The 70,455-nt window shown below is 43.4% G+C and overlaps 2 protein-coding genes across 5 annotated transcripts; one reads left to right on the top strand and one right to left on the bottom strand.

Moving 5' to 3' along the window:
• Positions 1 to 3,834: 3,834 nt before the first annotated feature.
• COMMD9 (COMM domain containing 9) lies at positions 3,835 to 8,405 on the bottom strand. Of its 2 annotated transcripts, XM_079308365.1 has the most exons (6): positions 8,269 to 8,405; positions 8,066 to 8,191; positions 7,658 to 7,797; positions 6,885 to 6,919; positions 5,613 to 5,716; positions 3,835 to 4,805 (listed from the first exon to the last, which is right to left on the bottom strand). In XM_079308365.1, exons 1-6 carry the CDS (start codon positions 8,317 to 8,319, stop codon positions 4,665 to 4,667), a joined length of 597 nt encoding a protein of 198 aa, XP_079164491.1. In that variant the 5' UTR covers positions 8,320 to 8,405; the 3' UTR covers positions 3,835 to 4,664. The 2 variants fall into 2 exon arrangements, with proteins under 2 accessions (XP_079164491.1, XP_079164492.1); XM_079308366.1 differs by lacking the exon at positions 8,066 to 8,191 and having other exon boundaries at positions 8,269 to 8,376.
• Positions 8,406 to 20,055: 11,650 nt separating this feature from the next.
• Positions 20,056 to 69,989, top strand: PRR5L (proline rich 5 like). 3 transcript variants are annotated; one of them, XM_079308616.1, is made up of 13 exons: positions 20,056 to 20,141; positions 27,354 to 27,474; positions 28,364 to 28,660; positions 41,534 to 41,880; positions 43,177 to 43,257; positions 46,575 to 46,623; positions 55,322 to 55,379; positions 58,238 to 58,329; positions 61,610 to 61,750; positions 63,397 to 63,523; positions 67,042 to 67,484; positions 67,655 to 69,258; positions 69,307 to 69,989. In XM_079308616.1, the coding sequence occupies exons 4-11, from the start codon at positions 41,711 to 41,713 to the stop codon at positions 67,365 to 67,367; spliced, it is 1,044 nt and encodes a 347-aa protein (XP_079164742.1). In that variant the 5' UTR covers positions 20,056 to 20,141; positions 27,354 to 27,474; positions 28,364 to 28,660; positions 41,534 to 41,710; the 3' UTR covers positions 67,368 to 67,484; positions 67,655 to 69,258; positions 69,307 to 69,989. The 3 variants fall into 3 exon arrangements, with proteins under 3 accessions (XP_079164742.1, XP_079164740.1, XP_079164741.1); XM_079308614.1 differs by having other exon boundaries at positions 67,655 to 69,989; XM_079308615.1 differs by lacking the exons at positions 20,056 to 20,141; positions 27,354 to 27,474; positions 28,364 to 28,660 and adding an exon at positions 28,760 to 29,002 and having other exon boundaries at positions 67,655 to 69,989.
• Positions 69,990 to 70,455: the final 466 nt, after the last annotated feature.

The raw sequence follows: 70,455 nt of genomic DNA, 5'->3' as shown, positions 1-70,455 counted from the left end.
GTTGTCCTGTGCAGGGTCAGAAGTTGGACTCCATGACTCTTGTGGGTCACTTCCAACTCGGGATATTCTGTGATTCTTTCTTTCCTAAAGGCCAGTGCTGCAGAAAGCTTAGGAAGCTTGTGAGCTTGCAGTGCCAGCTCTGACCCTGCTGTGGTCCCTCTTTTTCCTGTGACACTCAGTAAAATAAGCCAGAATTGTCACAGGGTGGGTGTACTGTGTTGGCATTTTGTTATGTATTTCATGGGTAGTTCAGCAGCAGCAGCTCTGTCAGTGGCAAGACTCATAGGCACTATAAGTCCAGAAAAAAGGTTTATAAAGCATTGAGCAGCAACAGTCAGGTTCTTCTGTGCTTAAAAGGGCAAGGGCTGTTTGGCCACTGATCCTTACAGTGAGGCTTCTAATGGATACCTATGATTTTTTGAGTGTAACTGAAAAATTCAAGACCTTTAGCACATTCTCATCAGCCTTGCTATAAATATGTCCCTGCTGTAGTTTGTGAGGTTTAATTCACTGGTGATGGTAGTGCAGCTGCCTTCAAGCAGGGGCCAGATGAATGTGAATTGTGAGAGCAGATGGAAACACTGGGCAGGGTGAGCACATATTGATGGTGGGTAAGCCAAGGTCTTGCATTGTAATGATACAGGGCTGTGTTGGGGCAGTGATACTGGAGACTAAATTACATCATGGTAGCCAAGCTATACCTTGGAAAAGTCAGTTAACAAGGCAGGCCCAAGTGTCACAAGCATTATTAAATTATATAATACATACATTAATCACAGCAAAAAATCAGCAACTCCCTGCAAAACATTTGTGCATATGGGGGAAAAATACATGACAGTTTGTGTAATTACTCTGTCATGGACTAAAGTTTCTGACTAGGGGGTCAAAACATTAGAAAAGGGTCTGGGGAGGTGGGTTTCCTCAACTTCAAGTGCTGCCACTCTACAACCTAGTGAGATGAATCTTTTAAGTGTATATTAAAAAAGAGTGATAAATATATTAAACTGCTACTTTTGTAGGGGTTATTATGACTCAGAATAACCATAGTTATAAAGCAGTTGAGGAACTTACACCACTAAGTATGTTGTCCCAAAAACTGAGATTAAGCTGGACTGGTGTGGTTTTTAACAGATATATTCATTTAACAAGAGACCTATGCCAGCTGGGTCTCTTGATCCCAAAATACCTTTTTCAATCCTGATCTGGGCAGGTGGTTCCATCTATATTGTTAAAGAAACTTTATTATACCCAGTGAAATTTAGATAGCAAAAAATTAGTAACTAACATTTTAAACTTAGGTCAGAACAATTCTAAACCAGATTTCTAGTAAAAAAATAATTTGTTTGAAGAGAAACTGAAGACCTCAGTTATAAAAAAAGCAAAAACTTTGTATACATGGTAGTTTCAGAAGAGCTTGAATATATAAATTTCATGCATTAAACTCAAGATTTTAATATAGACTAATTCTTATACCGTTACCAAATCATCACTAATCTTAGAAAGTCTTCTACTGCTTTAAACCAGTGTTTAAAGATCAGTAATTGAAGTAGAAGCTAGGAATCTTAAAGGCATTTTCTTTCTAAGCTTTTCTTCCTCTCAATCACATCTTCACAGTTTTAAGTCTGAACACCCTAAAGTGCACATTTTCTTAGAACAGAAGGAAGCATTGTTTGTATTGTTTTGAATAATACAAAGTAGGCTTTAATGTTTTTAATGCTTTTTCAACACTTTGACACAGATTCAACACAATGTCTGACTGTGAAATTAAAATCTGAATTTAACTTGCATACTGCATTTTACAAATAAATTTATGACTGTTTTGCTTACTGTAACTGAATTAGCACCATTACCAAGTGTACATGCAGAAAATGAATTTTCTGTTTCTCAAATACTGGGATGAGGATGGAGCTTTTAAGCTCCACTTCACAATGAAGGCTTGTGGTTTCCTGGTAGGAGTTCATTCAGGTGATTCACATACTATGACAGTTCATTCTTTAGTAATGCCCTTGGACAATCCTCCAAAAACACTTGTGGTGATGACCCCATTAAAGGGAGATGCAACTGTTAAGTGAAGAATAGCCACTGCAATTCTGAAAGGCACAGAATATAGAGCTTACAAGGCTTAGTCATCAGAAGTGAAGGGGGATTTTACAGCTTCTTAAATAGGAGGAAAAAATGGAAAGGCAAGAGAGAAGTAAGCAAAAGAGGACAGTGTTGGCACAGTAACAAACTGGTAACAGAGAAGAGATGAATACATCATCTCTTAGGCTAGCCCTACAAACAGCAGCAATATGTGGAGGGAGGATGAAAATCTAACTCATTTTAAGAGAGCAATAACTTTATGAAAAAGATCTCATATGATTGCCTGCAGTAGCAGGCAATTTATTCTCTTTCTGTGTAGCAGATTCCATAAAAAGGACTTTAAAGTGAAGTTCTCCTGCTGTCTGGGTAATGACAGTCCTACTCAGCCTCCTTTGTTTTATGTACATTTTCTGAGCAGTCTCAGCTCTTCTGGCTAAGGAGATAAGAGTTCACAATAAAATACCTAACACTTTAGGCAAAGATTTGAAGGCAAGCTCTCACAGCATATTAAATATTGGGCTAGAAAATACCAGTGTCTTCTTGCAGAATAACCTGAGATCTACCCCTTGAAGTCACCAGATGTTTGGCATGTCTCTCTGGTCCAGTGGACACTCCTTTTTATTAAGACTCCACAAGGAACTTTTAGCTACCTGCAGAAAGCTCTACTCTGCCACCAGAAAAGCCTTTTCAGTTTAAAGTCTTTTTTCTCTTTACAAATATTCTATAGTTATATAATTGTTTTACCTAAGAACAACTGTCAGTTCTTCATTGCACTGGACCCTACGTTTTGACTGTAACTTCAGCATTTACCTCAAGGATTTTATTTCCTCTGTGTTTTAACTTCCTCAGCTCTTCTAACAGCACAGTACTTCATCCTGCATTATTTACCTCCTCAGTGATTCTCACCATCTAAAACACTACTATATAAACTATTTGTTATTTTTTAAGGCTAGGGTGCAAAGGCAATGAAACTTCCTTGAACTGAACTGCTCTGTTAGAGATGTTTTTCACAGCCTGAATCTTACAGAACATATTCTTAAATATCCATCTCCTCCATTTGAGATGTCCCTATTATACATGAAATGTACCAGTTTGCCTTGATACCATACAAAGCATTATACCTTTGCTCAAGACATTAACAAGGGACTTGCCACACAGTTGATCCTGATGCATGAGCTGCATTTCACCATTATCTTTTAAAGGCACAAGCCTTCACTAACACTTACACTCTAGCCTGCACTCTGGGGGGGTGTGTAAAATTAATTAACAACGTTCTTGTAGTTTATTAACACTTCTTGAATGATTTCTTATTTCCAAACACAATAAACAATGTTTTGTGTCTTGAAGGAGAGCCCAGTGTTGTAGGAAAGACTGGATTTTGCCATAAACACACATGGATAAAGATTTCTATAGAAGCTCATCAAAATAAACAATCTGAATTTTGTTGATTTTCTGCATTTAACTCCTCCACACTCTCAATGCATATATTTTTATGAATTTCTAGGTCAGGGTAATCACCTCTAATACTGTACAGAGGTGGATTGCCCATGGAAAAAAGTGCCCTGAAATTGTGTTACAATGAAGACAAGGAAGTTTAAAACATAAATCAATTTGAATAGGAAACAAAAGATCCTTCTTCAGCAACAACATGAACATCCATTAAACCAGCCTAGAAACTTGGCACCATCACAAAGAGGCTGGGGTAACCCAGGACAACATCTCTTCCAGACTGAAAAGGATTCACAAAATCAATTAGCAGTTCATTCTTTAATTAAATGAAGATTTACACAAACAACAGAACACTTTGGAGAAGTATAGGCATGTATTGCCACAGAAGGGTTTCCTACAGCACAGAAAACAGCCTTCAATTCTTTATTCTCCCAGTTTGGTTTTTGTGCAGCAGAGGCAAAGTCCAGAATCCAATAAACCCCAAACATGAATTACCTGAACTCCCTTTTTTCTTTTCAAACAGAAGGAGGAAATTAGTTCCTGCTAAAGATGTACAGAACAGTCATTTTGCAAATGTGCTATGAAGCTGATCAGAAGGGAATGTGTTGTAGCATAATTGCCCTATTTCAATGCATTATCCTGTAATAACAATCTGCAGCATGGCTGTGCTTCATTGAGAGGGAGAGAGTGCTACATCCAGCAGGCACCTCAGCACATGCACATTCCAGAGAGAAGCACCCTCCTCTTCTGATGTTGGAAGGCAGCCATTACCCAGCTTGAGCCTTTCATATTCTCATTTCAGGACAGAGATAGAACTTGCTTCATTGGCTGCAGCTATTTGCTGTTTCCAGTTATGACCCTTGTGATTAAGCCAGGCTCTGAGCCCTCAAATCCTCTTCTGAAACGGTGAACAGCTTTTGTTCAACAACATAATAGCAAACCACTTTTTGGCAACCAACCAAATGAATACTTGAGTGTTAGCTTTTCAAAAGCTATCTCATTAATTCAAGAAAGAAACCTCTTTAGTTTTGTTTTGCTGAAATAGCAACATGTTACACTAGGCTGCAGCTTCTGACAGCTATAGGCAGAGAATACTTCCCTTCCTTGCTGCTGGAATCCATGCCCTTGGGCATTCATTTGTTTGCAACGGCACAAAGTTGGTCCCGAATCCTTCCCAGGCCTTCTAACATAGTGTCCAGGGTTTCTTTGCTCAGTTCCACAGTCAGTGCAGAAACAACAGGATTATTTCCACATAAGGCAGCATCCTCCTGAATCTTAAAATAAGAATGCAGATGTTAGTTGTATGAAAAATTCACTTATGTGTTCTTCCAGAGCCACTACAAAAGTCAGTGTTTAATACATACATTAAAAACTGGTTTGAATTTGGAATCTAGCTCCATCCTGAAAGAAACACAGCACATTTTCTAAGCTGTGTGCCTCACTAGTGAAGTGCACTCCCATTGACAGAGTGCAAGTGAGCATCTACTGCCATGAGTATTGGGATATTGTCAAGATACTTGTGGCAGGAAGACACTTCTGTATCAAAAACATCTCAGCAGATATCACATAGAATACTTAACCCCACCCCACACACAGAATTTAGATTTTAACTCCTCTTCTGAATCTCACTAATCTCATTTTTATTGGTTGGGGGGATCCAAAACTCTGCAGAACAGAAGGAGTAAGTTAGGTATAGTCCCCAAATGATAGATGTGGCCAGTGAAGGAAGTTATTAGTAACCTTAAGTAATTTCCCAACCAATGAAATCAGATAAACACGCTGATGGGATGCTTAGAATTAAAGGATGATGGCTTTGTGGTTTATCTTCTTTTTTTCTCTAGAAAACATGGTGACTAGGAACAAACATAGTGACTTCTCACATCCTCATGCACATAAAACTTCTGTGCAGGAGAGCTCTCATCAGAGACACCATTCCCATGCTCTGTGGCACTGCATCTCTGAGAAAGTCTAATGGGCCACCAGGCACGAGGCAAGCACCAGGTGCATGTCTGAACTGGTTTGCCCTGGCAAGTCAGGTGCTGGAGTTCATTATTTTGGTCCTTCACAGCCACTGCCATTACCTTTAACTGCAGCAGGCAGGTGGGGACTGCCATTCTCATAATGCTGTCTGAGGATGTCTTGATGTCCACCCTCCAGTCCATGTCCACCAGACGAGGCAGGGAGACTGGGGATTTAAAAATGGCTCTGTTAGGCTCAGCAGCACATGATGATACAGCCCCTGGAACCTCTGACTACACCATGCACAGGCCTCTCCACTTCTGGCCATGGGAAGCCCGAGTTTAGTTGCTGATATGTGGTTTCCCATCATTTTACTCTGGGATAAGCCAGTGCAAGGCCTCCTCCTAACACTGGAAGGGCAACTTCCATCATTTCATGCAATGCCAGTTCAGTGCAAGAAGCAGAGGTAAATTCACAAAGCAGCTGAGAGAAGGAGAGTACTAAGATGTCATCTCCACATCTTTATGCCCTGCCTTGCTGCCTGCTACACTCAACCACTCACTGTTTTATCCTGAGTTGCTCTGGCACCTGTTTACTGCTCTGCTCTCAAACTGGTAAGAAAGCACTCAGGAAAACTCAAAATCCAGCAGTATAAAACATGTTATTTTAAGTTTCTCAATCTGGGAACCAAAGCATCCTGCAGTACAGCAAACATACTGGCAAACAGCAATCTTCACATCCCTTAAAAATATTTCAAGTATCATCCTAATTACATGCAGCCTAGCAGAAACTGTTTAACAGGTGCAATACTGACATCAATAGCTCAGAGCTGGAGACCTCTTGAGCCCAGCCAAGGAAAGAGAGACAGGTCTAACCTGGCTGCTAAGAGCTGTCTCAGCTGGCAATTGCAGCCTGTTTGGATTCTGCCTATTTTAAGATGCTTAGTGTCCTCCCCAGGGGTTAATTGTCAGCCTTCCTACTGACTACAGACACTCAAGTCACTTCCTCTCTGTTCTCCATTGTCTAACTGAATTTTTTTCCTGTCTGGGGAAAGGCTCTCTCCCTGCTCCTCCTGCTTCCTTGCACAGAGCTCCAGGGGGCAGTGCACAACTGGCTGCCTTGATCAGCTTTTGGAACAAATTCCAGCTCACAGTCTGTTAGGGCCATCACTTGGCAGCATTTGCAACAACACAAAATACATCTGTTTAGCCTTGTATGTTAATTTTCAAAGACTGATTGCTGGTAGCTTGGGAGGGGCAGGAAACCATTCACTTTTTTATGTTAACATAGATCAGTCTGCTGGAATGTCTGCCTTAGTCTGTATGTAATGCATGTCAGACACTTCATGAATACATTTCCTAGCACACAATCTCATTCCTGAGATTATTACTTACTCTGACTAGCTTGTGCTTCATTCCTCCAAGCAGAGCTGTGAAGAAAGGGGAGAAAACAGTATCAACAGTGCTTTGAGGAAAAAAAAAAAAAAGAGGTAAGCATGTAGCATGGCTTATCCCTGACCAAAGGGTCACCAGCAGTAAGCAGGAGACAGAGACTGACAGTGCTACTGAGTGCCATGGAGAGGCTGGGACTGTGGGTAATGGCAGGCAAACTGGTGAGCAACCATGGGTACTCCTGGAAGGGCAGCTCATCTAAAGCATGTCCCTTTCTCCCTGGTTTTATCAAAGCAAGGGGCTCCAACCACTGAGATATACAATCACAACTGCCTTCCTCTGCCACTACCTCTTGTATGCTCTATCACATACAGTGCCTCTGCACCTCAGCCATGGTGACAAGTGGATGGGTATCTACATACTACCTAGCTTTTCTAGAGCTGAAATCCAGCCTTCTAGGTTTTATCATTAACAGCAGTGTCTTTTCACTGCACAGCTGTTAAGATAAAAGGGGCTTTGCATATTGGGAATGTGTCCCAGTCTGTTTCATAAGTCATGGGACAACTGTCTGTGCCCATGGCTGTGTTTCGTTGGCCATTCTATTCAGATGAAATATTCTGTTCAACTCTGCTCATCCCAGTCTGTGTGATCATGCCCAAGACACACAAAACTTACAGACACAAGACTCTGTATGTTGCCAGCTATCTACATATCAAACCACATCCATAGGCCTTGACTCTCCAGCTGAAAGCAAATGGCAGGTGTATGGCACTTACATGTTCTCCAGTATTATCTTAGTCAAGAGGTTTTTCAGATTTTGATGGAAGTTTTCTGGGAAGAGACAGAGGATGTCTTCTGCCCTGGTCAAGCCGCGGTACACCACGTGCCGGGTGAGGTTGTGCAAAGCAGACACCAGCTGCGGGGAGGAAGGGGAGAAGGGGCTGCGGTGAAAAGCATTAGCTACAGCACAGGGCGGGCCTGCTTAGCCAGGGGACACAGCTTGTGCTGCGAGAGCCACCCACCAGAGCCCCGGGCACCCCAGCGCGGCCCGACAGCCTCAGCAGGACGGGGCTGAGCTCCTGGGCGGCTCCCCTCTGCTCGGGCGAGCCCGCCTCAGCAGCGCACGGCGCCCCGCACCATGCGACAGTGCTGGCCCCGCACCGCCCCGCTCCCTCCGGCCCTACCTGCTCCGCTTCCTCCGCGCTGACGGCGAGCCCGGGGCCGGCGCGCTGCGCCAGCGGCCCGAGCGCGGCGGGCGGGCTGCAGAAGCACTCCTGGCACAGCTGCCGCACGGCGTCCTTGGACGGCGCCTGGCGGGGAGAAAGCGGGGCCGCTCAGCCGCGGCCCGGCGGCGGCGGCCCCGGCCCCGCGGCCCGGCCCCGCTCACCTTCAGCAGGATCTGCAGCGCCGCGAATTCCCCGTCCCGCAGCGCCGCCATCTTGGCGCCCTCAGCGCGGCCGCGCTCCGCCCGCCGCCATCACGGGGCCTCACCGGGGCGGGGCCGGGACACGGAGCGGGACAGGGACGCGGTGTGTGGTACTGTCCCTGCCGCTCCGCTCGGGGCGTTTTCTACACTCAGTGCAAAACTCTGCCTCGGAATGGTGCTGAAAGCGCGCTGATTCCAGCCACCGGTACGGGAGGTGAAGGATTTATGGCGGCACTACCGCAGAGATACGGAGCGTTATCTTTCCAAGCTGTGCCACTTTGTAAGGGATTTAAATAAGTCCTCTTTCTGAGAGAGAACGTCTTCTCTTTCCCTTGTGTTGCCTTCCAGCACATCTGGCCCCAGGGCATCAGTAGTATATGATCTTTCCCCATCACCACCTCTGTCCCATCCCCATCCTCATTTCCATCTCTGTTGGTTTGTAAGCAGGATATTGCACAGTGAGAAATGCAAACATATAAACACTTCTTTCACTGGGCTTCGAAAGCTTGGCAGGGAACAGGGTTTACTCTTGCAGAGGAGTAGGTTCCGTACTACACACTAGGATAGAACAGAAAGTGAAGGGAACATTGGTGACATATTAATTTTTGGTTTCCAGATGAAAGATTTGCAGTTAGTGGGTTAAACAATAGCACCCCAGTGGAACAAAAAGCATGGGGTAGTGGTTTGAGGTGGGGGTTTAAGACTCAGGAAACCAGAACCACTTTCTCTTGACCCAGCTTCAGTCTTTAGATGAATCAAAATAGGTCAATTTTGTCACGAGTGCCAGGAAGGTAATGGAACTCTGTACATTACATCCTGCAGTAATAGGTGTAGGCATTTATTAACATCAGCAGTAAGCGTGGAGGTTGTGAAAGGATAAACAGAATGAAGGCACTGAGAAAAAAGCAACACTGTGTTGCAATCTGAGGAAGTATGCCTAAAGGAAACAGGGGATGGTTCCCAGGATATACTTGTACTTGCATCGTTGTCCTCTTATAATCTGCCTACCTTTCTTGTTCCCAAACCAGTAAGCAGATTTTTTCTAAGCAATAACACTTCTGAAATGCCATATCTAATTGGAGCGAGGGACACACACATATTTTCAGAGCCTTTCTAAGACAATGACTTTACAGGACTTTAGTAAAATCAGGCTGATCCATGCCTAGTGTATGGGGTTTCTGTGGCAAGGTTCTGGTATTGGGGTGGCTTCTTTGACAAGTTGTCAGAAACTTCCCCCATCTCCAACAGAGCCTGAACCAACTGGCTCCAAGATGGACCTGCCACTGGGCCAAGGCCAAGCCCATCAGCGATGGTGGGAGCACCTCTGGAATAGGTGCTTTAGCAGGGCTAAGAAGAAAAAACAAAAGTTATTGCACAGAAGTTACTGTGGCCAGAGAAGAGAGGAGTGAGAGAGAAACAGCCCTGCAGGCACTGGGTTCTCTGGAGAAAGACAATAAAGAGGTGCTCTGGGTGCTGGAGCAGAGGCTCCCTGCTTCCTGGTGCCCCTGCAGCCCAGGGAGGAACATGGGGAGCAGAGCTCCACCTGCAGCCCAGGGAGGAACATGGGGAGCAGAGCTCCACCTGCAGCCCAGGGAGGGACATGGGGAGCTGAGCTCCACCTGCAGCCCAGGGAGGAGCCCACACTGCACACCTGAAGGAGGCTGTGAGCCCCTGGCAGCCCATGCTGGAGGAGGCTTCCAGCAGCAGCTGGGACCCATGGAGAGAGAAGCCCAAGCTGGAGCAGGTTTGCTGTCAGGACTTGTGACCATGGGGCAGGCCACACTGGATGTTTCTAAGGACTGCCTTCTTTGGAAGGGACACACACTGGAGATATCACAAAGAACTCAGCCTGTGGGAAGGACTCACACTGGAGAAGTTAATGGAGAGCAGTCTCCCATGGGAGGGATGCTGTGCTGGAGCAGGGGAAGGAATCTTTCCCCTGAGGAAGAACCAGCATCAGAAATAACATCTGATGAACTGACCATACCCCATTCCCTGCACCACTGGGGAGGGGGTAGTGTATCAAGAATAAAGTTAAGTCCAGGTAGCAGGGAAGGCTGGGGGGAAGGTACTTTTAGGATTTGGTTTTTCATTATCCTGGTCTGATTTTGACTGGTTATAAATTCAGTTAATTTCCCTGAGTCAAGGCTGTCCATGATGGTAATGTGGTGAGTAATCTGATTGTATTCTTAACTCATGAGCCTTTTGTTACATTTTCTCTCCCCTGTTCCATTGAGGAGAGAGGTGATAGAGTGGCTTTGGTGGGCACTGGGCATCCAGCCAAGGTAAAACCATTACACCTGGGTTAAGGACTTAATTGTACAGAGTAATTTTGTCAGACAAGTAGGTGATGGGAGAGTGTAGGGTGGGCAGAGTAGGTCACTGTCATTGCCAGCTCTTACAGGAGTGTGTGGCAAGAGAACATTTACCTGTGAGTTACATACTCAGAACAAAGATGCTGTCTGCCAGTAAGCACAGCTGGCATCCTACTGAATTTGTTCTCCAGTCCATCTCCTATTGCTGAAGAAATTATTACAAATAAATAATTACAGGTTTGATTTAATATCAAAATTGAAATGCCATTTGTTTGACACCAAATTTGAAGCAACTGAAGCTGACAGAAATGCTTAGTAAAATTCTTTATTTGGTTTGATCTTTTTTTTCTTTTATTTTCTTCTTCCCTCCCTTCCTTCCTTTCCTCTTCCCTTCTTCCCTTCATTCCCTCCTTCCTTCCTCTATCTTCAAGGTCAAGGCCTCCAAAATGAAATTATCAGGGTTGAAGTGTGAGACTGCATCCTGTGAGGAAGGCTGGCCCTGTGATCAGTGTGATTATCAGGAAGGTTTGAGAAACACCAGTTCAATTATCTGCTGTGCCAGAGGCACTTCTCTGAGTTTGAAAAACGAAACCCACTTAGGGGAGTGAGATGGATTGGATGACCTCCAGATCAGTTTTCTCACAGCTGTTTTTTTTACCATGATTTCATGTCTGTATCACCCAGGGGGACTCAGCTGTGAGTTCTGAGCCTGCAGATGAGTCACAGCACTGTGTTCAAGAATTGGGTTTGATCTCATGAACTCAATTGTCCAGTCATTGAATCTGAAAATTAAACCCTGTCTCTGGGCTGGTGAATTTGCCTGCACCCAGACCTGGGTGATACATACAGCTGGAGTACTGAGTGGTGTGACTCTCTCTTGGTTGAGCCAGCCTAGGGTATCTGCAAATGATTTTCCCTAAAGTAGTGCAGGTATTTTTTTAACCCCTTGAGAAGGAAAAGAAGGAAATAATAAATTTAGTTTCCCTACAATACCTGAAGAACTGTAATCTTTTGTACTCCAGGGAAAGAACCAAACAGTTCTAGCTCACTTTGTCCATTCAAGGGTCCCTGGGATAGAAGTCCTTGGGATATTAAGGATTTGATGGGAAGAATTATTAATTTTTTCCCCACAGCATAGCCTGTTTTCACTGGAGCACGTGTTGCAGAGGAGTGGTCTCTTCCTAAAGGGCTTCCAGCTGCCAGGCAAGGCTCTGGTCTGTAACTGCTCCCTGCTGGGCGTGTGCAATTTTAATAAGAAAGTTTCCTCTCCTTTTCCAAATTAGAAATGCAGGACTTAGCTCTAAGGGAATGCAGTAAAGAGGTGACATCAAGTGTGTTCATGGGCCTGGATGTAAACTCTGTGAGAGAGGAAAGCTCTGTGCCCCAGCCAGTCTCTGGCTAAGACCTGCAGAACTTCACAGAACAGGATTTCCTAACAGTCGTATTTTGACACAAAATAATTTTTGCTGCAATTCAGAAAAAGTGATTGGTCTGTGTGATTGGGGAAAGTTTCTGAACTGATCACTGGACTTGATGGGTAATCCTTGCTTTAACAGACTTAGGCAAGTCAGGTTCATTGCATCTTCCAGTTTTGTACATTTCTTTCTGTTGGTGAAACCCATTAATTCTGTGATAGTGAGAATAGGGTAGAAGCACTGGGGATACACTATGGGATGATTAGCAGTGCTGGCCTGGCTCTGCATGGCTCTGCACCCTGCTCATTGCCAGTCTGTTGTCTCTTGCAGTGGCCCAACAAAGTGCATGTAATGTAGAATCAACACCTTTCCTATTTGGAACCATCTCTACTTGCTAAGGACCTGCCATCCTTTTATTGTTAGGGTTTTTTAAGAAATGGAGGCAAACCATGTGGTTATCACTTGGGTTTGTACTCTTCTGTGTCAGTTTTCAATCACCTTTCAGATGACACTATCCCTTCCTCCCTGGCCTCTCAGCTGAAGGAGCTGAACTGCCTTTTCACTTTGGATTGCTGATACTTGAGACTCTTCAAATGGGACTGCAAAGTAGAGGGTAAGGCCACTGCTGACAGATGTGATCCGTGAGGCTCGTGCCAACAGATACTCTGTGTGCTCTGTAAGTCTGTGGACAGCTGCCTGCATTACAGCTGGAAAGTGAGCAGCCTCACACTGCTGTAAATCTGTATTAAAACTGGAAAGTGAGTAGCCTAACACTTGGAAAGAAGGCATTGCACATTAGCAGCTCATCTAGGGCAATTTTCTCTGCCCTCTGCTGCAAAACAAGCCCTATAAAATTTTATAGGCAGCTCAGACTGTTCGTGAGATTATGAATGTTTTTTTGGAATACAAGGAAGCTTTTTCAGTGTTTCCCAGCCAAGAGCATTTGGCCTGAGCATCATACCAAGCTTATTAAAGGCCTCATTAGGATGTAACGACCATTCACTGATGCTCACAAAACTCCTGGGAGAAAATTCTGTGTAAGAATCAATGGAACTACATTTGGTTTTATGGAGCAAATAAAAGCATGCAACAAAACATTTTCCATGAGGTATTTGTAGTCCCAATGGCGTAACAGAGTCAGTTCTGACAAGAAAGGAGGAGCAAGCCAGCACAAACAAAAGCAAGACATTCAATAGCTCTTATAAATGCAAAGAAGTAAACAAGCCTTTCCTCCCCACTCTCCTTTTGAATGTCAGTGTCCCTTAGCATGACGTGGTCATGCTGAAGCTGAACAAGGAGGCAGAGGCCAGCACCAGCATGGGCTCCCAGCTCTCCCTTTGGGCTGCTGGAGGCGACCACCACTCTGTGCAAGCAACTGTGCAAATACAGAGGGGAAGGCAGCAAGGGAGAACTCACATGTGCTGGAGCTCATTGGTAAACTGGTCGTAGCAGCTGCCAGACAAGGTACATGAAACAGCAGCCTCAAATGTGCCTGCATCAGTGTCATGGCTGCTTTCTTCCAGCAGAGGAAGCCACCTTCATCAGCAAGGAGTTATTGAGATCTGTTACTGGGAACCTTTGCTGGCAGGAGAGCAGTTTCTGCACATCTGTAAGGCCTGAGGCCATCCTGGTGGCTTCTGGCAGTTTAGCCTTTAGAGTGAAACATCAAGGGCCAGCTCTGGAGCTGCGGTGATGCCAAGTATCAGCAAAGCAGCTGTAGCACATTTCACCAGTTTAATGCTCTGTACTCATCACAAAGTCTCACTAAACCCCAGCCCATTGCAGTCTGCAATGTTGCTGTGACACAACCTATAAACTCTGCCCAACCATTCTCAGCCTGCTACGTTTTCTTGTTTCGCTTCCACAGCCTAAATCCAACTTGAGCACTGTTCTCTGCACTGCCTGCCTTTAACCACTGGGTGCCAGGGGCCTCCCAGCAGGAAGAAGCCACTCGCAACTGGATCATTCTCCTGCCTCAGGAGGAGAACCACCAGCCTTGAACCACTTCAACCAGCTGTGCATGGGCTCAGTTTACATTTGTGGTGAGGACAGGTGTGTGAAACAGCCAGTGGCAGATCAAGGCAGCCTCAGGCACCTAGGGACATCAAGAAATTGCATTGTCTCTGCTCCTGGAGCTCAGGCTGCCTGCAGAGAGTGAGGTAAGGAGAGCTGTAAGGTCGTTGCTATGACCCAAAACTGCAACAAGAGCCCCATCAGTTCATTTCATATGAGAATAGCTCACAGAGACAGAACAGTCACCATTAGTTTAAGTTACATCTCAGTAAGGCAAAAGGATTCATATCCCATTATCAAGGAAATACTGGAGTCATTCAGGCCCCTTTTGTTGAGATTGCTGACTTTTATTGGTTTGAAATGACACTTTTGGAGGGCTTATTTCTGCCTTACTGGCTATGATTGTCTTTTCATTCTGTGTTAATATGCTGGATAGTTCAAAGAACTCCAGATTTAGGTGCTAAGAAATAGCAATAAAATAAAAAAAACACAGTTTATTTCAACTATACCTTGATCACACATATAATTGCAACAGAAAACAGTTTCAATAGCAGTTTTCAACAAAAAGCAATTTCTTTCTCTATTTTATATGGCTTAAAACTCAGAAAAGAGGAGGTATAACACAAACACTTAGAAAAGCCTCCATTAATGCCTCAAAAAAAGAGCAGAACTGTAAAAACTAACAAACTGGAATACAAATGATTTCTCTTTCTCTAGAGAGGCAGAGCTTTAGCTCTAGCTCTCTACAACCGTATGTTTAAATTACCAAAGCATCATAAGGGTAAATATCAAGATAAATGCTTTGAAAATGTCCTTCCCTGTATTATTAACATCACTGTGGACTATTAAAATTAAAAGGCTCTTTAAAACATAATTGACTTTTTCATTATTTATCTGCTGCTGCTGCTGTTCACTTCGACACATGTAAGCAGTAAATCCCCTGAGGGGTGTTTCATATCTATATAAATGTATATTAAATGCTTTGCCTCTGGCATTTTAGAAATAGCACAAATGCAGCTGTGTTTGTGCATCTGTAATTTCAGGAGCCAGCCTCTCAAAGAAGTTTCCACTTGGCAGCTTATATTGTCTTCTGTGGAGTTTTACAAAATATCCGGTGTTAGTAACAAGGGTGTGTGAGGCAACGTCAGAGGAGCAGAAATTATCTAATTACATTAAGACTTCAGACTGTGTTTATGTGAAACATTATGCCACAAGTAAATTGAATCCAACTAGCTGTCTGCTGGGCTCTTACCAATAGGATAAGAATGATATGCAAAATAGTACAAACTAATTACTTTCTTTTAAGGGAAGCTCTTTAAGCAGATTATGTAAAATACACCAAAACAGACTTCATCTCCAAAGCCTATCATCTGTTGCATATTAAATGCAGCATGTGTAACAGAAATTAATACTTTCTCTAGAAAAAAATCCTCAACCATTTTGTGTGCATTCATCGTGACTCGGAGAGGGGGAAGCATGGGAAAAGTGCTGTTTGGAGGTGAAAACAAACAAAACATTGCAGTTCTGTGGGTCATGCAGATACACAGTCCTGTGCCCAGCAGCTCTGTGTCTCTGAGCAGCAGTTGTGACTCTGAGAGCACAGGAGGTGCAAACCAAGCTGTGCTGTGGCAGGAGGGAGCTGTCTGTGGTGTGACTCTCACGCTCAGCGTGAGAGCTTTGGCTGGTCTGGTTTGCCAAAGATGAGAACTGTGTCTTGGTTGCTTACTTCTAAAAGCAGAAAGTTCTGGTGTTTACATAGTACGTCCTGTTGGCTGTTACTAATTTAATGAGGGTTTTTTCCTTAATTCAGAACATTTTATGGCTATGATGTTTTATGTTTTTTTTTTTTCCCCCCTCAGTAAACTGCAGAATGGAGCTTGCAAAACCTCCAGCCCCTTAGGATATGCTGTGCTTAATCTTGGAATCCCAAGGTATGTAGTTCAATGAATTAGCTGAGTCTTTCACTGTGCTGAAAAGAGCACCTAAGCATTGTTGTGCTTGTTGTTCTGTTTCCTCCTGACTGATACATCCTGCAAACAATCCAACTTCATTCCTTGTCCCCACAATGACTGCATTGTAGAGAGATCAACTGATGTGTGATGCACGGTGCCTCATCGTACCAGAGACTGAATCAAAGGGCTACTGAGGAGTGCCACAGCTTTAAAAAAATGATGTAGCTGAACCTAGAATCTGTTTTGTTTTCATAGATGTTGTTTAAACCAGGCTTCTCAGTATATTTTCTGTTTAAAACATCTTTTGATATTGCTATAAAATTACCTTAGTTGAAGGGTAAACCAAATGATCATGACTCTAACATTAACCCTAGGAAGTAATTCCCTGGCTAATAGCCACTGATGTTGCTCTGTCACTGGGGTGCTTGGTTGTTTTTACCCAAGCTGTGCATCCCCACTCTGACAGGTTGTATCAGCAGAAGAGGCACTGCCTGGGGAACCAGAGCTCAGGGGAGACAGCTGCAGGCACGGTTTTACTGGCTGAGTGTTCCTCTGACAACAATATGTTTGCTGAGGGTTTGTGTCAGCTGAAGAAGAGAATCTGCATGCAACAGAGAGGCTGGACATTGGTAGCTGACTTTATAGTTTCAGTGTGTCCACATGCAATACAAACCTGTGGTTATAAAAGGCATATAATATATAAAATGTAAATACAGTGGTGTAAATCAGGCCTTAAAGGTTTCTCCACTCTCTCCTGTAACTCTTTGTACCAGTGCTGCACAGGAGCACTGCTGCCTGAATCCTCCTGTTGCAGCATCTTGCCAGCATACAGTGATGTAACATTATGCAACTTCATTATGCAATGACACAAATACCATGAAGCTGAAGCACTACTTTCAAGAAAAATTTCTTCCAGCAGTAAAAGCCATGTTTAAATCAACACAAACACAGGGTTTTGGTAGTGAGACAGCTTTGGGTCACCGACTGTTCTGAATCAGCATGTCTTGAAATGAAGCGGAATGAATTCTCATACCTTCAGCTACAAACTGTCAGAGTTCAGAGAACTATAGATGCTTTACACCTCAGGAAATGTGCCCAAAAGTAGGACCAATGTAGAAACAGCAGAATTATGTGTCAGAAGCCTGTTGTGCCATTTCTCTGCATTGTGGCTGTAGTGTGCAGTGAAGTGACAAAAGTGTGGGACAGAGCTCAGCCATTGCAGCAGTCCTGCCAGCAATGCTTGTGATGTGGCTCCACTGGTGTTTGAGTGGATCAGTGTAGGTGTAGAAGAAGGGATTACAAGCAGCCTTTCACTTTCTATTGGGGCTGATTTTGAGTGCAGGGGTTAGATTCTGTTGAGTGAAATTAAACTGAAAAATGTTGTCTGGAAGTGTCCAACATGCTCAGATCTCATTAGGCATTCACTCCAGGGGATCCAAATGAAGGTGATTTCAATTAAAAAAAACCCAAAAAACTGGAATATTCACAGTGTGCATGTCAGATAGTCAGCAGCTGTTGTTTGTGTAGAGCATCTATTCTACAGATTCTTGGTCTGCTTGACCTCACCATGCAGATGTAACTTGATCTGATTTTTAAGAGGAGTTGAGAGAACCTACTGAAAATCTGGCTTCTAATTTTTAATTTCATTTTCCCCATAAATGAAATTGACCATGTGAAATTCTTACTTCTCCATAGACTACAATCATTAGTGAATTAGTGCTTACATAATATCACAGAAAGCATTTTGTCATTTCTGTAAATGTGCTGGTAATGGCTAGGAAAATTGCTAGTTTATTCTATAATATTCTAAAATATTTCACAATTTATGCAAGTAGTAAATATTTCAATTGTTGCTGAAAATGGACTCCCTCCAAGAGTGGAATGTTCCAGCTGAATCAGCACACAAAATTACAATGTAACTATAGAAAGACGAGGGCTAAAATGGGAAATTGCGTAAGGAATCCCATGTCCGAGGTAAAAATAAGGATATTGCAAGCTAACTTGGATTTGGATTAGCATTTCCCTCTGCTTTTATTATAAGAGTCAATGTGATTTTTAAGTAGTCAGGATCCTTCCAGCTACATTTCATTGGGAAATAGTCTGGAAATGCTCTAATTCCATAAACTGAGGCAGAAGTCCTAGAGAAAACATGTTTTCTACAGTAGAACATAAAGAGTACTCACAACACCCTTGAGAATTTTCCTGTCTGCATTTCTAAAAGGAAAGGCATTTGAGATACTGTTTAATGTAAGGACTTCAATCGATAAGTAAATGTTAAACAGTATTTGGAGAAAGTTGGGTGTTAATTAATTACAGCTGCATTTTCAACAGTTCTTGCTAGAACCTTTTCTTAAGTAGAAGCAAACAGCATAACTTTTTCAGTATCACCACTGATTCAGATTTGATTCAACTAGGAAAGAAAAGTCTGTAGTAACAAAAATTTTAAAACCTTATTTCCTTCCTGGAACAGGAAATGTAAAAATAGGAATAGTCTACTTCCAAATCCTGCAAAAAGAGGTGAAAATATCTCACTTATTTCCAAAAACATAAATCACTTTACATTGTTTTTGAAAAAACAAGTACAGTGACCTTACCAGCTTCGTCTATGAAAAAGCAGCATATTAAAGAACTGACAGAAATCACACAAGCACACAGAAATCCCAGCTACCTGATCCATAGGGTCTAGACAATGGAATACTTGCAGATTTCTGACTGTTGGAAGAGAGCAGTATCAGTATTCCACTCAAAATCCCAGTCAAACTGGCTGTGATTATGTGTAATTTAATTTTTTTTTTAAATCGCAACATTTTATTAATTAGATGTCAGGTGCTTTCTTTATTGAGCAAATTGGCAAACACTAGTAAGATGTAGAATTATCCGAGACTCCCACTTTCATTTTCTTTTTTTTATTTTATTTCACCCCTCAAATACTATTTGGCTTGTTAATTACAAAAGGCTGAGAAACAGTTTGGGCTTGGATATTAATTCTTAGCTAGAAACTTCCTGTTCCAGTTCTCTCTTTGTCTTGGTCAGTTTAAAACCACAGTAAGCCTCAAATACTACACAATTCCAGCCCTAGTCATCTTGCAGTGGGAGCCTCAGAGTCTAAAATTCTCCTTTTGCTGGAGTCATGGAGTCACTGTTTGAACAACCAGCCCCATTTCTCAAGATAAGGAGGCAGGAGAGGAGGTCTAATATTTCTGAGGTCTGATGCACAGTCAGCTACTTCACTAAAGAAGCAGTTGTGTTTGGGGACACTTGAACAGACAAACCTCTCTCAAAATGAGGCCAACTCTGCTTCCATCTTAGAGCAGGGAGGATTCTTCCAGAATACTTTCTTGGGAGCATCCAGCAGCCTGCACTCGCCTCCTTCTGCAAATACGATTTACATGATTAGCTGGAACCGAGTCAACAGCCCCAGACCAGGGCACAGGATACAGGAGGATTTCAGTATGAGCTGGGTTTCCTGGAGGGAAGTCCAGCTAAAGAGGAGTCTTGCATTCTCCCCAGTCTATTGTTCAGTCTGACTTGGACCCTGGCCTTTTCTGTTTATTTGCTCAGACAGCCCATCTCCCTGCATACCAATCTGTGTGTGTACAGTAAACACTGGAAGCTCATTTTAGTGGTAATAATGCATTGCAGCTACAATAATCCAAATCTTCCTGGGTCAGCTGCTGACCTTAGCTCTTTCTGCCCTCTCCTCCCTGCTGACAGGCTCGTGCAAGAAGGTAGGTGCAGGCAGTGTGTATCCTGTGCATATCCTGAGCACTGCACTTTCATCATGTGAGAAAAATACCTGTATGTCAGCAAAATGCCTTTTTCAAGGCCACTGGAGGCAACAGAAATTTTGTTGCTTAGATTTCTCTATTCATAAGAGAGGAAAGCTTTTATTTGGTTAATTTTGTGAACACTGTGTATAGAAAAGGGGACAATATGTCATCACATTAAGGCTAGTTTGAATTGACTTCATTGCCTTTACAGTTCAGACTGTGGCTCTGTATTTGGCAGCAACTTAACTCCTGTTAACACTGTTCTTTCTCTTTGCCTCCTACCAGGAACATATGCCATGGAGTTTGCTCCAGCAAGACATCTGTCCTTCACAGACTTTGGAAAACACAGACATGAAAATAAATTCAAAGGTACCTGCAATTGTAGAGGAAAAGTGTTTGAATTGCAGGGAGTACCTCATGCTAGGTTCAGCTTAGCTAATACAGGTTAAAATAGTGGTGGAGATGACTGAGAGAAGTCATCTTTCCATATGCTTTTCCTGTTCCTGTGGTCCACCTAAGGCATCTATGTCTAGCTACTGTCAGAGACACAAATCTGAGCTGAAGGGACCCATTCTGGCCCTCAATATGTTACATTGCCTAGTAACCAAATGCAAGCTGGCTGGGATCCCTGCTAGCCTACCTGAGCCAGACTTAGGCAATCAGACACGTTTCCTATTTCCAGTTGCTTGTAACAATTGTATAATCAGACTAAGCAAGCCTCTCTTAGAGCTAGAATTACTTGTTTTGAAACAGGCTGATGGTGGTAATGGATCTGTCAGACAACATGTAGGTGCCTTTGCTTCTGCAACTCACTTCCCAATTCCCCTGCCTAGTCCCAAACATCACCTCTGCCTCCCTGAGCAGCCCTCTGTGCTGGGTGCAGCCTAATGCAGAGTCCCTTGATGGAGCACATTCCCCAGCTGCAGGAGAACACCACAGTGTCACCGTCACTCTGTGCCTTTGTACCTTGCTGGGCAGAGCTCCTGGCCCAGGATGGGACACAGTGCCAGCCAGGCATTGCTGCACTGGGCTGTCACCAGACCTGCTTGTCTCCACTTATCAGGACTGTGTCTTTCCTTAGCCATGACAGGCAGGTGCACTTTCTGTAGCAAGGCAAGGATGGGAGAGAGGCTGCCTGCTGCAGGGCATGGTGTGCATAAATCCAGTGAATAATAATCCAGAGTAAATTTCTGTTCCCTTGGAATGGTTTTGCCATTTTGATTTCACATGTTTCAGCAAGGTGTGAAAATAGTGGGGAAGGAAGAGAAGGGGGGAGGGAGGAAGTCAAGGAGAAGAGGCAGCTGGTTTATTTGCTGAGTTTTATTGGTTGCAAAGCCCATGTGTTGTCCCCGTGTCTGTTCTACTGAGTTGGCACCACATACACACACAAAAATCTCATATTTCCTTTAAATGGTTGAAATTCCAGTCTGGCCTGGCAGAAGGGTAAATTCCACATAAAGAGCAGTCTCCATGGAGAGTTTTTGAAAATAAATCAAAAACCTGAGAGACTGAGAAAAATTCTGAAAACTGGTGATGTGTCAAACTGATTTACACAGCTTCATATTGGCACAGTTGGGGTATGACTGCCCCCACAAAAACACAGAGCCTTAGACACAAATTCCACAGCTGGTGTTCCAAAACCTGTGTTAGCTCACTGGAGAAGTGTGTCTACACACAGCCATGTGGCCACCATAAAGTGTTGCTCATAAGCCATATGAACATGTGCATATGGGATTCTTGAGTTAAATGCATTTATTCTGGCAATCACAAGCTGAATTCCACAGGTGCACAGACCCTTCTGGCTTGCAAAGATTCATCCTATGGAGAAGGTCAATGTACAGTGTGCATCTTCCTTGATGCAGTGCTTTTAGCATCTTGGATCCTTCTTCCTGCTTTATGGTGTGGTCTGGTACAAAGGCTCTATGTGATAACCATAGATACTTTGGGATCAGAAGCATCTGATAACATGGAGGAATTATATGAAGCTGTCCTTCACTTTACCATCCAGGTATCTCCCACAAGCCATGCATATTATAGGTATTTGAATCTTGCTCTGTATATTGAAATGCAGTCGACATTTCAAATGCCTCTACTCATCCACCAAGGATTCTCATTCTCCCCAGTTTAATCCTACACTGCATCCATCACTTCCATGCCAGAAGTCACTGACACTCCTCTGTGAGACAAGTGTTTGGTCAAGAAAGAGGCATGTACTTACTGAGCTGTGACTCACCCATTCTGCCAGGCCCTTTCTCTGTGCACATAAATTCAGAATGGCCTAAGGTTCTCTTCTCCCCCCACACAGCCTCCAGCCACCTTCCCCACAGCACAGCCCCATTCCTGGGCAGACAAAATAAGATCTTTTAGCCAATAAAGACATCTTCCAGTGTGGTCAGCTGGCTATGTCTGGAAAAGATGACCTGGTGATCACAGTGGCAGTCAAGAGCAGATGAGTAAATAAGCACCAAGCTGTAAACATGTACATTCTGTCTATGGCACTTGGCTGCATTCTGTCATTCCTCTATCTATCAAGGAAGGCAGGGTCACCTTGGGGAGGTGAGGAAAAGTTGTCAGCAGCTGTGCCAAACCAGCAACATAAGCCACAAAATAACAAGTAAGTATCTTGTTCCTAGAAGACAAGGCATGTCTGCCCATCATCCCACCAGCTGTGGATGGCTGAGGGTTCAAGTCTCCCACATTCTCTCTGAATATAAATACAGGCAGAGCTACTCTGATCCCATTTGGTACATCACATGATTTCCTTATGGCCCCTGACCAAACTGATTCTTGTGCCAGTCAGCTCAGGAGGTGAACATGTCCTTCTGCCATGTGCACTCAGATTTATTTTCAGCTGGCTCTGGGAGCTACATCAAAGACATGGTGCCAAATGCATTTAGGAGTTTTAAGGAAGAAAACCTGTTTTTTTCTCACTTAGAGAATTCTACCCCCAGTAGTGACTTTCACTGCGTTGGAGTGCTTCTGTCCTGCACAGCATAGAATGGTCTACAAATGAGGTGTAGAAAGTGAAAAAAAGACAAACTGAAAACCAAGAGATGAATCATACCAAGTCAAGGATGAGTAAAGGAAGACACCTTAGAAACCTCCTGTAATCAGAACAGAATCATTTGGCATCCATTCACCAGCATTCACTCATTTCACCTTAAGAACAATGTCAATTTCCAAAGACATTATAACCCAAAGCTGGTGCCAGCAGACAGCTGATATATGAAATATCAAACTCTCTGTAGCTGGTAAATGAGCCATTGGCCAGCTTGCCAAAATTACCCAAATTACCCCCTGTGGTGAGCTCTTTACTGGCACAGCCTGCAGATCTGCGGAGCTGGCTCACAGCAAGGCAGCACACGTGGCAGAGAAGCTTGCAGCTCTCTTTCCAGGCCTGTCCTTACACTAAGGGAGCACAGTGAGGTTCTCCTGCACTCTTAGGCTGGTGTTGTGGTGGCACTCACACAACACTGGATCCAGTTGTCTCTCTCAGATGCCAGCAACAGCACAAAGTCAGGTCCCTGTGAGCAGTGAAGGCAGTGTCATCTCTGTAACCCAGCTCATCCTCCTGGTCCAATTTGCTGTGCAGTCACAGAGGTATTGATGGCATGAGGGAGGGGCAGTGCTGGGCTGAGCTAACAGCCAAAGCCAGATTGCTTTTTTCAGTAGCAACCACAGCTGACTTTGGTGAAACTAAGATATAAGAAACTGCAGTAACACGCAGACAGGAGAGGAACTGTGGTGATAAGTGGAGAAGGACAAGCCAAGAGAGAGAAGGAAAGTAAAAGGTACTGCTTTCAACGTGAGAGGTGAGTGCAATGACATTTGTAGCACTGTTCTGCATAAATATGAGTGAAGATTATAGTTTTGAAAGCTGGAGGAAAAGATACCACAGTAATGTTGATATGAAGTGACTAAAGTCAGGCTGAGATATATTGCTCTGTGGGTAAGAAAGGGCATTATTTGAAAGAAGACACCCAGAAAATATCTGGAAAATTTAGACATTGCCTTAAAATGAGAACCTAGAGAAAGAAGAACCTTCAAAAAGAAAGAGAAAGAAGAACCTTAGAGAAAGAAGAACCTTAAATGAGAACCTAGAGAAAGAATAGTCTGACTTAAAAACAGTGCCCAAATTAATATGTGTATGTGCATTTAAAGTTAGTATAGTAAGCTCAAAAAGAAAGAGAAGAGACTGAAGTAGAGAAGGCAACCATGCACTGCTAATTTAATTGGCCTGTGTGAAATTACCTGAAGCTAAGATGAATAGAAGTGACCAAAAGAAAAAGTCCTCCTGGAGGAAGCCAAAGGATAACACACTGATGAAACAATTGAGGAAGAAAAGGAAATTGTAAGATGGAAAATGAAAGGCAAAAGGACTGCCATGTGTTTCAAAGATTGCTGACATGTCAGAGAAGATGGGAACTGCTCTGAGGATTCACTGAAACATGATAGTTAAAAACTATGACACACCACTCTGATGTGGGAGGTACAGAAACCAGATTAGAGAGGGTTTAGGTGGATGTATAGGATTCCAAATAATGAATTTAAAGATTCAGTTTATTGACCTTGGGGATGAAAGGCAGGAGGGAGATGGAGCAGATGGAGATGCTGGAGAGACAAATGAAGTCAGGAGTGGGATGGGAAGACTTAAAGCAGGAGGATGGAAAGAATGGTTTGTTATTCTTTCTTGTGACCTTTGGAAATTTACATTATGATTTCTAGCAGGGGTCAGTGGAAGGAATACTGGTTGCCACTGCCTTTGTCTGGCTCTGATTTGTGATGTGACTGTAAAGCATCAAACACAAACATACTTGAGTTATTTTCCCCATTTAGATCCCTGCCCATGGGCTATTTTGTTTGTCTTCTCCTCGAGGTTTGTCACTGGCCTGACAAACAGTGCTCTGCTGAGGAGGAAGCTTTAGAAACACAGAAATTAAAGATGGAAAATTCCTCTGTAAAAGATCAACTAGCCCACTGTGCTTGATAGGCCAAGGGATAAACACTGTGTTGTGCTTATTTAAAATACCACAAGAATCTCCCACAGCAACTGCTCCACCAGGCAGTGGATCTTACAGCCAAGCCATTGTGACACTACTCATCCTAATCTTTTTGCCTTGTTTCATCCTAATTTCTCCCTCCTCACAATAATAATGCTCTCACTTCTATAAACCAAAATAGTTGTTCTCCCACAGCTGCATCTATTTTTTGTAGTGTTGTGTCCTACACACCGTGCACAGCTGTATTTAGTTCTTTCAACTCACATGACAGGGTCTCTAAATCAATCCTCATCACTTCTGCTTTTTTAAAAAAATAATTCCTTTTTGTTTACTGATGTCTTTTTGATGAGAAGATAGTCAGGACTGAATGCAGTATTCCAAAGAGTTTCTACTACACTTCCAGTAACAGAGGCTTTTGTTACAGTTTCTGTTTATGAACTCTACTATCCCATTGTTTTCTTGTTTCTCGGTTTTTTTCCCCTCCCATCATCTCAAATTATGGGCCTGTCTAATTTACTGTCTGCTCTTCTGCTATTTTAGGTCTCTCTCAGCATTACAGCTTCTGCGAATTTGTCTTCTCAGTGAATAGCTGTGACTTGAATTGTTTTTTGACAGATGTAGTAGTACAGCTGCATGTTTCCCTGTGGAACTACATTTTGTTTCCAGAATATAATTTGTGCCAGAACTTTAACTTGTAAAATTAATAGAATAGTGCACCCTCAACCCCACAGTTTAGAGCTCTTCCCTTCCCCTTCCGTCCCCAAGCTTGTAATCATAAAAATGAGCATTAAATGATAACTTATGGAAAAATACTTTTTTATTCTCTTTGAAAGAGTTGTTTGAGCTTCATGGCATCACTGATACATGAAATTTTCTCACTACAGTACCAAGAGAAAGATTAATTGCTTTGTTAAATAATTTCCAGTCTCACTGAGGTTTACCAGACATGTCCTCCCTGTCTGAGATGAGATACGAGGTTGCTGCTCCCAGCTTATCCCCATTTGTCTGCCCCATACTCCTTGCTAGAATCTGCAAGGCAACTTCAAGTGTAACTATTGCCTAATCCTTTGTCTCCAAAACCATCCACTTTAGTTGAAGTCAACTTTTTTTTTTTCTGGCCCCTCCTCCCCACCACACATTGGACAGATGCAGTAAATACCTGCTATCCTTGCAGATGGAAAGGGCAAGAGATGCTTGTAGATAGGATAAGAATAAAATGTAGGTTGGTGACTTCTTAGCCTGTTTTAGCTGCAACCCTCAGCTATTTGAACATCAGTGCCAGCATTGGTAATGCTCCTCAGAAATGATGACTCCTCATAGACTGCACCGTGGGTCTTTTCCCAGGACTCGTTTCTGGGAAGCACACGGTGCTGCAGACCTGCTGGATCACACAGCCAAAGCAAAGGTGATACACTGTGGGCTCATCCCACCATGGAGGGCATTATAAGCAAACCAATGAAAGGTCACATCTGTTAGTCACAGCTCCTGTGGTTAGGCTCTTATTGAACAGCAGGCTGTGTTGAGAGCAGGGCGTGTGTGTGCTCAGTCTCGCTATAGAGCATGCTACAGAGAGGATGTGTGGTGTTAAGGCAGAGTGGCAAAAACAAAATTAAGGCTGTAGCTGTTTTTCACATAGCTGTTCACGATAGAAATGTCCGTGGCAACATTGTTGATGTTGTCAGTTTGCTGCTTTTCAGTTCTCTGAGAGGATGCTGTAGGACAAGGGCATAGAAGAGCCCGCTCCTCTCACAGAAAGCACACAGCAGTGCATTTACACCATGCATTGTCTTTGGGGCAGAGAGCAGACACCTCTGAATTAGCACTTGTCTGTGTAAGGCAAGGAGCTTTCTTCAAAAACTGTATTCTTGTCTTCTTGTTCAAACCACAGCTAAAAGGGTAAAAGGAGAAATTCAAGGTAATTTTTCTCATCTGTCAACCTGAACACAAGTTTTTCTCTTCAGATCCCTTTAACTGCTACCTCATTCTACCTGGGCAAGCTGTAGGGCAGGATTTGCCTTATCTAACTTTGAAAGCTAGGTGTGTTTTGCATAGACTCAGATAGCTAAAGTTAGGTAAAATGAATCCTACCTAAGTCTTTTTTCTCTTTCTACTGGGCTAACATTTCTAGTTGTCTTTCTTGTCTGCCCTTGCCATATATTGAAGTCTTCCAAGAACCTGTGCTCCTGCATAACATAACTAGGGGTCCTCTCTCTCAGAGACTATTTTCTTTCCACAGAATCCTCATTGCTTCCTAATGAGGAAATTAAAGAGGACCTCCCCTTTCCTTCTGGTGTGGTGGCAGGGGTCTTTTCAGCTCTTTCCTTCCTCTTTTCTCACAAGTTAGAGTCCAGCTGTACATTGGGATGGTCACAGTTAAGTCTGTGTTTGTGGCAGTGATGTCCCTCAGTGGTAGTCCTGAAGCTAGGACCACATGGGTATGGCAACCAGCTTTTTCTTCATAAACCTTATGCAGGAATTTGTTCCACACCTGAAATGTATTGTCAAATTTTGATTCATAACCATATGAGTTAAAATTTGGGGAAAGATGCCAGCTTGTGGGATGATATTTTGGTTTTTTTAGACAACCTGGGAATTTTTCTTAAATGGAGCATACCACCTGAACAAATATGTCAGGTCACCAGACCCTTTACATGAAAATTCCTTAGGATTTTTGCTGTCCCATGGAGAACAGTTCAAGTACTGTAAGTCACATCCTTACTTTGCAATCGATCTACCCACAGTGATGGTCACTTCCCAGCTATATAATGAATTAAGATCACCAATCAAACTCCACTTCAGCAATGCTGTCTCTGAAAAATAAGTAACTGTTGGCTTGAAAAGCAGGTGCAGAATGAATCGCAATATGCACTTTTAATTACTAGTAGACTAACCTATTTTATATTCCGGGTAGGTATCAACTGTCAACATATGACACACGAGTCTGGGACAGGAAATATGTTTTTGTATGTGTTCATACAGCTTGCAGTAAAGTCTTGTCTGCAATCCTTAGGTAATGATTTTGTGTTCATAACAGTAAACCCTAATTAGCAGAAGCAATAGACAGCAGGTAAGGTTCACAGTACCTCAGTGAGTCCTTGTTTTTAACATCTGAAGATAGAAAAAAAGAGACATGGGAATACAAACACGTATGGCAGCTGTTCTTATCTAAGCTAACTATGGATATCGACACAACTTAAAAGTGTTAAAGTTTAACCGTTTTAACTGTTAAAGTGTTAGAAGATTCCAGCGTGAACTAATGGATTAACATACTGCTTTCAGAGCATCACTAGCTTTTTTCATTCTGAGATCAGATACGACTCAGTTTTAAAGTTATGATTTGAATTCTTTTAACAAGGAGTGCATCAGGTTGCCAAGCTTCACCATGTACGGTGCATAATTCACGAAAGGCTCTAAAACAGTTAGGAAAATCACACCATTTTACCAATCTGGTCTGTCTCCTTTAAGCACTTAAACGTCTCAAGTGTTTTCAATTAATGAGTAGCTCTCAAAAGTCAGTGCAACTATTTGACTTACATGTTCCATGCGATTGCTCCCTGATTGCAACTAATTGCAGCTTTTAATCTCTTTAAGGACCCCGAATTACAAGTGGTTTATTTCAGCAGTTTCCTGTCTGATACCTGCTATAGGCTGTGACAACAGAACAGAGCAAGCTGCAGCGCCCTGCAGCTTGCACCACGAGATCAGAATAAAACAAACCCAGACTTTGAGGAGCACATCCCCTCGCCGGTGCTCCGGGACCCGCTGCTTCGGCCGGTGCGCCCCGAGCCGCCCCGCGGGGAGCCGGCGGAGCTCCAGCATCTCCCGGGAGCGCCCCGGCAAGGGCCTCCCGAGCTCCTCCATCCTTTCCATCGCCTTTCTTCGCTTAAGGTCAGGGGAATTCACACTTCCTGGCTGCGGCGGGACGGGAGGGGTACCCGGGCGGAGCGGGGTGGGAGCCGGGGAAGGCAGGGGAGGCAGGCGCGGTGCCCCGCTCCGCCCGGCCCGGCCCGGCCGGCTCTCGTCTCGGCGGGGAGGAGCCAGCCCGGGGCAAGCTGCAGCGGCAGAGGCTGGCCGGCCGCCAGGAAGTGTAAAATCCTGGCCGGTGGGTGGCAAATTTCGCCAGATCGCGGCGAGGAGGCAGCGCGTCCGTCCGTCCGTCCGTGCGTGCGGCGGGCGCGGAGCCGCAGCCGCAGCCCGGCCCGGGTGAGTGCTAACCTCGGGCTCGGCCCCGCTCGGCCGGGGCTCGGGCGGCTCGGGCGGCTCGGGCAGGGGCCGGCGGCGGTGCCGCGGGCCGGGATGGTGCCGGGGAGCCGCGGACCGGAGCGGGCCGGGCCGGCTCCCCGCGCCCGCCGCGCCTCCGGAGCGCTGCGCGGGCATGGGACCGGGGTAAGTTCTCCATTTAAAAATATTAAAAATAGACCCTCCGGCTCCATAGCGCTGCCGAGTGAGTCATTTCCAAACCAAATGTCTCAGTCTAACCCTTCCCCCCAGGAGATGCAATAATTCTGAAACCGGGGCGGAGGGAAAGAGATCCTTCTCCCGTCCCTCTCTAAATAAATTGAATTGGCACGTAGAGGAGACAAAAGCTATAAGAGTAGGTGGCCACCTGTTTAACAAAGTGAAGCGCAGCCCCATCCCTTTCTCTCTTCCCTTGTACCTCTCCCATGCTGATGCCACCCATCTTTCACTCGGAACCTCTCTGCCCTAGGAATATTGACAGCGCTTTCCAATTTCGTGGGCATGATCTATTTTCCAGTTCCTTCCACTGCCAAACACATTCAGTGTCACTGTCTTCTCCACGGGACATCAGCCACAGCCACACGTCATTCCAGCAGTGACCCCAGTCAATGCAGCTCCTGGCTGTCTATGCTGACAAGAGTAGTCCAAAACACAGCTATTTTTTCCTGCCTTTTCCAGTCATATGATGATTTGTTCATGTAAGTGAGCTGTCTTGACTGGAGGGATATTTCGTTTGTCAAAAACAAGTGCTGAGCGTATTTATAGGCACTGCTGCAGTTTTGTGGTGTGAAGGATCTTGGTTATGCAGAGCTTGTCAGTACCTGGATCAGCATGCAAGACCTGTTTACATCTCACATATAGTGCTCTCTGTGTGTGCATATTTAATGTATATACCCACAGATCATATTTCGTGGTGAGGCAGCATGAGCAAAACACAGGAGCTGATGAACAGGTTACGTATTTCTTTTTCTTAAACAGATGCCACAGTCCAGCTGTGCAGTACAGCTCTGAATTACAGGAGACAAGACACTGTGGTCTACTACTGAACTGGCTTTCCTGAAAACCCCCTAGCTGCAAGTAAAATCCTATCCTCTTACCTCTGTGTTAGCATTTTGACAAAAAAATTGTTGAAAATCTGTGCAGTAAATTATGTCAGCTGTTCTACAGCTATGACAAAGATGTTAGGTTTGAGAACATGATCTGTGGTAGCAGCCCAAAATTTAATGGCCTGTAGGTAAGTGGAGAATTGTGATGTAAAAGCACTTACATTCTTTTTTTGCTGCTCAGATTAAACTTCTCCTATTAAAGCTATTTATACCTTTTACAGCCGAGAGAGACCATTGTGATTGATTGACCTGTCATGTAGGGTGAAGAGTGCTAAGAAATTCCTGCAGAAGGCATGAGACTTTTCTTTTAGCTGTAACATAGAAGAGATTCATGAACTTAGGGGTTCCAAAGTACTGAACTTTAAAAATGAAAAGGTTATTCTCTTGTGTTCCAAAGCACAAGAAAAAGTAGACTTCTGATCCCAAGCAAATGCAAATTTCACAGTAATCTAGGATGAGGTAGCTCTTGATGCACAATTCATTGGCATTCAGAAAGGCATTCTTGCTAAGATACAGCATCTGAGGGAGCAAAGTTCTTGGGTTTGGGTAAAATCATTTTGATGATTTCCTAGCTTGGAAGAAACTTTTCCAGAGATGGGTTATTCTTGCTTTTCCATGAGGGAAGTGTCCTAAATCTCTGGCTGAAGTAGCTGCCATCAGGTACAGTGTGTTGCACTGGGTTCTGCATGGATGGCACTGGCAAGCTGGCAGTGACAAGGGTGGGCAGGGAAGTACAAGAGCTCTCAAGCCTTTTTTGGGAGTCTTTTTTGATAGGTCAGTTTAATAGTAATATTTCATTTTGGCAGTTTTACAGCACAGTTAAGGTGACAGTTTCGCATTTGTCTTCCGCCTTCAAGATAAAATTCTTTGTAATAATTGCATGCAGTGTGTTTATGGGTTGTCTGATATCACCTGAAACTCTGATAAGACTTTCAACGTTCACTTTCAAAGTTCAGCTGGAACACAGGTAGTGTTTACTGAGTCCTTGCTCCCTTTTGGAAGAATTTCAATTCCTTAAATTTCCAACAACCAAAGACACAATAGGTGAGATATTTAACCTTTTCTTTGATGTAGCTTCTGTTGGAGGAAGGGGACTTGTATGTATGAACAGGGATTTAAAAGCAGCAGACACATAAGTACTAGAATTTTGTCCTTTTTGTAACTCATATTCAGTGAATTCAATTTTCATGTGACTTTTTTAGGCGCCTGTAGTATTTGTGGACTTTTTTTGCCCATAATGTATGGCCTTTTGTACTCATTGTTTCTGCTGATGTGAGTTCAAGCATAAATATACACTGACTAAATATGTGCTGGGTTCCAGGGCCTATTCAGTAGGGCATAACAACCTGTTTTTACTGCACAAGATAAGTTTAAGTGCAGCTCAAAAGATGGACTGAGGATTTTAGCAAAACCCCAGTTACACTACAGCTGGCTGAGGATGGGCTGTGATGTATAAGCAGTTATTTAACTGCCACGTTTTCTAGCCCCAGGGTTAAAAATATGAGGCATACTTAGGTTTTTAATAATAATAACAGGACTGTGAAAACGAAAACAAACAAAAAGGAATAAGAATGAAGTGCAAGAAAGCACAAAGATAATAGATTGTCATTCTAGTTGCAGTAGAGATAGTTCTTAAATAATTTTGGTTGCTGACTTACTATTTGATTTTTGGTTAAGTATATCTTGCATGCTTTCTGATTAACATTCCTAGAAGATTAAGCATGTCATTACATTTAGACTGAAAATGACTTTTTTGCTTCTGAAATTACATTTTTCTCTCAGTCCATGCTTTTTCCTGGCATACAATCATAGAAACATAGAATGTTTTGGATTAGAAGGGACCTTAAAGATCATCTAGTTCCAAGCCCCAGGCATGGGCAAGGACATCTTCCACTAGACCAGGTTGCTCAGAGCCCTATGCAACCTGGCCTTGAACAATTCCAGCTCCTTTAGGCAACCTGTTCAGTGTTTCATCACCCTCACAGTACAAAGTTTCTTTCTGATGTCTAATCTAAACCTACTTTCTTTAAAGCCATCCATCCCCCTTCACATATCACTGCATGCCCTTGAACACAGTTCCTCTCCAGCTCTCTTGTAAGGCCCTCTTTAGGTACTGGAAGGTGCTCTAAGGTCTCCCTGGAGCCATGTCTTCCCAGGCTGGGCACCCCCAACTCTCTCACCCTGTTTTGTAGGAATGGTACTGCACTCCTCTGGACTCCTTCCAACAGGTCCATGTCCTCGCTGTGCTGGAGGCTCCAGAGCTAGATGCAGCACTCCAGGTGGGGGCTCAGGAGAGCAGAGTAGGGGGGAGAATCGCCCCCTTAAACCTGCTGGCCATGCTGCTTTGGGTGCAGCCCAGGATATGATTGTCTTTCTGCACATTGCTGGGTCATGTCAGGCTTCTTGCTCGCCAGCACCCCCAAGTCCTTCTCCTCAGGGCTGCTCTCAATCCATTCTTGGCCCAGCCTGTATTTGTACCTGGGATTGCCTTGACCCAGGTGCAGAACTGTGCAGTTTGCCTTGTTCAATTTCATGTTCAGGTTTGTCCTCAAACCTGCCAACTGGATGGCATCCCTTCCCTCCAGTGTGTCCATTGCACCACACAGCTGGGTGTCATCAGTGAACCTGCTGGGGATGTCACTGTTCAGTGCCACTGTCCTTGTCACTGACAATGGTGTTAAATGTGCCTATCCCAGAACTGACCACTGCTTTCCACTTGGATAAGGAGCCATTCACTGCAACTCCTTGAGTGTGACCTTTAAGAAAGCGTCCTTTGGCTTGTCTGTTCCTCTCTTGTGAGTTCTCTTAGGAATTTGTTTGTGAATTTCACCACCTTTGACCAAGGAGGGAAGGGTCTAAAAGGTCAAATGGTCTAAATGGTCAAAGTTTCTCTGAGATTTGTTAAAATATTTTTAGAGCCCATGCTGAAGGAATTGCTCTTTGTGGATGTTATCACTTCCCACCTACGTGAAATACAGAACAGAGAGCAGTGCTAAGTTAGTTTCTGGGTTTGAAAACATATTTGTCAATTCAGTCCAAAGGCCTTTTGTACAGAAAGGATTTGATAGCTTACTCATACTTGTGTCATTCAAGTGATACATTCCTGGGCTGTTTTTCTCCAGAAAGGGTGCATTTACTAGGGCATCTGTTGAATGCAGGAATACTGCCAGTGGAAGGAAATAACAGTGTGTGTTTCCTCTTCCTTGTTTTCATGTGTGTTCCCATTTAGCTGTATTTCTTGAAAATCACCTGCTAATTAGGTGAGTTTAAGACTGGTAGGTCTGGGAACAACATGAGCTACTGAACTGGGGGCCTGAGATCCTTGGAGTACTGCTTTGCTATTAAATCAGGTTTCTGTAGTGTTAAGAGCTTGAGCAAATCTTTGCTGTAGAGTTGGAGACAAAGCAGTGGTGATTTTACATCTGCTGTGTTGGTGGGTGAAACTCAAAAGACAGATGCAGGTAAGTTTGGTGTTTAAAAGAATCAGCTAGCTGCTGTGGATTAGGACAGCACTGCAGTGATCATTTTTGAAAGGATGGTTGCTCCAGCTGTTATGGATGCAATTTTATGGAATGCCTAAAATAGCCTAAAGCTTTCACTTGGTCAGAAAATTATGATAGATCTTATCTTTCCCCCTTCTTATCCATTCCTTCTCCCTATTGGATTGGTTTCTTATTGTACCAAAGAGGTAAGTGTATTTTTTTGTTCTCAAACCACTTCATCAGTTTTATTTTTCTGAGCCTGCATGGCATTCTTGCTTCTTGCCTTTCTAGCTAGTTTTTGGTGTTGTAATTGCTTATGAGGGGATAGTTTATTTCAACCAGATTAAATCATCTGTTTGTGCATCCAATTCAAATTTGTCTCTACCTTCATTCTGGTCAGCTAAGTGATTCTAATGAGCTGTTCTCCTCTTATTCTCCTTAAGCATGTCAGAGTGTTTTGCAAACATATCATGCTTTTTAATAGCCATTAAAGTTTTCTCCATTTTTTGAAGTATGCAAGTCCTAGGAATTAAAAAAATTGTTTTGAATAACATAGGACATCTATGGTAGAAAACAAAACAACTTTGTCTTAGATGCTACTCCTATATAAGAAGAAATTAATTTTTCTGTGTTCTTTACTGTGAGCTCATCTCTGTAGTTCACATTGAACTGGCTTGCTCTGGATTATTATTGATTTCTTACATTTTTTAATGAGTAGTTGTACTATCTTGTATGTAGATGTGAAGTTGCAGTCTTATTTTGAACTGGCTGTAAACTCCAAGGGGCCTGTAGGGGGTCTCAAATTCAGAGAAGGTTCTCAGGCTGTGGTGGGATACACACAAAGGTTTTTTCCCCTCTTCATATATTTCCTCTCACTCTTAAGCAGAGTTTCACTTTGAGTTTTAGGTTTGATTTAACCTCAGAAACTCAGAGCACAACTGAGTGGATACCACTGAAATTCTTTATAAATGGTTCTGTTATCATAGCCATGTTAGATCTGTTTGTGAAGTTGTTTGAGATGTATGGGCTAAAGGCATGGTGTGGGTCAAATTGGAAAAGGGAATATGCAAAAGATGGGGATGAAAAACACGGATACTGCTGTGTGTGTTGTGGAGATGGGTGTGTACTAGGAAGATAAGAAAGGTGAGATCTTGTTTTGGGTAGCCAGTGTTTTGTGGCAGTAAAATGATTGATTATATGATTGCATACCAGAATGTGAACTTTGTATCAAGAGGGCTGTTTTCCCCTATTCTGTTGATGTCACTTTGATAACATATATAAGATCAATAGTAAAAATCCAGACATTTTAATTACAGATAGCCAGTAGAACACTTCTGGACTATTTGTGGGACATCAAGTTGCTGCCTTTGTGGTGGTGAAGCCAGGAAAATAAAAGACACCCCTTTTGGTATTCAGTCAGCTTAGGGAGAGGTAAGGAGAGGTAGATCAAATTCATCCTTTTCTCTCCAACACTGTCAAATAATTTGGAAGGTTCATGAAAGCAGCATAGAGGGATATTTTGTCTAAGGAATAGGATCCTGACTTGCAAGGTTGAAGACCAGGCTAAGTTACTTCACTGGCTTAGCAACTTTTATTTCCTCAGCCAGAAAATTGAGCTAATTATTTTTACTCTTATTAGTATGCCTCCAAGAGCTCCTGATGAAAGGAGTGATTTGCAGGACTGAGTGGCCCATCTGCCTGGGGCTGAGCCTCCCTGGGATTCCTCAGGGCTTTCCCATGGTGCAGGGAGGGCTGGGCAGGCTGCAGATGTGGAGCAGGCAGACAGGCAGCCCTGGCAGCAGCTGGCAGTGCCAGGCTGGGGCAGCCAGGGCTGGCAGAGGTGTGTGATGGGGTTGCAGGGAATGTGCTTTGGCTGGCTGAAGTCCTGCATTTCCCAGCTGGCATGAACCTGCACACACAGCTTGAGGAATCGCCATGGTACAGCATCTAGGGCACAGCACTTCATTTGGCTGTGCCCACTGGAAGTGGAGCATAGTCCTTGTTCTGAGAAGTAGGGCATAGCTCCTAAGCCTGCCTATGATCCCTCATCATAGGCTCACTACAGTTTCCCCTTGCCAAATTTCTGAGATGATTTTTGGGATTTCAGAGACAAGTGCCATTAATTTATGGGTGGAAGAAACTATCTTTTAAAGTTTGTAACTGGAATCAATCCTGTTGAGAAGACTGAAAGACCTGAAGGCTGGTCTTGCACTCCTCCACCTGCCTTCCTGAGCTGGGAATGTCTCCTAGCCTGGGCTGTGCTCCTGGTGCTAGCATGAGCACAGCTGCAGATACAATTTTCCTTATGTGAGGAGCTGCTCACTAGACAGTGTCACCACTTTTCCATGCTGCTTCAGGACTCAATTCAAACCATAGTAAGATCAATAGTTAGATTCCTGTTGTTTTTGTGGGCTGTGAATTAAGCACTAAACTTTTCATGGTTCAGATGGACAAAGGTGTGAAAGGATGAGAGTGTAGGAAGGACCATGCCTTGAAATTGGATCCTAGACTGCTCCAACATTTTTGACCCTCTTGCTTTTGATAGCTTCTGAGGTATATCTAAGACACAGCTTCTGATCATTGTTGACCAGAAATAACCTCTGTTAGTTATTGAGTGAATCTCAATTTGATCAGCTTCTCTCTTGAAAAGTAGGAGAGATGATGATCAAGTCTTGTTTAATTTTAAGAAAATGAGCAATTGGAAGCTATAAGATGAGCTGAATGTGCTGTTAATTTAGCAGTGGCAAGTACTCTGTTAGAATATAAATGAAGTTCATACATTTACCATGTGTAATTATGATGACCTACAAGACTCCAAGTTACAGGCTGTGGGTTGCTTTTCCACTTCTCAGTGTGGCTGCATAGCAGGTAAATGAGGGATTTTTGTCAGAAGTAGCAGCTTCAGATCTTGTCAGTTGAACTCATATCAAGGTTTTTGCCAATCATATACTTGCTTAAAGATTTATTTGGCTGGAAGACGAATCAGCTAACAAGAATCTGGTTAGCTCTCTGCATACTTTTTGTGTCTGAGGCAGGATTGGGCTGCTCATTAAGCATTGTAGGCTTCATACAGTAGGGCATTTTTCTAAAGATTATGCTGCTTCTACACTCAAAATGATTACAACATATTGAGGTGAATATTGCAGTGTCCAATTTGTGTGTTTTGTGATTGTAGGTCATCAGTGTCACAATTGCATGAAGTATATAAAAGAGAAATAAAGCAGGTTTGTATTTTTCTTTATGAAGGGGCTACTTTTAACACTAAAAATAATTACATGGTACAACATCAGTCATGTCAGGATAATCCATTATTCTGTATTGCTCTGTTTCATTCTCCACTATTTCTCTCCCTCCTCTTTTAAAGTTACTTTTGGACTTGTGGCTTTTTGGTGTGAATTTGTTGTGAAGTAATGTTGGTGAAAGTTTTCTTCTAAGAAGCAAAAACAGTTTGTAGATTTTTCTGCCATGTCACTCCCATTAGCAGCTGTTGCTCTGAGTTTTGCAGAGAAGACATCAGAGGAATTTTAAAAGGTCTGTTCTGTTAAATCTCAGTTACCATGGGCCTTTTGTTTATTTGGCCCAAGATTATCATGAAGATTCATAATTTGGAGAAATTGCTGCCAATTTTTAATTTGAGTTATTCTTTCTTTAGTAGAGAGAGATATTGAAGTAGGGGTAGCTCTTGATCTTGCTTTTCCTCCAGACAGTCAGATGTATTGTGGTCTGTTGGGAGGGAGAGGTCGATTCATGAAATCATTTTATAATGATTTCTCTGTTTTTCTTGCCTAACAGCAAACAAATAACAAAAATTTCCTAGCTTCATGACTGTAATGTTTTTATAAATGTCTGTATCTATGTGTGTTGGAAAAGGATTTGTCTCTTAATGCTCAGTTCTTTTCCTTGAAGATTCAGATTAATCCTCGAAGTGTTTACTCAGATGTGATGAATTACAAGTGGATGAAATTACATTGTTGTCAGATTGACTCATTGTCCTGCTGTGCTGCCTCAGTTGGGAACATTGACTTTGATCTCTGCAGAGTTAGCTCCCTTGAAGACCTGAGTTTTACACAGATGACATGTCTGCCCTGTTAGAGGTCTGGAGGGCTTTGGTAGCTGGACTTTGAGATGATAAGGAAAACAAAAAAAAAAGGGTGGGGGGTGGGTAGGACATCTGTTAGGGAAGGAAGAACAATTCCTCTCTGACTTTGTCATGACAAACATCTTGCCTAAAAGATGTGCAGGGTCTAAGCAAGATGAGGAGAGTGGGGAATGTTTTAGGGGATATCAACTGGCAGTTTGAAAGTTTGAAATCCCCTGATGGCATGTAAAGGACCATCCCAGCAGCTGAAGCACGTGGCAGTGAAAGATTGTCTGGTGTGGCTGTATGTCTTATGCAGCCACTGCACTTCAGTCTCTGACTCTTGATGTCTTGTATAATTGATGGAGAGAACCTTACTTGGTTCTTGGAACATGCTGCATTCTGGTGTCTCCCATCATTCTTGTAAAAGGGGAAAAGTAATTGCTTATCTGTAAAGCTTTTTCTAGTTCTGTGGTTGCTATTAGGATTGTGATTATTACAAGTTAAGTTTTATTTTGTAGCCTTCTAAACCACTTTAATCCTAGCAAGAAACTGCAAGCAACTTTAAACCTAGCAAGATGTGAAGGAGTTGATACTGAAAACCTCCATGAGAACAGTGTGTTTCTGAATATTACTGCATAATTCTGTGTTTTCAGAGCAAAATGAAAAGGAAAATTGTTCCTTGCTCAGCGTTTTGCTAAATGCTGTTCATTCCCAATAGCTCAAATAACCTGAATACCATGAGGACTTCTTACTAACCTATAACTATGTTAATGCCTTTCTTGCCACAGGGGTAGTTTCTCCCAGTAAAAAACCAAAAAATTGCATACTGCAGAATGCACACCACAGATATTGCCAAGAAACTGCTGCTGCAACCTCCCTGTGAAAATGAAGCATTATTTACAAGGCTTCCTTGCTTTGGGGAAAACTTTCAGTGAAAGCTGGTTGCTTAGGAAAATCTGGTGTGATGGAAGTGTTTGACTGGTTCAGGTGCTTTATTGTACCTTCAGGTAGGATCTGCAGAATATATGTGACAAAACTCATTTTTTTAGTAAATGTTCTGATCCTTTGAGCTTTATGGAACTCTGGAAGCAGTTTAAATGGGCTGTGGGCATGGGGAGAGAATGGTCTTTCTCACAGACTGGCATTTCCAGTTCTGGTAACATGAGGGTCAGTTGTGTTTGGATACCATTTAGTGTTAGTCTCTCTTCAGAGTAAGAGTTTGGTGTGCCTGCCATTTAATAGTTACTGGGTTTAGATAAGATAGGAGAGATTTGTGTCTTTGAGTCCTGAAGAAATAAAAATAAGACTCTGAATCAAGTCCTAAAGCTGAAGATCTTGCTTTAAATTCCTAATGAGATTCTCAAGTGAGGTTGACTTGACAGCCACATACATTTCAGGCTGGGTTGGGGGAGGAAGAGGGGTGTCTTATCTGCTTTTTGCAGGCAAGAGCTTGTTTTTATCTGACCTGCTGACTTTTAACAGAGATTAAGGAAAACAACATTTATATTTCAATGAGCTTGAGCACATTCCCTAGGTAAGAAGTGCTCAGGAAGTTAATCGTGGGGCCTGGTGTAATGCCACGGTTTTGCTGTGTGGAATCAATCTTGTAAATCCATAGCCCAGTCTCAGAAGAGACCTTCCTGATTGTGGTTGTTTACTGTTTGCACAGAATGGGCCAAAGAATTTCCTTACCCATACTTAAATTTATATATGTTAAGGCACAGAGGTTGTTATATTGTTTTACATTTCTGAATTTAAGCTTTCCTCTTGCAACTTAATATAATTCAAATGAATATAAATGCATCCTATAAAATGATTTCATTGTTGGGGAGAAAGGTGCTTGCATGCCTTTGTGGCACCTGGAAGAGTGGCGAGAGAAGGCTTGTGGGTTAGCACATCTTAACCACTGCTTTCTAGCCCTGTTAGATGCCTGCTAGAAATAATGCATTTTTTACCTCTGAAAGTGAAAGGTGTCTCTGCCTGTGGCAGGGGGGTTGGAACCAGATGGTCTCTAAGGTCTCTTCCAACCCAAATCATTTTGTGTTTCTATGTGTAAAGATTGTTAAGTGACAAGTTTTACAGTGCTGCTGGGAGGAGTGAGCTGTCACTCGTTCAGTTCCTCATGCTGTCAGCTTTGGAACTTGATGACAGACATTGGCAGAGCTCTTGTTTTGCAGCAGAAACAGCTGCTGTACTTGGGCTTTGCCTTGTGGCCACCCTTTGGTCTGCTATGAGAAGAACCTGCCTCGGCTCTCCAAGGTGCTGTAGCTTTATCCTCTGGTGATTTCTGATGTGGTTACATTTGTCAATGGAGAAATTGCTGGCAGATTGAAAATGTGTGGGCAATGCCAGGTGAACTGTTGTTGCAAAATGCACGTAAAAGATCCTGCTGATATGATTGTACTAGTTTGCATTTTGTCTTGATGCCTAAAAGTTATGACTTGAATTGTAACAGAGCATCCAACAGATTGCTGCCCTTTCAAGCAACAACAGTTAAGGCTAAGCTTATGTCATAAAAGACTGTCTGGGCTTTGTCATCTCTGAAGACAGCCAGGAGTTGTCTAAAGGCAGGAAAAAGTTACACTTACAGCCATGTTACAGTTCCACAGAGATCTCTGCAAACTGTATTTAGCTTGGGAGGGTAAAATAACCATATTTATTTCTCAGATAGCACCAAGAATGATAGTGCTGTGTGTTTCAGTGCCTGAAAGATGGAGTGTTTTCTCCATTAGCTTCCTTGTTGGCAGGGCATGTGGTGTCCATGGCACAGCAAGGCTGCAAAGGCTTCATGGTGATTGATCAGAATCTGCCAAGGCTGTGCAGAACTGGGGTAACAAAGTGAGCTCAGTGTACAAAGGCACTGGCCAGGTGGGAAGAAAGCTGTTTTCTTACGTGTAAGAGTTAATTATAGTTTGGGCAGTGGAAAGATTTCCTGAAGCTGAACACTAGTCAAATTAGTGCAAATACATAGCATTTTCTGTCTGACCATATCTTGTTTTACCTCATGCTGAAGATGTACTAGAAAAGAGATTGTGCTTTGCATCTTTCATGTGCAGTTGTTACACAACTCTTGTTTGTTTCTTTTTCCCTCTTCTCTCCTGTGTCCCACATCTCATTCTCCAAACTGCCAACTTACATCTATTGCTTGTATTCATCTGAAGTGGGAGGATTTCAAAGTACAGAAGCTTTGCCAAAGTTTTTTTGTGGCTTTTATTCAAGCTCACTTCTTCTATTTCTGTGGTTTACTTGGGGCTACATAGTCATCTACATGGAGATGATGATCAGAGTGGAAAATACGGGCATTTCGTAACTGGCCTAGCAATTACTTCTCGTGCTGTAGAAAAACCAGAAACATAAAAGCCCTGCTTATGATCAAAATATCTGGATGTCAGAACTCTTTTGAAGGAGCTCCTTATTATATCCTTTTTGTAGTGAACTGATAGCAAGTGGGTTTATTCTCTTGCACAACACTTCTCAAAAAATAAAAAAACACTGTGTTAGTCTATTCATCTTTTTTTCCATTGTTCCTCTTTTGTACCTCTCTAGTGAAATAGTTTTCTCTTCCCCAGTTACTACTGTTTTATGTACAGGCTGAGGGGCTAACTATTTAAAGGCATTTGTAAAGTGCCTCTGGCAGATGAGTTGAGGCATCTCTGCTAATTAAAGTCAAAAGAGAGACCATGCTTGCATTTCTGACTCACTCTATCGGGTTGTTGTTTAAGGGGCAAGGTGGGAAAGGGGCTGTTGAAGAACTCTGGAATTCCAGAGTCTTCCCAAAGCTCTGTTAATGGCACAGGATATTTTCATCCCTCCCTTCCCTGCCTTACTCTTTTCTTTTCTCTTTGCATTGCAGGAGTGCTTCAGTTCCTTTGTCATGAAGCGCGTGTCACAGCCCGACACAATGTGGGACTGCTAGCCCAGGGCTGGCTCTGGTTTTTGGCTGAATCCTTGGGCTTGAAGACTCATTGCTGAGAGTGCACCTGGGAGAGAAGAGCCTTTCTGATGGTCCTGCTGTGCTGCAGCTGACCCTATGAAAGGAGGGCTCACCATAGCTGTGTCCTTTGCGCTCCAGCTGCACAGGATGGGCTCGTTCAGGCGGCCTCGGCCTCGCTTCATGAGCTCCCCTGTGCTCAGTGACCTGCCTCGCTTCCAGGCAGCCCGGCAGGCCCTGCAGCTCAGCTCCAACTCTGCCTGGAACAGGTCAGAGCACCCACCTGCCCAGCTCCTGCCCTGCAGCAGCTCCTCAGTGAGGGGCATGCCTACCTTACCTTGTGCTTCACACCATTTATGACTAAGCTCATCTGTTTATAAGCATGCATGAATTTTTGGCATGTCCAGGCTTTGCTGGCATTGAAAGAATCTGTGGAATTGAAAACTTTAGACCTTCTAGTGCTCACTTGGTTTTGGGCAATGTTGTTCAGCCATACTGTCTTGAAGTAAAGCAGAATTGCTTTTTGTTCCGTCTTTTAAATACCAATTAGGAGAACACATTCCTTTGATAAATGCCAGTTTATTAATTCACAAAGGCATGTATTTGCATATTATGAAGCTTTTATCACAGTCAAGTTCCTCTGACAGCTACTAAGCTTGTGGCTTCAACCAGCATTTCCTATTGATAGCTAAATCCTGTCTGCTGTGCATGACATGCAGCAATGGCACTGGAAAAACAATGTGAAAGGTGAAGAGTGAGATGTCCTCTGTCTTGACCTGATGTAATGGTCTGCTGCTGCCTGAAGTGGGTATTCCCACCTTCCCTTCTGACACCTGGCACCAGCTCTGTGCTCTGCAGACTGTTCTTGCTTGCTGACCTATCTCAGTTTACCAATGTCACACGAAAGCAGCCTGGCAAAAACATTGCAGTTTTGTGCCATGCTAGGGAGCTGAGGTCTGGGAAGCATGCAGAAGGGAATGCCTGCTAAGGGAATGACACATGCCCTTGTTAGCCATGGCAAGCTTTAGATCTGCTAAACCTTCTTGTCTGCCATCACTTTATGACTTCCTCTGTGCTGGTGAGAGAATTAGAAGATACTCCAGCCTCTTACAAGCATTAGCAGGGCTTAAACTCTGATCTGATGAGATGATTCTGGCTGCAGAACATCTTCCAGCATGGCCAGATGATGCAGAATGGGTGGTTCCTGGTAGGATCACTGGATAATGCAGCGTGGTGTGTTTGCCAGATATTACCAAAAATCTGTCTCCTCATAGCAAGAAGCCCACAAAGGTCCCCCAAGCAGTTGTGTTCAAGTGATATCTAGAATATGACAGCTTTCCCTTGCTTACCCTAGGCAGAACTTGAGGTTGGTTCTGCTGTCTTGCAGGGGAGATGTAGATAATTAAGAGTAACCATTTCAAGGTGAGAAAAACTGGAATTATTTGAGGGTAATCAACTTCACCTGGTTGCAATCTCTGCTTTTGGTGCCTTGCTCACACTGTGTTCTGTGGTAAATCACACTGTTACTCATGGATGTTGTCCTGTCTTATTTCTTTTTTTGGCAGTGTACAAACAGCAGTGATAAATGTGTTCAAAGGGGGAGGCTTGCAGAACAATGAACTTTACACCCTCAATGAAAATATCAGGTAGGCTGCTGAAATGCAAAAATGGATTTTTGTTGCTGCTTGTTTGGTGGTTGCTGGGGTCTGTTGCCTTCAGAACCACAGTTGGAAGATACTGGTGGGAGGAGAAGGGAAGAAAGCAAACCTAAGCACAGCCTTGGGGTTTCTGGCTAACTTATTTCTTGCTATTGAGTGACATGAATGGCATGGGTTATTTGGATATTTTTCTCCAGCTTGTGTGGATACATAGCTTTGATAAGGACAGGTTGTGTGTTGACTTGGATTGTAAGGCTTTTGTTCCTTCCTAGGAGCCTCTTTTGGATATGTTTTATACATAATCATATTGGCATCTCTTTTCTGAAACCAAACTTTTCAGAGCTGTGGAGCATTTAAAGCAAACCATAAAGTTTAATTTAAAAGCTTAATATTCACATGATAATTGCAGAGCAAAACCTGAAAGTATGAACCATAAAGATTAAAAAAAACCTGAATGCCTAACTATCATTTTTGGTCACTGATACTAGTGATGGTTAAAAATATCATTTTCTTTTAAAAGCAAGTTTCATGATTATCTGTGGTTTCATTCTGATTAGTTGGAAAGTTTGATTAGATAGGACTGTAGAGTAGATAAAGAGCTATTTTTTCTTGCCTTGGTTCCAAGTGCTTCAGGGAGGAGTATTGTCAGGGCTTATGGATGTAGGTTCCTCCTCCTCTTTTTACCACTGTATCTTTATTATTTGTCAAGAGTGCTGTCATACCATGTCTCTACTTCTTCTTTTATATGCCCTCTCCTCATTCCTATTGCATTGTTTTGAGCTCCAAAAGATTCAAATGGTAATTTGAGCTAAGTATGTACTAAACAGCAGTCTAAACTACCCCTTTCCCCACTTTCAAAATAAAGGCAGCTATCAGGGCAGGGGACTCTATCCAATTTGGTCTAGTCCCAAACCCAAAAAGTTTAATAAAATTCCTTTTGAGAATTGAGCAAGGGCAGCATCTTTTGCTTTAATGATATTTTAGTGTGTTCAGGTCAGAAGTCTTCAAGTTAGGTTTAAGTACTTGGAGCAGTCTAAATTCTCCATGGGATGAGTATTTGTGGATATGAAACTAAAAACAGATGTCATAAAGCTTGGGAAATACCTAAAGCCCCAGCCTGTTAGCAGACTTGGGGAGTGGCTTTGGGCTTTGTGACTGCCTGTGGCAGTGGCTGCATCCTGCTTTTCCCCTGAAGTGCAAGCAGGTGCTCCTTCCACCCTTCCAGGGAGGCAGCACACTGGGCAGCACTGCTGGGGGGTCTGGGCTTGGCTCCACTGGCTGGACCATGCTCTCTTCATGCAGACTATCAAAAACCAGGCAAAGAACAGGCAAAAAGCCCTATGGGCTGTGTGTGCTTTGAGAGCAGTGCTGATGGTGGAAGGGGAAATGCCCTTTTCCACAGTCATGCACTGCCAGCCTGTATTGGAAGCACTCACCTTGAATTACATGATTAATGTTCCTGCAGGTGCCCTGAGCATTGGTTACATCTCCAAATGTCACTCTTTAAATAGACCATTCCACGTCCCAGTAGCTTGTTAATGCCCATCTAAAGAGCAAAGGACAGGCCTCTGCATGTGTGTGTGTATGAACACCTGCAGCCTCACACCTGTGGTTCTTGATGGAGTTCCCAGCATGGGGTGAGTTCTGTGCACAAGGTGGATCTCCAGCTTGGCACTGGAGAAAAGCCAGAGCCCTGAGACTGACAGCTCTTGTGTGCCATGAAGTTGAGCTGGTGCATTTTCCTTGCCCTTGCTCATAGTTCTCCACTCAGCTCCTGGATTGTAGTTTGCAAATGCAGTAAGGGGCTCTCAGGTTCTGCACAATGCTTTGTTATTTGGCAGAGGGAAACACGGGACAGTTTTAAAGGAGGGTGGTAATGACAGGACCAGAAGATGAGCAGGTGGTAACATTTTGTTCTGGATTGCTTCCACCAAGATTTTATCTTGCTGTGATTTGATACCATCTCACTAGCTAATTTTTTTTTTTAACTGCTCTGAAAGCCAGTTATCACAGCAAGAGGAAATGTAAGAAATGCCTTCTGTAAATGGAATTTCTGTGAGTGGAAGGTGGCCAGGCCATGCTTAGGATGAGATCCCCTCCCTTGATTTTTTTTTTTTTTTTTTTTAAGGTGTAAGCCTCTGGTTTCTGGTCTTACCTGTATGAAGCCAAATCCTGCTGGGCTTGTCAGTCAGCTGGTGGAGAGCCTGCTGGATTTGGCCCACAAATGGGCCCCCAAAGAATTACCAGATATATTGATCTCATAGACATGTGCTTTGATTTGGGTGGGTGAATATAAGCACTCAGAGAGAGAAAGAGTAAAGTCATATTGGCATGCAAGTAAATGTAGAGGCATTGTAAAATGGTTAGAGAGGAAGGCTGTCAAATTTAACTTGGAGCAGAGAGGAGGTAAAGTGGAATAGTTTGTTGGTAACAGCCTAGCCTAAGAACTGGATGGTTGCTGATTCAAATGTTTTCAAGCACTCTTGACTATACTTCACATTGGTAAAAAGGAAAACTCATAGAATGGAAAAAAAAATGCAGTGTTTGGCATTGGGGAACCTTTAAATTTTAGGCAGAATTTACTGCTACAGAAATTATTTTCAATCACTGGAAGCTTAAATGCACTCAATTTGCTAAAAACGAAGTTGTTTTTTCAATGCTGCCTCTGATGTAAAACAATCCTGATTTTTATGTATTGTTTTAAATACAAATCTGTATTAGAATTTAAAACTTTTATCACAGCCTGATTTAAAAGCCAACAATTTTAATTAGAAATAGTTCTTTAGAGTGACTTTTGCCTGTATATATTTAAAACACTTTTTGTTAAATGTCTAGAATTTCTTCCTTGGAAAATATGCCTTCTTTTTTATTGTTTGAAATGTGGTAGTTAAAATGTGGCTGCAGCTTCTGCATTGTTTCTCCTCTCCTTATCCTCACCTTCTACTTCCAAGAGAAAAGGGAGTACAACATTAGGGAGATATGCTATCTTCAGTGGCATGAAAGGCATCTTTGTTGGAACAAAAACCTCCAAATTTTCTCTCCAGATTTCTGTTCATTCAGGGGGCAATTTGTTTTTAGCTTGTTTTGGATATATGGTTTATAATTAGAAGACTTTAGAGAAACTGTTTAATTCCTTTATAATTTGAGAATAGCCTTTATGAAGTACATATATAACTGTAAGAGAAATGTAATTGTGGCCAAAAGGAGCCTTCCCATACATTCCTGTATCTTTGGTATGGGTGGTGTAGCTGTGAGAAATGACCAGCAGTGCTGCTACTTCATGGCTCCATTCCTTCTGTCTGCAGACGGCTGCTGAAGAGTGAACTCGGATCCTTCATCACAGATTACTTTCAGGTATTGCATGACTTGCTTGCTTTATTTTGAGGTTTGCTCCCTTCAGCTTTTTAGCCTGTAAAAAAATGACATTTTACATGCATGTAGCCTACAAGTTTTGTTTTTGTTTTGCTGAGGAAGATGATGGAGGTACTGGACTTTTTAAATGGGGGCCATATAGCCCTGGGAGTAATTATTTTTATTGATGTGAGTGCAGAATTAAGAATAATCTTCCTTTGCACTTAAGAAAGGCTACTAGTAGCCTGCCAAGATCAACAAGGAATTCACTTGAAGTTTTTGAAGAAGATGGGATGTGTTTTCTTGAGTGTAGAGAATTGCAAAGTAGATTTTCTGCAACTGGGGCCAGCAAAGGGAAAGAGGAGAGATAATGACAACTGCCTGGAGGCAGGAGGGGGCAAAGAGAAGGAAGTTCCTGTCAGCAGGAAATCAACCTGGGTTCTGTTGCCTTCTAGTCCCACAAATATAAATGCAGCTTCTGAAAAAGGAAAATGTGAAAGGTGATGGAAGACTCGAACAATTACTAATGTGAATATGTGTTGCTGCCTTTTGTTGGTACTGGCCAGATAGACAGAGGTTCACATGTAACCACAAGAAAGCCTGCTGGATGATTTTTTGAAGGCGCTGATGGCTTTCAGTGTTTTAATTTAAGTGTAGTGTTGATTAAAAAAAAAAAAAAAAAAAGGCTGCTGGAAACAAGAGGGTTTTCTTCCCTCTGAGTAAGAGAAAAATTCTGTACTTTCTGAAGCGGCTGGTGCTGCTGTGTGCGTGCTAACAGCTTAAAAGAGAAAAAAAAGAACACTAGTGTTGTTTCCTATCAGATTATGTGATTTATTAGATTACATGACTTAAAAAAAATCCCCCTGCTGTGCTATCAAGTGAGAAGAAAACTCCTGCCCCAGGGGTAGTTACGTTTCACTTCCTCAGCCCCTCTCTGCACAAGTTGTTTACTGCAGAGGCAGCTGCTGGCGCATGGCAGGATGTTTCTAGACCCTGAGTGGGGTGGCAGCCACCAGCACTCATTTAATTTCTGGGGTATTTTTGCTCAGTGTCAAAAGGAGTCACTTGGCATCTGTCAAACTTTGCCTGAGGAAAAACTCTTGGTGCAGGCAAGTTGTGAGACAAACTGTGAGATAAAGGCTATTGTTGGAAACAAGATTTTTTTCCCTCTGTGAGCTAAGATGCAGACTTATTTCTGATTCTAGACTAAAAGCATATGGCCATGATAAAAGTTACCACTCCCTCCTGAATGTCTTTCCTCAAAATCCTTTGGTCATGGAGTGGGGAAAGACTTCACGTGCTAAAGAAGGGCTGACAACATTATTTCATTTGTCTGTGGGTTCTGTTTCACTGCTGATGTTGGCTGATTTATGGCAGTACTGCTGCCACCAAGATGAGCAGAGTTGAATCAAGCTGCTGATTTGGCTGAAAAATAACCTTGGAAGAAAAAAACTGAAGTTTCCAAGTACTTCCTTTGACGTGTTTTGGTCATCACCTCTGACATGGGGGAGGTGCTGGGAGTGGGTCACCAGGATGCAGAGTGGAGTGGAAGTGCATCTTTTGGCAGTGACTTCCTCTGACATCTGTTAAAGCCCACTGAAAGCTGTCCCAAGAACCAAGTTTTCTGTCCTCTTGTATTGAAATGGCCCCTGAAGAATATGCTCTCTGTGTAGCCAGGCAGTTTTAAATATCCTAGCAGCAATTAGAGCAGCTAACTGGATAATGTAATATTTAGATGTGATAAACTGACTTAAATGCTTTTCATTTCTTATGCCATGGCACTTATAAGTGGAGCCACTAAGAGGAACTTTTAAATCACATTTGTTTTAAGAGTTCGGCTTTTACATTATGTAAATTTTATACACTCACCCATGCACATTTTTTATAACCACTGAATAATCAAGACTAAAATGGAACAGAGCTTTTATAGTGAGACAAAGCTACCTTTGTGATCAACTTGACTTGATTACTCACAAGTCCTTTTCATCAGCACTCATGCAAATTAACAGTTTTTAGCTCCTGAAATTGCTAAAGGAATGTTTAGGAAATGGTTTATGCAGTCTTTTTCTACTACCAAGCCATCATCATACCAGACTTAATGAGTCTGTTTTGTCTTTGAAAGAGAAATATAATTCCTGTAAGGGCTGCAGTGCAAACTCAGATGTTTCATTCTGGAGGAAAGTTGTGTTTATAAATCTGCTGCTTTAGCAATCCTACTGTATATACAACCCCTCTCCTTGGATTGAAGCCTGAGTGTAGATGCCAGATAGTTGGGACTTGTATTTTACTGCAGATCTGCCTTAAAGCAGTGCTTCATGCTCCAGGTTTTCAGTACTGATTTTGCCCATGATCTGATTTGAGAATTTCCTGAGAAGGGTCACTTTGTACCTACCTCTCTGCTCAAGATCCCAGCAGGGCACCATTTGCTCTCACTGCTGGTTAGTTTGCTGGTGGCTGAACTGCAATAGGTGAAATCCTATGACCATGGAAGGTAAGAGGCTGGGATTTGGAGGAACAGGGTGTACTGGCAATTGGGATTTCTCTGGTGCAGCTGTATGATGCTTCAGATGAGCTCCCTTCATTTTCCTACTGTCTGGCCATCATGTTGGTGGAAAAGAATTTAAAATTAGCAAGTGCTGATCTGCCCAATTCTGCAGAAACAAAATCTTTGGAAGGGATGAACTAGGTCTTTTCACTCTATGTGGGCTTGTTAATCTTGAAACTCATGGGGGGAAAAATGGCAATGCATTAATGTATGTTAACTCCAAACTGTCTCCTCCCAAGGCAGAGACCTGATGCCTTCCCAGGCACTGTAACCTCTTCCAGAACCCCTAGGCTGCAAATGCAGAAAGTCAAATGCCCAGAGCTGATGCCTGATGTCCACTCCCTGCACTGGCAGAGCTGGTAGGTGAGGAATGACAAGTGGGCTGTGTTTCCTCATCTCATCCAATGAGATCTTTGATGTCTTAAAACCCAAGCAAGCTGTTACATAATTTCCAGCCTGCTGCAGTGGAGAGCCGCTGGAGGTGTCAAGTCCTGACTCAGTGTTAGACTGAGCTTTCTGTTCATATGCAAAGCTGCAGGAGCTGCAGCGTGCAAGAGCACACAATTCTGAGGTGTCAGAGCAAAGTCCAAGCAGCAAGATGATAATAAATAGCTCAAAAGTGAGCGGTGTCAGCAGTGAGGCAAGCCTGGATGCAAACCAAGGTTGATTTTTATCTTCTGCCTTTAGAGCAGTCAGAGGTGGTGCTGGTGAGCCTTCCTGTGGTCAGTCCCTCTCGCTGTAGCTCGCCAGCTGTGCAAGGTGCCTGCAGTGATGGGGCAAACTTGCACTCCTGCCTCTCTTGTGGCACCATAAAGCTTCTGTTTAGGTCCCCCATGGTGTTTTCCTGTTTTCCAGCCTGGAGAGATGACTCCAGTGTCTCTCATGATGCTTGCTCACTCCTTTGAAAGGCTGCTTTGTACAGCCTAGCTAACAGCTGAAAAGCCATGTGGCTGCTTAGCCAAAGAGAAAAACACAGGGTGTGTGATGCATCCTTCCTGATGCCAGGTTTCTGTGTCTACCTGTTTCACAGCAAGGCAAGGAAATCATTGTGTTGGCTGTTGGAGTGATGGTACTGCTGGATACAGGCAGCAGTAGCTTTTCTCTGGCCAAATGCTGTCTTGTGCCTGCTGCACAGGGAGCAGAATTCACACTTGGGTGATTTGCAGAGCTCAGCTCTGTGTCTGCAATACTCTTGTGGGTCAAGCTGGTCTTTATTACTGCATTTGTCTCTTCGTTGGCTGGGAACCTCTGTTCATGCAGGTCTGCTAATTATTCCTGCTTCATCTGGTACTTCCTAGAGCAGCTTTCATGGAGCAGCTCCAGAGTCTCCATAGCAGCTGCTCAGGTTCCTTATTGTGGATGGAGTCCCCCTGCAGCTCAGCACTGCTGTCGAGCAGAGGATCTGGTCCTGGTGAGGACACCTCCTTTCATGGACCACAGATGTGTGTGAATCCTTCCAAAGGGAGCCTGGCTGCTCCCCCTCAAGGTGTGCCATGGGCTGGCTGAGCAGGGTCCTGCCTGGAGCAGTGACTAACCAGACAAAGCCAGGGGCCCTGGCTGTGGGATTTTCCCAGGGCTGCTGCCTGGCTGGTTGTGGTCTGGGTCAGAGCACTGCTGCCTACTTGGTCTGCTCTCCTTCTTACTCTCCCTGCCTCACTTCCATCTCTCTGAGTGGGCTTTCTCAACAAACCCAGCTCTAGGAAGAGTCATTTTAGGATGTGATTTCATATTTCTCTTCCAATTTCTCCTCTCTGTAGGATGGAAGTGATCTCTCTGCTTCTGTCAGTATTTCCCCTCTTGTTAGAGAAAAAAGGATGGGGGTGGGAGGGTGCTCTAGGTATGAGATGCTGCAGCTCCCACAAATTTGTGTTTTTGAAGACTGCCAAGAATTAGGTAGGTGTTTGTGTGCAGCTGGCAATAACTTTGTAGAAAATACTTGCCAAGTAAGTTTGGTGATGCTTTTTTTCTCAAATTAACATCAGATTATCCACAAAGCAGTGGCTGTAGAGCCTGTAAAAGTGTGGTTTAGCACTAGAACACAAAGTTTCAGCTGCCTGTAAAAGGGGGCTGCATTTAAGAAACACTGTAGTGGTCTGTATAAAGCTTGCTTTTTTTTATTCACCCAGCAAAATGAGGTTAATTATTTTGAGTATGTTCTGAATTAGTTTGCTTATGTTTCAAGCTTATGTTGTTTGATGAACTAATAGTAATTTGTTAATTTGAAGGTGGCTTTTAAAAGGCATTCCTGGCCATGTTTGGCTTGGAGACATGAAGGGAAAGCAGAATTTATCCATAATTAAATGGGTGTTTGTGTAAATATTTTCCCTCCTTGATAATGACTTATTTGTTATTAGCAGGAGAATTCTTTTACCTTGCTGTACTGCAGACACAGCTTTCAGACAAGATGTGAAGTTACCTGTGATGGCTTGAGCCTCCTTGGTGCTTTCTGTGGAGCTCCTGCCAAAGCTGTTTAGCTGTTTTTCACCCTTCTGCTTGCATGTAGCACCCAGAGCAGAGCAAGTTGTGCTGGTGGCATGGCTGTCACCCCAAAATCCTTCCTGTTGGCTCTGTCTGGAGGCTGGCACCACACCCATGCTGCTGACTGAGTGCTGCTGGCAGGCAGCATCTGATTTTCCTCAGGCACAGTCCCATGGGTGCCATTCTGCCCAGGGTGCAGTGGGAGTGTGCACAGGAGGGGCTCCCATTGGGAATGTCCAGCTCCTCCACTGGGAGGGAGGGAGAAGGTGCTGGGCACTGCAGGCACTGCTGGCTTGAGGGAGAGGAGCTCCAGCTGTTGTGCCTGGGACAGCTTTCAACTTCTGGAAAGATGGTGGGACTGGAATTACTCCATTGGGCACAAATGGAGAAACTTGCCTCAATTTCTCTAACAGGGAAGGGAAAGAGGAAAATATCTGTGCCAGAAAAAAGGAAGGAATTATCAGGAAAGTGTGTATGTGTTTTATAATGTGCTGACTGCCTTCAAAGTTTTTTTTTACTCCTGGTAGTTTAAGCAGGACTTTCTTTAAAGAGTAGCAAACACAGATATGTTGTTCACTGATGAACAAATTAAGTGATTATTTTTGCTTTGAATCCTGTCTTTAAAAATTTAGGGCTTTAAAAATCTTACTTAAGAGCTTTCTCTTAGCTGTTCTTCTTAGTGGTATATCTGAGTCAGCTGTATTGGTTTTCTGCACTGAGAAAAGGGGTCAGCCTGTGGGATTTTACAAGGTAATTTCTGTCTGCTGCAAAACATCTCTCCAGATTTCTCAACTGCATGTATGTGTGCTGAAGTGGGGACTTTGTTTCTCTGCACAGCAAAGTAAAGAGTAAAGGCAGGTTTGCACCCCTCACAATGATCATGGTGTCCCAGCAGCAGGGTGAGGAAAACACCCTGGGGAACCAGGAAAGGTTCATTGGGAGAAGGAAGGGAATTGCTGCTCCCCAAAATCCCAGTTCAGCTGAAACTGCAAAGAGGTGGAAGGTGGGGGCTGAACTTTTTCTAATAAATGTACCCTTCAAGCTTACTTGGTGTGAGTCTATCTGGTCTTGCTTTAAATAGAAGATTTATTTTTCCTCTCAGCTCTGTGCTTCTGGCAAGCAGGGATGCAGCAGCAAAATGAGGCTTGTAAAGGTCTGATCCAGACCTCCACTGCAGCTGCTCTGAGTAGCTTGTATTGATTTGTCAGCAAACCTGTAGGGTTGGTTAATGACAATTACCTGTCTGGCTTGCTCTGAGGGATTAATGTTTGGATTGAATAAATTCCTAAGCCTGTGGCTTCTTGCAGGAAAGATGGGGAAGTAACACTTCCAAATATTTTTAGGATGGGGAGAAGGGAAATTAAGTGTGGTTGATTTTGTTTATTTATATATTTTTTTAAAGTCTCTTCCACAGGAAAAGGGAAAATCTGAGAGGATTAGTGAAAAGTTTGCAGTAACTACAGTAGCTATATGGACCTAATCTCTTTTTTTAAGGAAACCTTTAGAGTGAGATTATGCAATCTCTTTAGCACATGGAATTGCTATAAAACATTCATAGGGGCATTATGAGTTTGTTACCACAGAGTAATGATTGGTTAATATATCTATTTTGCAATAGATACAGCTGTGCTGCCCATTAGTATGTACAAATGTGTTCTTTGGTTACTGACATAGCTGCAAAAGGAAAAAAAAAGAAAATCCCTGGAAATAAAAAGTATCAATAATCCTAACTTTTAGGCAAAGTATCTGGAAAATTGTATCCAGAGTGGGAATCATATGTAAAATGAAATCTATGTCAGATAGAGAAAGAATTTCTATGTCTTGAGAGAAACACAACAAAATAAGCATCACACACATGTGTGTACATATATATGTTCCTTTTTATTACTAAGTAGTTTAAAATAATGCAGTTTTAAAGACCATCTGTAAATTTCCTCTGCAGTATATGAGAAATAGTTGTCTTGAGCTACAGGTTGAAAAATAAAGAAATTAAGAACTTTTATTAATAAACTGAAAGTATTTGGAAGGATTAAAGTGCCATATCACTCCAACATTATCTGTTGTTCAAGCAGGAAAATATTTATAGTGTAAGTGGGTTTCGCTTTTTTTCCCTTACAGTTTTTACAGATTTCTTTCTCCCTCCTTTTTTACACTGTTGGGTTTTTCCTGGAAAGTTTTTTTTTTTGTTGTTGTTGTCCAGAGCATGGTATGTGTAGTCATTTATTTCTGTTGAACAAATCTAAAATTTGAATGGACATCCCAACAATTTAATATTTCCCTCCAAAGCCCATATTTCTGCTACAGGATCTTCATAAAGCACTCACTTTCCACTTCTTGCTGATATTGGGAAATGTAGGTTTTTTGCCATTTTGTGAACATATTTATCCAGCTTGCTAATTCCTGTTACCATTGGCCAGGTGAAAAATATCTCCCAGCTTGAGAATATAACAGAGCAATGTTTCCTCCTTTTTTGTACCTAGCTTTGTGTTAGCTTCTTGCTGAAGGGAAGATGCAGAGGTGTGCTGCTCTTGGCTTGGGGAGCTTCCACAGTTCTGTGTCTGTGTCAGGGCTGAGCCAGGCTGGTGTGGGGTTCCAGGGGGCAGGTTTAGGATCCAGGGCAGGATGGCAGCTCATCAGGAGGCCATGGTGGTGTCCAGGCAGTGGGGTAGCAGCAGTGTCCCTGGGAGTGGAAAGAGATGTGCCTTTGCTCCTTGGCTGATGGAAGGTTCTGAGGTGCAACCTTGAGCTGGTTCCCCATGAAAAACAAAAACTGTGTGATGAATAGTGAGGGAGTCATATCTGGCTATTGTGGGCTACCCTGATACTGAATCTTTTCAGAGAGGCAGAAGGCCTTATTCTATATCAGTATGATCTCTGTACCTTTTTTAGGATGCAGAAATAGTGTATGTGGTGATTGCAGTGCCTTTCTCTGGGGTTCTCAACACTTTTCAGAATAACTGATTCACTTAGTGCTGTTGGGAGAACAAAAAGATAGGTGTTATTTTTGCACCATTCTTGCCTTTGGGGTGGTGGTAACAAAAAGGTTTTCAGATATTTGGATGTCCTGAACTGCAAACAGGCATATTGATATCTTGATCTGTCTGGTCCATGAGAATTCTTTGTCTAGAAAGAGCAGGTCCTGCCAGTTCTTCTGCAGCTTGGCACTGCATACTGAGATGATACAGCTTCTCAATACAAAAAGAATGGCCTCATGGAAAGACAATAGGTAGGAATAGAGAAGTAGATGTTAGGGAGCTGAACTTGGCCTGCTGTGCAGATAGACAAGCAATGAGCAAGTGCAGAAAGAAGAGAGTGGGACATTTTCCTAGCATTTGACTCTTTGATTGCCTCCATCATGTAATTGAGTTATAGCATATGTGGGTGCACCATTATGGTAAGAACGATTTTATTTTATTGACTCCTTCCTTGTGACTCTTCCCATTTCTTGGAACAAAGAAATTCTTGCTGTGTCTGTTGCATTCTCTTGTCTAGCTGAACAAGAGGGGGTTAAGAAATATCTAGCACTCACACTGAGACCAGTGCTGGAAGAAGGTACTACAACATGAGTAATCTTAAGACAAATGCATGCAAAGTGTATAGCATCTGACAAAAATGTATTCTTCATGTTCATTATAAATAAGCAAAAGGCAAATGCATGTCTCTCTTTTCTCTTGGCAGAACCAGCTCCTTGCAAAAGGCTTGCTGTTTCTGGAGGAGAAGGTCAAACTGTGTGAAGGTAAGTATAGTAGGAAACCTATTTTGGAAGGGAGTTATGCTTTGATGTTTGGCCAGACAAGATGATTTTCATGTCTGGAAAGCATACAGCCCTTTCTGGTGCTGTCCTGGGGTGTCACACAACCCCTTGGGAGCCCTTGGGAGGCTAGAGGATGGACTGTTTGAAAAGCCACAGAACCAAGGTGCTCCCACCAGCCTAAACTGCATCACAAGAGCAGGAATGGGGTCTTTTGTGGCAGCTGAACCTGGGCTCATAGCAGTTCTGGTCTGGACATAGATCTTGCTGCAAAACTGCTTGGAACTGCCTTTAATTTCTCAGTGTGATTTGCAGCTTGATATAAGCACAATTTTGGTTTCTCCGTTATGCTTTTGAGAGCTGAACTATCAAGCTTTAATGTAAATTTAAAGAAAAGAACAGTCTTTTGGGTGAGAATTAAATCCTTCAGGAAAGAAGTTGATCACACCTGGAGTTGTGTTCAGAGTGCTGCTTCAGAGCCTGGTGGGCCAGGGCAGGTGTGGTGTGACCACTGAGTGCTGCCTGTGTGGGGAGCTGGTCACATTCAGTAACTTTGCCTATTCAAAACCAAGCTGCTCTATGGTTTGACCCAGTTTTCTGGGCTGCAGGGAAGATCTCTTGCTAATCACCAGTGCCTTGTATGTGGGTCATTAAATGCCAATAGATGCTTTATAATCTCACATCATTGCTGGTCCTGGATTCCTCTGCTCCACTCTTCACCAGTGACTTCACCCAGCTGGCAGGCTGTAGGATTTGGGCCCCAGAGGAGTTAAGGGGTTACCAGCCTCCTGCTTGGGCTGTGCTTCTTCAGCATTGGCCCTGTGAGGGAGGAGAAAAGGCAGAGTCCTGCATTTTCCAAAATATGGGTACATGCCTTGTCACTGTCAGCTCATCAGAATGAATGCTGCACAGCTTACCAGAGACTTTGGTTTCTGTACTCCTATCAAACTATTCCAGTATCTGCTTTAGCATTATAAAAATTGAATTTGTAATAAGCTGAGAGCTGCTCAAGAGTGTTTTGCAGATACTCAGGTATTTTGGGTCAGATGAAGTTTCCCAGGCAGACAGCAAAACACCTTCTATGCCTCATTTTTCTGTCCCAGGCTTGAAGTGCCACTGGAGCCACTTTGCTGTGCAGGCTGGCATCACTGCAGGAGATGACTCACAGGCACCTTTCTTTTATAATGTGTGGGCTTGTTGCAGGTCTTGTGGTCACAGCAATGAGGATTTCTTGTACACGCTTCTTGGTTAGTTCTGTCTTCCTGGAAAAGTTGTACTGCCCCTGCACCCAGACAGAGTGGCTACAGGGCATGGCACTGTTTTATTTGTATCTATTTTTCAATCACAGCCTCTTTAACATGATTTTTCTTTTGACAGTCTGTCCGAATCTCTTTCAGTGCCTGCAGGGTTTATGATTTCTTGAAGAAACAAACCATTCCTGCTTCCCTTTCAAAAGGGGAAGTGATCTCTGACTTTTCATTCTGTCTCCAGACAGCAAAGCATTGCAGTCCTGGGTAGGAGGCAGAGGAGGGAAAAATTTGAACATTCAATTGATGTTTCCTGTTGTCTTTTTTGATTACACTTGGCTGTTTGCTGGGTAGTTTCTTGTCTGCCTGCTGTTCCAGTTTTGAAGCCAGAGTCATACCTGACACAGTGAACCATCTCTTTGAACCTTTCAGTGGTTGTTAGTGGGCTGGCTCTCTGCTCAAAGGGAAATGTCTGCAGGATCTAGTCCTGCTGGCTCTCTGCTCTCTGGCTGTGTCCTAAGCAGCACAACCCATGGGAAAGCACAGGGAAAGTCTGTGTGGAAGTCTGCAGATGAGGAAAGCACTCCAGTGCAGAGTGATAAGGCCCCTTTGAGTTGCAATTTCACATGTTTTCCAGTTCCTCTTGTAGGGCCTTTAGTGACCTTGAGGCTGAGCATTCAAACCTGTATTGAGTGATCATCTTCCATTACTGCTCCTAGAGTCTAGACTGCTTCTGAGCTTCAGCTGAGGCTTTGTGGGAGCTATTCTGGAAAATTCTTTTGTCAGAAACTTGTGGTTTTAAACCTGAGTCTGTATTTGCACCTGAGACTTCCAGGGATGTGTCTAAAACTTGAAATAAACATTGCAAACCTTTAGCTGAAAAACTTAGAGGCTTTGGGCCCTGATGCTGAGGAGTGCACATCTCTGAAGTCAGTCTGTGAGCATAATTTGATCACAATTGTATTCCTGTTATGGGAATCCCAAGACACATAGCTTAGTCTGCGTTCATTTTAAGTGCCCAGTTCCATTTGGGGGTGTTTATTTGAATTAGAGTCATATAAGGGTTGGCCACAAGTGGATTTTTTTTTTGGGAACCTTCACAAGTGCCTCATTTGTCATTAGTGCCTTTGTTGGGAATCCTCAGGTGCCTGGGTGCTGCTTGGTACTGGGGGGTGCTGGAGGTGGCTCAGCTCTTCTGAATGCTCTCCCTGACTCAGTTACAAGATGGTGTTGGATGATCAGCTGATGTTGGCTATGACCTGCTGGTTCTCAGATTCAGCTGGTTTTGTGTGGCCTCTCTCCTGCTCTGAGCTGTGCAATTGCACAATCCTGTGCTGTAGACTTAAAGCCTCTGGGTGAAGAGGGGCTTCACTCTTGTTGGAATTGGTCCCATGTTTGTCACAGAACAAACAGTGGTCACAGCCTTGTGTCCCTGTCAGTTAAGGGAAAGCTTAGCTGGATGATGTCCAGTTTTGGGCAGAAACTGCAGCAGTGAAGTCTCTCTTTACTTGGGGAATTAGAGAGTACTTGGAAAATCCAGCTTGATTTTAGTGTTGCTGTCACTAAAGCTCTTGTTCCCAATCTCTGTTTTCCTAGGTGAGGATCGCATTGATGTCCTGTCTGAAATCTGGGATCACTATTTTACAGAGACTCTTCCTACACTCCAGGCAATATTCTACCCAGTCCAGGTAATCCTAATTACAGTTCAGTCAGGTGAAGTAATGTAACTGCAATGCCTGCTAATGTAAGTGGTAACTTCTCTGCCAGCAGCACTGTTTGGCCAGTGGCTAAATGCATGTCAAAACCTTTAAACTCAATCTTGGAGGAAGTAGAGTTTATCCAGTTATTAATTGTAAGAAGGACTGCTAAAATGCACTGGACAAACATGGTGTTTTGGGCTGAATTTATTTCCAATTGTCTACTCTCTGTGCTTAGCTAAGCTCGCACACTGAAGCTGTTGGACTGTACCTTGTCTAGACTGAAGCCCTGGGCTATTTGTATTTATAGTTCCTTCTCTTTTAAGTAGCTGGGACTGTTGGTGCAGTGACAACACTGACAATTTGTCTTAGAGGTATAAATCTGAAGACTAGATCAGAAGAAAGTGTTTAACTCAACCTAATGGTTTCTGAAGGGCTTAAGTCCCATTTGTGCCTTTGGAAAATCCCCAGTTGGGTAGTAAGGGGACATATAAGTCTATGGGTAGAGGAAGAATGAACACTTTATGTAAAACCTTTTCACACTGGGTATTTTGAAAGCTTAGTATCCCATCAGAAGTGTTGAGCTGTATAATTTTTTTTTCACGTAGTTTTAGTCAGGGTTTCCATATGAGGAGTCTAATTGCCTCCCCAGCCTATTTTGAACTTTTCTGCCATCAGAGGAAAATAAAAATGTACCTCATGTGGAGAATGTCATTCTTGGAAATGCTAGCCTCCTCCCCTTGACTTTTGCCTCTTCTGGAAGACATTATTTCCAGAGCCTTTTAAAATTATTTTTCTCTTGTATTGTTTGAAAGGCAGCAGGTAAAGCTCAAAGCTTGCCCTTTTCCTCTAATCCTATTAAAGCTGGCATTTCCTAAAAGAGAAAGGCCTTGTGCAAAGATAGACACTAACCTTTCTACTGTGTTTATTTTTGTTCTTTCCTTGCTGCAGATGCTTGAAGGTAGGTGTTTGACAGGTAAAACTGTGCAACTATAATACCTTCCCTTTCTCTCCTTTTACAGCTAACTCTCAGTGAGGGAGAGACCTATTTAAGCAGGGGTTTGTCTGCCCTGCAGCTACCTGTGTACTGTCAAGACAGTTGAGCTGTATCATACCCAGTAATGCTAATAATTCTGACACTTAACAGAAAAATCAACTGCCCTGCTATTGCGTGTCTCTGATGAGAAATGGGACAGAAGTTACAACACTCTGGGTACAGCTTTTGGAAGTAACTTGGTCATAGGGGTGAAAGGATGACTATGGGATGTTGACATTCTTTGAAAGCATATTTTTGTTGCTGTATTTGTGTTGTCACAATATCTGAGTCACTCAAAATATATCAGCAAAGCTGTAAATTTTGGGAAGTATTGCCACTTTCTGAATGAGGAAGTGAAAGATAAACAGGATATTTAAAGCTTTGTAGGCACCTAAATACTACATAAATGTATGGATTGAGCTACCTAAATGCATCCAAGAATTTAACTCAGAGTAAACTGCACTAGACCACCACAGAGAGAGTTGCTGGTGCAGCAAGAAATAGAAATTGCTCCTCTGCCAGGCCGGTGTCCTAATAACAAGATTGGGTTTTTCCTAGAAATAGGGAACTGTGTGTAACCATTGATACAGTGTGTCACAACATGTGGGGAGAGCTCACCCAGCTCTCCAGTGCCTTCCATCAAGCTGCAGTTCTTTGTACACTGCTCTGGTAGATGGGAAAGACAATTTGTTTGTGATTCCCCAGCCTTTCCTGCAAATATCAGCAGGATTATTTAGTTGTGCTGTTCTGTGATCCCAGCAATTGCCCATTCAGAATGAAACTGAGTCAGCCACTGCATGTGTGAATGTGTTACCTAAGGTAGTAACTCACACCAGCCTCATATCTCAGCCAAATTTAACCCCAAGGCTCACAGCTTGTGCAGAAATATGACCTTTAAGCAGACAAGTTGGTTAAATTGCTGTACAGAGGGAAACTATGTAAACAGGTCACTGGCTTTCCTATAGTTGCAGCTGTTGATGTGACTACTGGTGTGGAAAAAAGAATAGCAAATCTTGTTTTGCTTGGCATGGAAACATATTTGCATTTTGAAATGGGGTATGAAGTTAATGGGACTAAACTGCATAATATAAATAAAAAGTTTGCAGCTGCTGAAATTTAGTTTCAAGATAGGCACTGACCTTTTCTGCATGTTTTTTCCCTACACAGTGATGGTTTAAAACAGCAAACTGCTTTTATTATGGCCAAACTGTCCTCTGTACTATTTGCTTTAATTCATACTTATATATTGATAGTGCTGTTAATTATGACATGCAAGCTGTTATGAATGAATGATTAACTGTTGTTAATTTCTTCCAGCTAAGTATTTGCTATGTTGAGTATATTATGGGATCATAAAATGATTCCCAAGCAGACCATGGGGCAGAGATTAGCATACCAAGAAGAACAAAGCAAACTTTTCAGGCTGGAAAGTGCTGGGCAGGGCTGGGAGGAAAATTTCTGCTATTGAATTGCAATGGTGCAAGAGAAAGTCATACAGATATTGAACATAGGAGAGGGAAAGGTGGTAATACCAGAATGCCAAATGGAGTTAGACTGTGTGTAAATATGCTGAGAAATATTATATAATCTGTTAATCATCTGCTCACTTGTGTTGCTGATGTAAAATAGGAGTACCTTGCAGAGGATACTAAAGCTGTTGTTTTTTAAAATGATGTTTGGCTCAAGCAGTCTCACTAGCTTTGCTCCAGCCTAAATCCTAAAATCTGTAATGGACTAACTTGTAGTTCTTGTCATGTCAGCAAAGGTCTAAAGTGCAGATGTTGAGCAAAAAGAGGGTGCAATTAGGTCAGAGGTAGGTTTAATTAAGAAATATTCTGAAACAACTTCATTCCCTACCAAACCTTCTCTGCTTTCTCAGCTCCAAGTACCAGAAGCATAAGCTACATCCAACCTGGACATATTTTGTGAACAAATTGGGTGGCAAGTGGGTTTTATGAATACATACATAGTCATTTGGTGAGCTACAGGCCCATTTCTGGCTTCACTCCAAACCTAGTGGTGCCACAGATGAGGCGATGCTCACTTCAGAATTCGTGTGAGACTGAGAGGGAAGAAATTAAAGAGTGTCATGAATCCTCAGCATGAATAGCTGGGGGGTGTTTTGCCACAGCAGCCATGGGTAGAGTAGACCCTCCTGTCTGTGTGCACATGTGCTGGTACAATGCTCACACATCCCTTTATCTACACTTGGATTTTGCCTTCTTTGTTTTATAGGGTCAGGAGTTGACTATTCGTCAGATTGCTCTTCTTGGCTTCAGAGACTTGGTCTTGCTAAAAGTAAAGTTGGAAGAAATTCTTCCCCTGGTCCAGACAAGGGTTCCAGCTTCCATTGTCCAGATGCTGTTAATTCTGCAGGTGGGGAGCACTTCTTCGTCTGACTCAGTTGGGTGCCTTGACCTCCTTGGAATCATACAAACACTGGTGGAAAAGGGGAGAGTAGAGGGTGTGATGAAATGGGTGTGATATGTGCTTGTTTGGGAGTGGTCAGTGTTGAAATGAGAGCTGAATTTGGATGCCCTGAGCTTTCCTGGAAACAGGAAAAGATACTGCCTTGAAAGAGCCAGGGTTTTGAATTTTTTTTCTGTTTTGGTACCTCTCCTCCCCATCTAGGAACAGTGTCAGAACTGTTTCTTCACACAAATTTTCATCTTCTAGCTTGTCTGAATACCTCTTAGAGCTCTAGTTTCCCTGAGTTCTCAGCTTTGCAAGGACAGGGCAAGTCACGGCAGATAATGGAATTTTTTTGTCTGAGCTTTGGAATCTGTGTGTGGCTCTGGCTGCTTGGCACCAGCTCCCTGGCTGGCTGGGATGCTGAGTAGTGCCCATTGGAGGAGAAATACCTTTTGGCAACAGGCAAAATGAAAGGCCATCTTTCAAAGGTCTCTGCCAAGAGATCTAGAACCTCTGTGATAATTATCCTCTTTATACAGATCTCAACAGAATACTTTCCAAGCATGCCAATACAGCCAGTTTTGTTTTATTCTCATATTGCCCAGCCTGACAGTCCTGAAAAATGTGTTTGAGTTGATAGTCATCTAATGGTTTGTGTTGGAGGGGATCCTAAAGATCATCTAGTTCCTACCTCCCTGCCATGAGCAGGGACCTTCCACTAGACCAGGCTGTTCAGAGCCCCATCCAGCCTTCCTCTGAACCATGTGCAGGACTTTTCATTTGATCTTGTTGATTGTCATGAGGTTTGCATGAGCCTTTCAGAGTCCCTCTGGGTGGCATCCCTTTCCTCCAACATACCACACAGCCTGGTGGCTTTTATTTCTTCTCTTACATAGTGGGTGTTTGAGAATGCAGCTTTATGAAACACTTAATGAACCAAATTTGTAAAGTGGCTAAGCTGGTACTTCTGTATCAGTTCTCACTGTTCTAATGTCCCAGTGACCCAGACTGGAATAGCAGGTGATATTAAAGTGCTACTTCAATTTCCCTGAAATGTTTTTTTAATAGAAGAACCTTGAGAGCAAAGAGCATCTCAAAGTAACACATTTGAGGAAAAAAGCTTGTTAAGTCTTTGCAGGAAGTTAAGTCTGAACGGTTTCTGAAATTACTGTTAAATTGGTTGGTGTTATCTACCATCTTCACAGCTGTAAGCTGAACCACAGAGGGTGCTTTGCCTGCAGTCCTGCCTAGGAAAAGAGCAGTGCTTTGCCCAAGGCGTGTTAAGGCTTTTCTACAAAGAGGTGTTTTCTGGTAGAACCACCCTGGCATAGTTACATTGCTGTGGTACACTGTGCACATCCTCAGTGTGAGCACACCTTGTACCTTCCTGTCACTTGCTCTGAAAAAGAGCTGTCTGCTCAATGTCCATAGGGTGTGACTGTAACTTGAACATGGAGATTGGCCTGAAAGGCACCCAAACCTCCATCAGCTCCAAAAACTTTACTCACACAGTTGGGGTATTCCAGTACAGAGAGAACTAACAAACCCCAGGCTTTATTTAAAAAAAATCTTTTAAGGGTAATGTTGACTTTTTGTGTTTGATTTTTCAGAGTGTCCATGAACCTACTGGCCCTACAGAGGGCTACCTACAGCTGGAAGAACTGGTCAAGCAGGTGGTGTCACCATTCTTGGGTTTATGTGAGGATCACAGCTCTTCTGGTAGCACCTGCTTGCTTGGTAAGACATGCACATTGTACTGAAGCTATTTTTGGGGTGCACAGGTTGGGTAATGGGAGGCATTTGTGCTGGAAAAGGAAACAGTGTATGACTCCATGAGAGACAGAAAACAAAGGCTAAAACACCCTTGAGAAGGCCCTGATTAATGTTTCTGAATGTAGATTTTTGTGAAGGCTTTTTATTTTCCATGACCTAGTGAACTGTTAGTGCCCCATCACTGCACACACACATTCAAAGTCTCCTCTCTCTCTGGAGATGGTGTGGATTTTAAAACACCTTTGTCCATACTGATTTCACAGCAGTGACAGTTTGTACCTGGTCATTTGCTGCCTGCTCTCTGTCCCTACTTGCTGGCCTGCTTCAGCTGCTGCATCAATCAGTGACTGCAAACAGCAGAACTGTTGCATATTAATTCTGAGGGATTTCAGGGATTTTGCATGAAGTCTTCCTTCCATCTGAGGATTCTGTTTTAAAAAGAACCCAATTTAAAATTCTGTGTTCAAAGTATGGATAAATGTATCAGGCACCTCACTTAAGGACGAGCGTTGTAATTCTGGGAAACTTCTTCACATGATGCAGAAGCTCTGCTTACACATGTGGCCACCCAGAAGAGATTGGCTAGCTAGTGGGTATAGTGTTACTGATTTGATAGTCAAGAAGATTTAAATGGAACAAATGAAAAAAGCTCCAGTCTCTTTGTTTTTACAAGCTTTAGCTTTTGCTTCCATGCTGAATTGTAGCAAGCTGGAGACCCACAGTCTGCCTTGTACTACACTTTAGCAGCATATGGGAAAAGATGGTCTTGTGGTAGGAGAACTTATCTCAAAGAACTCAGACAATCTGTGCCTGTAATAATCTCATGGCATTGCTTTAGGAAAACTGGCTCAGGATTTTTGGTTTTGTGGTTGCTGGGGAATCAGATATCTTCTTGCAAGTGAATGTGGTCGTGCAGTTCAGTGTGGATTTGCAGATCTGATCCTAAGGCTCAGTCTAGACCAAAATCCCCTGTAAAAGTTGGACTTTGAGAAATTTGATTGCTTTGGTGTTCAGGGATGCTGCTGGGATAGCTTGAAAGGTAGCTGCCTGACCTGTACTGAAGTTTCTAATCATCCTGGATTTCTGCCAGCTGAACAAGGCATTTGTGCCATTAAAAAAAAAAAAAACCCTACACAAATGGGACTTGTAAAGTTTACATGCCTTAAAATAATTGAACATACTTTGATTTTTAGCTGTAATTTATTTGTGTGTATTTCCAAGGTGGCCTTTTACCCTTGCTCCACCCTGTGCTGAGCATGAGGAAAGAAGGAACTTGTGCTTGCAGTATAAGACAGGGACTGAAAAACAGCACTTTTCTACAAATAGTCTTGGTATTTTCAAAGTGCTGCTGTGGAGGTGGCTTCTTTTCCTTAACTTTCACTTGTAATCAGGCTTCTTTTTCTTCCTTTCTCCCTCTTTCAGTCACCTTTTTGCTTTCTCAGAACCAGTTTCTCCTCTCACTGGGCAGCCTGTAATGATGGTGAAGCCCAGCAGGTTCCCCATAGTAGTTTTTGGGAAGGGTGCTGTTGGGCTTTGGGTGTGCTTTCATTCTACACAGCTGCTCTGGAGGCCAGACTGCCCTCTGGACTGGAGCCTTCAGGGTAAATGAGTGTTGGGAAACGTGACTGAAGGGGTCTGGTCCCAGCTGTGAGTATATATAAGGCTTCAGCCTGCAAGGCTGCTGTATCTTGAGCTGATTAAAGCAAGAGGGGTGTGAAAGGAGACAGGACTGCTCACAGAGGGGAACTGTAGATGGCAGCATTCCCACCTGCTCTCTGTTAGCACCCTTTCTGCTTTGCCTGTGTAAATTAGCCATGACCTGTGTGGTAAGGATGGAGTGTGCCAAAGGGATCCAGCTGGCTAAGAAATAGGGTTTATATTGGGGATAGCAGAGAAGATAAAACAGCCACACATCACTGCTGATCTGAGGTTGCTTGCACAAAAGTCCTAGAAAAACTCCTCACAGTTAATATTCCCAGTCATAAGGCACCAGAATAAAAATAAAATTTCTTGTTAAACTATGCATGACAACTCCCTTAAGAGACTGTATTTTGTGGCCAAGAAGGTGAAGGGGGAAAAGTAAAGCAATAAATACATGTTCAGAGTTTAGCCTAATTCCACGTAATTTTTTTCTCAAGAGTCATATCCCAGTGCCCTTTAACACCACAGCTTGCTGTGGCTTGAGCTGCCATGAAGAGTGTGTTTGCTGTAACCAGCCTCAGAAGTGACTGTTGCACACTCTTAATCCTGAAATGAACCCGTTTGAATTGATGTATTACTGGCAGTAGCAGGGTGGAGTGCTGGCTGCTCACCTGTTCTTCCCTGCAACAGTTTATTTTCTACTTTTCTTCCTGATACAAACTTCCAAAAACCCTTATAACCTTCAGTGAGGAGTTCTTTGCTTTGCATTTTGTTACTGTTATGGTCTGCAGTTGTGGTTGGAAGCCTTTTATATGGTTTAAAGGCTTCTGACTATGAAATGAGGCACTGCACTTCAGTGGAGTTTGAGAAACACAGAGACACATAGGGAATGGATCCATCAAGCAGGGATAGACTCCCCAGAAGGTGTCCAAGATTACCTGGAACATTGCAAGGGGGTGGAAGCCAGCAAGTGAACAGTAACAGTGTCTGATTCAACCTGCTGGAGTGGGATTATAGTGACCCCTGCCTTCGTTCAAGCTTTCAGTGTCAGAATTGAAATGTGCTCCATGATACTGCACTGGGGACTGTCTTGGGTCTGTGCTTTAGACCAGGCATTGTTCCTCCTCAATGTCTTTGCTGAGCAGATTGTACAGCCCACTCCCATCTGGGCTGTGTCACTGCCTTTCCTCTTCAGCACAAATGCTGCCTTTCCCCTGTGCCCCTTTGCCCCACTCTTGGGCTGTTCCTGTGCACTGTTAGGTGCTTTCTGTGTCCAGCCTCCAAACCAGACGTGTTGCAAAGTGGATGAAATGTCCTTTTTCTGGCATAATCTTTAAAAAATATGGTGGGATAATGCCAACAGAGTGGCCTGTTCCTAGGCAGATGGAGAGACAGTGCAATGTAAGCAATCAGGGATTTCACATTGACAACAGCTAATGTCACTTACTGAGAGAAATTTTTCAGAGATGGGGATGGCAATTCAAATCCCCACTGAATGTTTCTCTTGGAGCCTTGTGCTGCTTTAATGTCACTTGTTTTAGTGAACCTGTATGTGACAGTACCTACTTGTCATCACCCCCTGACAGAGGGGAGGACTCTCAGGATGCTGAAGAGCCCACTGTGCCATTGTGGCTGGCTTGTCCTGCAGGCAGCAGCCCCTGCAGCAGGATGGGAGGCCTCTCCTCTCTGGGCAGGGGCAGCTCTCCTCTCCCAGTTTCCAGTGGTAATGAGGTGGGGCACTGCAGCTGCACACGAATTCTCCCTGTTCCTGAGGCCAGCCTGGCAGTGGGGGCAGTGCTCTGTGTGCTGTTGGCCATTGCTGCTCGCTCTTTGTCTTGCAGAGAGGCGCTACTCCAGATGCCGAGCCAAGGCGCTGACGCCGCTGACGGAGCAGGAGGGCGAGGCCTACCTGGAGAAGTGCGGCAGCATCCGCCGGCACACGGTGGCCAACGCGCACTCGGACATCCAGCTGCTGGCCATGGCCTCCATGATGCACACGGCCATGGTGGTGGAGGAGGCAGACACTGCTGACAAGTGCCTGCTGCTGCAGCCCAGCTGCTTCGGCCACAGGCAGTGCTCCAGCGAGCCCAGCATCGCCGACGGCCCCGACGCGGCAGCGGCCGGCAGGCAGGACCCTGCCCAGCTCAGCTGCACCTCTGTCAGCTAGGGCAGGCTGCCCTAGTGCACAGCTGCATGCTCCAAGATGGACAAGGGGTGTGCCATCCCTGCCCGGGAAAAAAGAGAAAAATTGCATTTTGCTCATGTCATTGAAATGGGCTCAAGGGTTCCTACGGCTGAGAGTGCTCTCTGGATGGGTTCTTATGGCTGAGAGTGCTCTCTGGATGGGTTCTTATGGCTGAGAGTGCTCTCTGGACGGGTTCTTATGGCTGAGAGTGCTCTCTGGATGGGTTCTTATGGCTGAGAGTGCTCTCTGGACGGGCTCTTATGGCTGAGAATGCTCTCTAGATAGGTTCTTCTGCCAGTCTGGCATCATAGTTGATGGAGGTACCAGGCTGCTCCCAAATGGCCGCTGAGGGCTGCAAAGGTTTTGCTGTTGGACAGCACATTCTGCCTTCTGTAAGCTTTCTCCCTCTGCTAGTATAAATCTTTTGGCATCAGGTTTCCTTCTTTTTCTTTGGTATGATACAAATTGAGTTCTTTCTGCTTTTTTCCATCTCTCCCAGTTGTGCTGCCTCTTTGTTCTTTGTCCCTGCAGTGGAAGCCTTTGTGCTCAGTGTTCTCTTTGCTTTTGGTGCTGGCATGGTGAATGCTGAGCACTTCATTTCTCTTCTAAAGTTGAACTCAGGTATGAAATAATTTGCATCCTGCAGAAATGTCTGCTGAGGTGGATTGTGAGAGGAGAAGATCCTTCATTTTGCTTCCCATGGACATGGATGAAAAGTCCAAATCAGAATGAAATCAGACATATTTTTCTGAGGCCCTGAGAGAACCAAGTATATGTGGAGTCTGAGCTTCATAAGTATTTTATTTGGTTCCAGTCATATCTTGGGGGTTCTGGTGTAAATTGGGTGCAAAATATACTGAGCATCCTGACATTTGGCATCAATTTGCTCTCAAAATTTCAGTGGTGATAGGGCTGTGATGAAAGAGAAAAATCAAATGGGGAAGATGCTGCACTTGTGTGGGAGATGCAAAGGTGCTTCTCAGCACTGAGCCATCGTGACTCCAGATCAGGAGGTGATGATCAGGATCTCATCCTGGACCTACCCTGGTACTTTTAATACTTGTGGATTTCATGAAACCAGGGATAATCAGCAGGGTGTGGAAAGGAGTCCTGTCTCAGTGTATTCATGAAGTGCTCCTGACCTCCAGTGGTGTCTGACTCAGTGCAGTATTGCTTTCAAGATAAAGTGATGGCTCTTTGCAGTCTTTGGGTGTGTTTTTGTTGTGAAGATTAGGAGTGGTCCAGTTTGCAGGTGTCTGTGTCAGGCACTGCAGTCTGCAGTGTCTGCTTTATAGCATCACTTGGTACTCCAATGCTGCTTCTGTGGGACAGATCCAATTTGTTTGAGCTGTCCCCAGGATACTCTACTGAGGTCTTGCTAAGCAGATTTGCAAGTGTAATTACAGGCTTAGGGTGTACTGCAGTGCTGCCTTAAATGTCAAATCCCATTAAAAATATGGACACAGCACAACTACCACTTGAATCTACTCCAAGTGGTACTGTAAATAAGTGTGTTTTGACAAGGAAACAGAGGATTAGGGTGAGCCTTCAGGATATTTTTTTGCATGCCATGACGTTAACTGCAGAATTTGCCCTGCTTCTGTTGGGCATTAAACATCTGCTCCACTGGCTGCACTGGAAGTACAGCTCTGACCTGCCAGGATTTGGCATTTGTAGCACGTGCAGCAAAAGGAGAGCAGGTTATTATTTGGCAGCAAAGCACCAGAAATACCAGCTATGAGCACAAGCCATGCTGCCTTGATAAATGAGGGTGTTGCTTTGTCTACTGTGGTTTGCAGTGTCGAGAGAGATACTTGGAAGAGCTTTCTTTTCCCTCCTGTCACCAGAGCCCTTGGCCTTTAGGGAAAGCTGAGTGTTTGGGTCCCCAGCTGTGCTTTGCATGTCAGGAAAAGAGGCTCAGTTGTGCTGGCTGCCTCCTTCTCAGGGCACCCCCAGTCCAGCAGAGGCCAGGAAGATGTGCCTTTAAGCAGTGTTCCCTTCAGATGGATTATAGGATAGATTGCTCTCCTGTTCATCAATTGGTCTGACCAGGCCAGGTACTGTCACCTGCCCCAGGGCAGCCATGGACTGTGGTGGAGTGAAGAATCTCTGTGGTGGCAGCCAAGCCATGCTGGTCTCAGCCTGGCATAGCTGATGTGTCCTGCTCACAGCTGATTTCTTTGGCCCCTTGCTCATTTAAAGCCTTCTCTTAGCCACACTGAAGTGTGTGGAGAGGTGGCCACCCAGCAGCATTTCAGTTCACTCTTATCAATGCTTTTCTTCTTTCTGCTTCTCCTGTAACCCATTTGCCTTCTGTAAATACCCAAACCATTTTGATTAGAGAGCAGTACCCTCATTTATTGTGAAAATTAGAATGATTTATTTATTTCCTGATATATTCTTGGATCATCTCTAGGACTAATAGGAGTTAGTCCTGGTTTTAACTTGAATTTCTTTTGTTTTACACATATGTATGATTTTAATTATTTTGGTTTTTTGTATCTGTTACTTTGCAAAAATTTGCACCAAGCCTTCTGAATCATGCACTTGCCCCATTGTTTTGTTTTTACAGAGGATTAAAGCTGGTGGCTTTACTTTGTAAACAGAAGCAGACACGAGTGTTCTGTAAACCACACCGAGTGTGTGGTGTGACCACCACACTCACAGCCCCGTGAGGCTGCACAGAGCCTCTTGAACAGACTGGGGGTGGCTGGAAATCTGTGCTGTGGTGTCAGTGTGTTGCACTGGGGTTGCACTGTGTTGCTGACCATGTCACACAGCTGTGACAGGGTCACTGGGTGGGTCCTTTCTTCCCTGTGGTCACCAACTTGAGAAAACCTCCTGGAGGAGCTGTCAGAATGGGAAGGAATTTTCCTCACCACCTCCTGAAGTCTGTTGCCTTCTACTTCGATAATGACCTAGACTGAGTCACTTTTCATCACACTGAATCTGTCTTCCCTTTTTACTCTGTCTCCTTCTTAAGGTAAGTGATTTATTCTGTGTCCATGCAATTCTGTCATAAACTTATTGATGGGGCTATTCTTAGTAAAAGGCCTTTTTCCTGATATTC

The sequence above is a fragment of the Erithacus rubecula genome (assembly GCF_903797595.1).
Source record: "Erithacus rubecula genome assembly, chromosome: 6".
NCBI lineage: Eukaryota > Metazoa > Chordata > Aves > Passeriformes > Muscicapidae > Erithacus > Erithacus rubecula.
Note: the sequence above shows the minus strand (reverse complement) of the source record. Positions and strands in the feature narration are given on the sequence as shown.

Coding starts and splice junctions, on each gene's coding strand:
- PRR5L (XM_079308616.1), top strand. CDS start 41,711: ATGAAAGGAGGGCTCACCATAGCTGTGTCCTTTGCGCTCCAGCTGCAC. Junction 41,881..43,176: donor TCCAACTCTGCCTGGAACAG/GTCAGAGCACCC, acceptor TTTTTTTGGCAG/TGTACAAACAGCAGTGATAA. Junction 55,380..58,237: donor GAAGGTCAAACTGTGTGAAG/GTAAGTATAGTA, acceptor CTGTTTTCCTAG/GTGAGGATCGCATTGATGTC.
- COMMD9 (XM_079308365.1), bottom strand. CDS start 8,319: ATGGCGGCGCTGCGGGACGGGGAATTCGCGGCGCTGCAGATCCTGCTG. Junction 7,798..8,065: donor GCGCGGAGGAAGCGGAGCAG/GTAGGGCCGGAG, acceptor TCCTCCCCGCAG/CTGGTGTCTGCTTTGCACAA. Junction 6,920..7,657: donor AAGATAATACTGGAGAACAT/GTAAGTGCCATA, acceptor CTTTCTTCACAG/CTCTGCTTGGAGGAATGAAG.